Source organism: Gouania willdenowi, chromosome 14, assembly GCF_900634775.1.
Source record: "Gouania willdenowi chromosome 14, fGouWil2.1, whole genome shotgun sequence".
Taxonomy (NCBI): Eukaryota; Metazoa; Chordata; class Actinopteri; order Blenniiformes; family Gobiesocidae; genus Gouania; species Gouania willdenowi.
In genome coordinates this window covers 919,543-990,551 of record NC_041057.1, presented here as the reverse complement: position 1 = coordinate 990,551, position 71,009 = coordinate 919,543, and the positions used below count along the sequence as shown (strand labels likewise).

The following is a 71,009-nucleotide window of genomic DNA, read 5'->3' as shown; positions in this document are numbered from 1 at the left end:
AAATAAGAATCATTGTTCCTTAATTTATATATTTTTAAATAATAAATGTAATGAAAATGATGGGGAGGATTGGTGTCTATCGGACCACTAGTTAAACGGGCACCAGTGGATCCGCTACACCGTCCACACGCTTCGGGAGCGTCCGCTGTTTATGCACCGGTTGTGGATGCGCTGTAGGCGGTGAACAGGTTGGCTTTGCACGGTGCTAAGTGTCCCTGCTGTGGGGTCTGTTGTGCTCTCCGCTGCTTGTTTGTTTCTGTGCTGATAACACTGATGCTAGCAGGTCCGTTAGCCGCTGCTGCTAACTGCCGCCGCGGGATGCAGCTGAGACAAGCCGCCGCCGAGGCGCTAAGAGGCGACCAGCGCCGGGCCGTGCTCCCGGTGGATGCGGAGCTTCCCGGTTTATTTCGCCCACACAGTTCGTTTATTATTCCAACCTTTATAGATATACTAGATGGCAAGTGAAATCATATTTAAATCAAAACGAAGTGATTATATTGGCGTTTTCTTGCCTTAGACAGCTTAGCATCCCCCCTTTTAGATCAATGGGATGCGTTAGCCACAAGCTAGCATCAGCAGCTAGGGATGCTCACCGGCCTGTGTCAGCCTGTCAGTCCGGAGTCAGACGGACTGATCCCGGCCTACTCTGCCACTGTCCCCCGCTAAATACCTATGATTGTTTCTGCCTGTTTACTTTCATTTTATTTATATTTAAATCGATTATGGATCGTTTTTTCTCTCTTTGTAGGTGTATTATTATTATTATTATTATTATTATTATTATTATTATTATTATTATTATTATTATTATTATTAATAATAATAATAATAACAATAATATTAAAATAATAATAATGATGATTATTAGTATTATAGAGGTGTTCAATTTTAGCTTTTTTTTGTGCCAATATTGTCCATCCCTTAACCCCCCCCAACCAAAAATAAAAATAATCAAATAAAATTTTAAATAATCACATTAGAATTTACAGTAAATGTATCTCCATTGGATTTAACCCGTTAAACCAGTGGTTCCCAACCAATTTCAGGTCGTGACCCCATTTTTATATCCCAATTTTCTGGCGATCCTAGAGACTTTTTTCCTTTAAAATTAGTGTTTTGATCACATTGTTTATACTGTATTCTCATTAGTAAAGATTTGTGCACAAAGTGACAGTATGCACTAGCTCAGATAATGAAAATAATAATAATAATTTAAAAAAGTGACTATTTCTTTGATAGTTTTTGTAATTCTGCAAAAATCGATCAATAAATACAATTTAAAATAATAAAATAATCAGTAATCTCAGGTGACCCCACATGGGATCACGACCCTAAGGTTGAAAAACCCTGCGTTAAGCCTACTGTTAATGTGATGTATTCCACGTAAAACATCATCTGTGCATCATAAGAAAATTCACTCAACTTTAGTGATGGAAAAGTCCCATATTTATTTAACATTATGAAATGTTATTGCTAGTATTTACTATTATTTATCATCATTTAATGCTGTGGATTTCATTAAAATGACAAATGTTTGTCCTGTCTCCCCCACAAGCTTTGGATTTTTTTCAGTTAGTTTGTTTATAATTTTTATGTTTTCACCGGATTTCTGCTTTTTTGCAACATGTTTCCTCTGGGATGGATGGATTAGATCAATCGATTGATCGTTATGTAGATATTTGGTGTAGCATGCTTGTTGTTTGCATTGTTTATTGTATCTCTCATTTCCTGTCTTACACATGTGCTGCAGAGCCATTGGTCGACTGGTCTGACAATGCCTTGGTAATTGTGGGCGGGGCTTTGTGGCCCTGAGGCTGTAGAAGGAGGAGTTTTGAAGGACCAAATCGTGGGATCGCCCCCAGCGTTCTCTCACTGGACCCTTTCCTACCTCGCTGCACCTGGGCTCCGCCTCTCATCATCGCCCCCTACTGGCCTGCCGCCATGCTGCGGTCGCGCTGCTGCTTTGGATCGTGAGGAAACAGACTCTGGAAGGCGAGCCGGCTCAGCCAGGGGACGCTCACCTGGTAACGACCACCAGTATCTGAGGATGAATTAATTAGTCTTTGTTGTGATTAATTTAAAGTCATGATTGTTTGGCTTTAGTTTGTTTCTACCTCCAGTTGCATTGTCGTACGAGTTTTCAATGGTTTATTTATTGTCATGTTTTGTTCTTTTCGCCTTCATTTGAGACTTTTGGATTTCATCACTAATGTTAATTTAAATGTTTTTTTTGTGTTTTCATTGGTAGGGCTGGGCGATATATTGAAATTCAAGATGTATCGAGTTTTCTATTTTAGCCAGAGAGAAAATAACTATCGCCTATATTGAAATATATATTTTTGTATCTTATTTTTTAACAAAATTCCTGTTTTAGAAGTTGCTGCTTTTGCTACTTCTCAGAGCCGCATGAAAAGCTCAGTTAGATGGATTTCTGAGTGCGTCCTAACCCAGATCTTCATCTAAACAAGCCACACTACACGTTCACTCACACATGCTGTCCCTTACAGGAGAAAAAGCCAAAGGTGGCACATATTGTGCAGCTGTTTGTTAATAAATGTGCTTATGTGGTATTTAGCATCAGTAAATTTAACCCTGAATTGTTTTTTTTGGTGACACTTAGTTTGAGTTAAAATGATCCAGATTTATATTGTATATCACCATTTTGAGAAAAAAAATCAAGATATGAGTTTTTGGTCCATATCGTCCAGCTCTAATCACAGGTGATTTTTGCAGTAGTTCACCTAAAGATATGAATCCAAAACTATCAGAAAAAGGAAGATGTGGCAGATGTAAACACAGCCGTAAATAATGGTGGGAATAAGGACGGATTATGAGTTGGTCAATAAAATACATAATTTATGTTTTATTTGGATAATTAAAAGTCACACTTTAGAGCTGTTTCTATCACAAAAACTAAAAACTAATGTGTGTTTCAGTCCCTGCTGGACCCAAAAACCCTGGCCGAGCGCTGGCCCCCTGATGGCTTGATGCCGGGTGAGTTTTCATGCTTTTATTCTGAAAGGGTGAAAAAAAAAACTGGAACGTCATTTAGTAATCCTCAGACTAAGACTATGAAAATTAGATCATACAGCTAAATGAACTCTTGGTAAATCTTAGAATGATTTTCACAATTGAAGTCACCAGCAGGAGGTGCTGTAGAGGCTCAAAACGCTGAACGTAGGGAATCATTGATTTTTTTTAAAAAAACTGATAAAAAATCAGTTTGATTTCTTGAATCCCTATAAAATGTAATCACGTGTTCCTCATTTTATTTGAATATTTCCTGAAAATCTCATCAAATCTTTTATTTGTTTTTGAGTTGAACTAAAAAACAGTGATAAACATTGACACAAATCTCACCTCCTTGGCAGAGATAGTTACTGAGTCAAAAGTAACTTAAAAATAAACAAAATAATAAGAAAACACTAAAATTGGTGGTTATTGATCATGTGACCCTGTTTGTGTTTTTTCAGAGAGCAGTTACTGGCAGCTCTGCCCGCCCTCTAAGTCCAGCCTCCAGGGGGGGCTGCTGAGCTCTAGCTTCCCCCCCGGCCCCCTCCCTCTGGTGCCCCCCGATGCTCACCTCCAGGAGGGGGTGGACCCCCTGGACGGGGCGTCCCCCCAGCCACCGCGGCCCCTGGCACCGAGCGCCTCGGCCTCTGAGCTTGCCCCCCCGGCCCCGCCACCGCCCCCTCCCCCTCCCCCGAAGCGTCACTGCCGCTCTCTGTCGGTGCCGGAGGACCTGTCGCGCTGTCGCTACACATGGAGGCCGAGTGCCTCACGGGTCTGGACTCCAGTCAGCCGCCAGCAGTGCCACGGGGGCGTGGCTGGCGGAGCCGGGGTGGCCGTAGTGGGTGGGGCTTGTCCTCTGCGCGCCCCCAGCTCGTCCCTGAACTCGTCGCTGCACTCCTCCTCCAGCCCCACCTTCTTTAGCCTCGCGCTGTCGCCCGACTCCCCGCTGCCCTGGAACTTTCCGTGGGACCCCAGTGAGGCGGCGGCAGGGGGCGGAGCTTGCTGCTGCTTCTTCCCCTCCCCCTCCTCCTGCTCATCTTCGCCCTCGCCTCTGCACCCGCCGCCCCCCCCTCAGCGGCGCTTCTCCCTCTCCCCGGTGCTCATCAGAGACTCGGCCAACGCCACCTTCCTCCCCCCGCCCCCAGCACTCAGCCAGGCAACAACGGCGGCTCCACCCCCGGGATACCCGGCCATGGTGGGCGGGGCCATGGGCGGACCCGTGCCCGCCTCACCTTCCTCCGCCTGCAGCACGCCGTCGTCCCTGCGCCGCAGCCTCCCCCCCCAGCTGCCGCGCTGCCACTCGCAGCCATGTGACCTCCTGCTGCTCAAACCTGGGCTGAAGAGACGCCGCGACCCCGACCGCCCGTGTGCCCGCCCCGTCCTGGACTTCACCAAGATGACTCAGGTTAGACCTTCTCCTCTGACGTAGGAAGAGTGAAACATGAAAACTCTAGTGCTGTCAAGAGATTAAAAAAACAAACACCAGGTCCATAAATAGTGCTGTAAGTTAGCACATCAAAAACAGTAAGAACACTTTTATGATCAATACAATTATTGAACACCAAACTTGTTGCTTTTTCTCTCCTTCAGAAAATAATAATTATCCACCGACTTTGTTCATTTGTCACTCATGGATTGATTCATTTTGGTTCTGAACCCTGTCTGAGCGTCCAGTGTGGATTGGAGACACTGTCTGCTCCACTAGGCCCGTTGTCCCTCCTAGGTGCTACATGTTAGCATTGAGGTGCTAGCTGCTACATGTTAACAATGAGGTCCGAGCTGCTTCATATTAGCATTGAGGTGCTAGCTGCTACATTTTAGCATTGAGGTGCTAGTTGCTACATGTTAGCATTTAGGTGGTAGCTGCTACATGTTAGCATTGAGGTGGTAGCTACTACATGTTAAGCATTGAGGTGATAGCAGCTATATGTTAAGCATTGAGGTGCTAGCTGCTACATGTTAGCATTGAGGTGCTAGCTGCTACATGTTAACAATGAGGTCCTAGCTGCTACATGTTAACATTGAGGTGCTAGCTGCTACATGTTAGCATTGAGGTGATTGCTGCTACATGTTTAGCAATGAGGTGATAGCTGCTTCATGTTAGCATTGAGGTGCTAGCTGCTTTATGTTAGCATTGAGGTGCTAGTTGCTACATGTTAGCATTTAGGTGGTAGCTGCTACATGTTTGCATTGAGGTAGTAGCAGCTACATGTTTAGCATTGAGGTGATAGCTGCTACATGTTAACATTGAGGTGCTAGCTGCTACATGTTAGCATTGAGGTGATAGCTGTTACATGTTTAGCATTGAGGTTATAGCTGTTACATGTTAGCATTTAGGTGCTAGCTGCTACATGTTAGCATTGAGGTGATAGCTGCTTCATGTTAGCATTGAGGTGCTAGCTACTCCATGTTAACATTGAGGTGCTAGCTGCTACATGTTAGCATTGAGGTGCTAGTTGCTACATGTTAACATTTAAGTGTTAGTTGTTACATGTTAGCATTTAGGTGCTAGCTGCTACATGTTAGCATTGAGGTGCTAGCTGCTACATGTTTAGCATTGAGGTGATAGCTGCTACATGTTTAGCATTGAGGTGTTGGCTGTTAAAAGATTAGCATTGAGGTGGTAGCTGCTACATGTTTAGCATTGAAGTGCTAGCGGTTAAAAGATTAGCATTGAGGTGTTAGCTGCTACATGTTTAGCATTGAGGTGGTCGCTGCTACATGTTTAGCATTGAGGTGCTAGCTGCTACATGTTTAGCATTGAGGTGCTAGCTGCTACATGTTTAGCATTGAGGTGGTAGCAGGGGCTGCAAAAACACTGCTGATCCACAAATCTTTTCTTGCACAATTTTCACACATCGAGGCTTTTGTTTTCTATCCAGTGTTTTTGTTTCAACTAAAATTAATGCCCACAAAGTCTCAGGTCTTGTATTGTATTGTGTATCTTGAAATGAGAAAGGTTCTGCGCTGTTTGGAGTGCATTAAAAAAACAAAACATTAACTGCGTTATTATTCCTGTAATTAATGGGTTCAAGTGACAGCCCTAAAAAATGTAAACATAAATATTTACGTGTGTCTCTCTGTCTCCTCCTACAGACGCGCAGCATCGACCCTCAGTGTTTGGAGCGCGGCGGCGGCAGGCTGGCCTGCGGCGGCGACCTTTGCATGGGGATGGAGTCGTTCATGGGCGACTTCCGCGGCTCGTGCTCGCCGGCCGAGTGTCTCGGTCGAACAAGCATCGGCCCGCTGAGCGAGAGCGACGAGGAGTGTCGAGAAGACGACGACGAAGACGAGGAGGAAGAAGAGGAGGAGTCGGAAAAGCGCGAGGCCGTGGTGCAGCAGGCCGTGTTCGAGAGGGACTGTACAGAACTGGATCTGAACCTGATTGAGGAAAACTGAGCTCTTTGTAAATGCGGCTGGTCTCTGTTTGTTGGAACCTTATTTTGAAAAACATCCGCCCGCCAACACTCTGGTGCCTCTTCTACAACACGAAGGCTCTCAGGAACAACACCTTCTCATTGGACGAGCTGCGTTGGCGCCACAATCCTGAGCGACAAAAGCAAAAAGTCAGTTTGCGTTAGTTTGTCTTTGTTCGCACGGAATCGCGGCACAAATCAAACGCCATCAACGACAGCCATGAAGTGACCGTCAGCGACTAGCGCCGTCTGACGTAGCATCGCCACGCCGACCACAGCACAAGCCATACCCACTTCACTTTAAATTATTTTCAATCAGATTCAGAAAACAAATTGAAAACTTCCAAAAATCATGTTTTTATGGCGTTTCATTTTTAATAATTTTAGGATTTCTTTGAATATTTTGCACACATTTATTAACACAAAGATAACTAACGCCCTCTAGTGGCTGACTGCTGTAACTGCAGAGACTCATTAGGCTGGATTCCAACTCTTAATTTTCTGTTTTTGGCTATTATTTAACGAATAATTCCGTTTGGGTTGGAAATGATAGCGAAACAGAGGTAAACAATTGATCTATGAATTTATTAATCAATAATCTTATAGACTGTTGATTATTATTCCTACTTGTATATAAACCATAAATAGAAACTAAGTTCTTCAAATTTGTTGCTGAATTTATTTGCAAATGAAGAAGGAAGTATATTTGTTTCTTTTTATTCTAACTAAAATTTAAGCGTTTGCGCCTACTGTCCTCTAGTGGCCGAGTGATGTAAGTGCAACATGGACAATCATAAGTTACGACACTTCTTATCCTAGAAAAGTTTTCTTTTTATACGTTTTGCTGCACATTGTTACAACAAAGTAACAAAAAAATATTGTGTAAATAAATGTTAAATTAAATATTAACAAACCAATGGTTAAATAGATAAAATAATAATGGCTTGATCTGTTATTTTAAATGTATTTGGAATAACGGGATAAATTAATTGTTTTTGGTTTAAAACCAAATTATATCTGCAGAATCTTTGTATAAATCATTAACACTTAAGCATAAACATTATTTATTTAATATTTAAACCAATATTTTTACCTCTGTTTTGCTAAAATTACGATTTGACCCAAAACTCAATTTTAAAAAATGTGCATTACATGACCTCGGCGTGGTGATGTCACGGTCGCAGCTTTGGTGGAAACTGATGCTGTCGTTCACCTAAGTGTTTGTTCACATTCCTGTCAGTGACACACACGCAACCGACACTGTGTGTGTGTGTGTGTGTGTGTGTGTGTGTGTGTGTGTGTGTGTGTGTGTGTGTGTGTGTGTGTGTGTGTGTGTGTGTGTGTGTGTGTGTGTGTGTGTGTGTGTGTGTGTGTGTGTGTGTGTGCGCGCGCGCGCGTGCATGTGAGAGTGTGTGTGTGTGCGTGTTTGTGATTTACTGAATTAAACTCTTCAGAAAACTGTTTGTCCTGCTCCGTTTGTTTCTATTTACGCACAAACACCAAAACTGGAGTTTTATATTTATTCTCCATGTTTCTTATTAGAGACGTACGATATTTACGCTTCAGATGCAGATATACAATATTTTCCCCAAACTAATGACTTTGAATTCATCTTTCTGTAGGTTTGGCAGGTTGTAACTGTCAATAAGTAATTACATAAGTAAGTAGCTCATAAATGACTATCAATAATTAATTAAAAAGATACATTAAGGAAGGAACTATGTAAATAACTAGAAAAGAAGGGAAGTATATAAATGAAAAAGTAACTAAATAGGGAATTGGGATATATAAGTAACAAACTAGATATAAGTAAATAGGTAAACAAGGTATAGGTAAGTAACTAAATAAGTATGAAAAATGACTTTATATGCAACTATAGATTAAAAAGAAACAAAAAAAGCAATTATAGAAGTAGCTATGTAAATTAATTAATTAAATTAAATCAGGGCTTTCGCCTTTAATTGGCCCTGTAATGTTATTACATACATGGAATTTGTCCTCTGCATTTAACCCATCCCTGAGGAGCAGTTTGGGGTGAAGGGACTTGCTCAACATCCCACAGTGATGGCCTGTGAGGCTTGAACCGGCAACCCTCCGATTACAAGCCCAGCGTCCCAATAATTAAATAAATAACTAGGCATGTATAGGTAAGTAAATAAGTAACCAGTTAAATGACTGACAAGATAAAATAATCTAGAAAAGTAGCTAACTGTAGAAGTAACTGTAAATAAATACATAATTAAATAATTGTTAGTAACTAGGCATGTAGACAAATTAACGAAGCGAATTAAGGCCGACTTAGATGATGGAAATAATTTTGGGCAAATCAAGAATAAAGTTGATATGTCGAGATTAAAGTTGAAAAGACAAGAAAAGCTGATTTTTCTAAAATAAACTCAAAATACGAAACAGTGAAGTTTGTCCCCGTCAGTTACAAACCTTCGACTTTATCACAATATTGTATTTTGAGTTTATTCTCGAAATTTCAACTTTTATTTTGACATTTCGACTTTAATCTTGATTTTGCCCAAAATGATTGGCCCTAAAACCCTTCTGTAGTAACTACTAGGAAATGGTAAAACATGAAGTAACTAAGTACAGTATGAGTAGTGTGTGAATGTGGTCAATGATGAAACTATCTTTTTTTATTCAAACATTTGATGACGTTTTCTGTTCAATAAGAAATATTGATCCAGGACTAATTAATGACCTGATGTGTTTAGTTGTTTGTGCGGAAGTATTTAATAATAACATGTTAATATATCACAGACAGGGATCACATGGTGTCTCTCTGGGGGTCCCCTGAGCTGCTGATGGGGGTCTTTGGGGGTAATGATGTCACGATGATCCGCTCCTTTCCGTCCGTCAGCGCCCCCTGCCGCAGCGCGTGGATCTGCAGCCGTCCGTCCACCAATGAGCAGCTGACGTCATCGGGGTCGACGCCGCGCGGCAGCTCGAGCTCCTGTCGGAACTCCTGACATTTGTAGGAGCTCGAGCCCTTCCCGTCCACGTGTTTCCGCTCCGAGCGGCCGCTGACCCTCAGCCTGCGGCCCACCTGCCCCCCCCCCCACACAGAGAGAATATTCCATTTAGTATTTCTATTTGGTTTTCAACATTTTTTAAAACGTTTAGATTTTTCTCTTTTGACCAGAGGTTCTCAACCTTGGGGTCAGGACCCCATTTGGGGTCGCAAGACACTGGGAGGGGTCACCAGATGCCTTCAAGAAACTATGAATGTTTTGGGAACAATGAGCATATTTTCGCTTATTATTAATTGTTCCAATATTGACACTTTGAACCCTTTTCACCACTTTTTCTCCATTTTCGTCCACTCCAATTTAAAAAGTCTCTGTGGTTTTTAAAATCCCATTTCACCACCTTTTCAACCATTTTTGGTCACTTTGAACCCATTTTATTAGTGATTAAAACCAGGATTTCCATCTTTAAGATGACTTTAATAATAATAAACATTCCTGGATAACAGTGGATATTATTCAGATGAATAAATAAATGTGGTTATCACAGATTCATAGAACAATAGACCATCATTTTACTGACTTTATGGATGGACCCCAAAAATCTCTCCCCTTTATTCTCCCTTATAGATGCTATCATCCATCTCTTACTACAGATCCAAGCATGACTTCAGCTGCACAAGAAAGACTCCTTAAAACAGGTCTAACAAGTCTACGCTACCATGGCAACCAATTGGATGCCTTTTCCAAAAACCTTTGAAATGTCCTTATTAGAAGATCTATGCTTAACAAAACACATTATTTTGCATCATATTTGTTTTATTAACTTTTAGAACTACTTTACCCTGTGCACCGCCATGTGTGAAATGACGTCATTGATGACGTAAATCGCCCCTTTTAGTCCACTGAGTTCTATATAAGGTGAAGCAGCTTTTTTAGTCAAAATAACAACTTGTGCTGCTTTGAATTGCTCCAAAATTCAGCAAAAATTCGATGTAAACATCTTTTGTTTACCAAATGTAAATAAACAAAATTCATGACCCGAAAAAATCTGTGAGCAGGGGGCGACAGTTCCATCTCTGCTGTTTCGTAAACGCCATGAAGAAGAGAAGCAACAAAACAACCAGGATCCACTGCTGCTCTGAGCAGCAGGTGAAAAAGCTGCTAAATGCTTCACCTCTTATAGAACTCAATGGACTAAAAGGGGCGAGTGATGTCACCAATGATGTCGAGTCAACATGGCGGTGCACAGACTCCAAAACAATAAACTAGTCACATTTTTACAGTTAATAAAACGAATATGGTGCAAAATGATGCGTTTTGTTAGACATAGATAATTTAATAAGGACATTTCAAAGGTTTTAGGCCACATTTGTAAAAACAGTGGAGGATCCCTTTAAACAGTGTGCTGACACGCTCTGATGGTTGAAGTTAGAGAGTAATCATGCTCCTTTTGGGTGAGACAACAATAAAAAAAATCTGTTCCTCCACTTAATTGAGTAAATGTGACTTTGTCAGAATTGATCTGAATTGAGCTTCTTTTAAGTCCTAACAAACATTTGAAAGTTTAGTGTGTGAGAAAGTTTGAAATCTGACCTGTTGGACCGACAGCTCCTCTGGGTTGAACTCTGCTGTGTTCAGGCTCAGGCCAAACATGCTGCTGTCATCGTTTAGATACTGGAAGCTGATGGGAAGGAAGGATGAAGAGGAGGAGGAGGAGGAGGAGGAGGAGGAGAAGTGGTCCAGCTCCTCAAAGATCCTCTGGTGCAGCCTCTCCATCAGCTCCATGCTGTGCTGCACCTCCTGCAGCTGACGGAGAATCTCCTGCTCCATGTGGAAGAACAGCGGCCTCCGCTCAGGCCACAGGCTGCGGCGTGGCAGCAGAGGGAGGGTCTCCATGGGCAGTGGACACAGCATGATGAGGGTGGAGGACCAGGGTCACTCTGACTCTTTATATAGAGGTACACCGCTCAGAGGAATGTTCCAGCACTGTGTGTGTGTGTGTGTGTGTGTGTGTGTGAGATCAGGGTCTTTATAAAGACCATCACTGAGTCCAGCAGCAGAAATAGGACAAAGCAGAGACGTGTTGGCATGTAGCAGCAGCTGACACACACACACACACACACACACACACACACACACACACACACACACACGCTATTATTATCTGGTTACTTGTGTATTTATTTAGTTACTTACCTATACCTTACTTAGTAAGTTAATGTTTTACACATTTATTATATAGGTGCCAACATGCCTAGTAACTTATTTAATTACATACTTATTTATATAGTACCTATACTTTTGTGGTTTCTGTTTATTATCTAGTTACATAAACTGTAAATGTACAATTTCTTACTTGTTTAGTTACTTTCATACACCTTACTTGTTTATCTATTTATTTATTTTTATCTACTATCTTACTTACATATAATTATCCTAATTACTTATGTAGTTACTTTTACAAATTGTATTTATATAGTTACCTTCTTTCCTAATTACTTATGTACTTAGTTCCTTCCTTACCAAATAACCTCTTAGATAAAAATTAACTAAATAATTTATTTATTCATTCATTCATTTATTTAATTATTTTATTAATTTATTGTATTATTACTTTTTTATTTTATATGGTATTTTAATTAGTTGGTATTTTTGGGTCTTTTCAGGACTTGGTCTGGAGCTTCACAAGAAAACACCCATATAAGGACTGAAGAAGTGATGACGTAGCTTAGCTGGGACGAGGCCAAACCGCCAGTTTGTGACGTGTTACTGTACTTCCGGTCATAGAGACTGACGTAGTTCTCTAGGCGATCGTGATAACACTACTAAATTAAGTTTATAAATATTATTGTATAATGTCTTTGAGAGAAATTGACAGGTTTCCAGATGTTAATGTGTTTTATTTTCATAGCGTCATATGTGAGTAAGGGGCTTTGACAACAGGATATAGTGATGCATTTGTGTTTCGAAGTGTTAATCTGGCCCTGTTTAGGAGACCCCACTATCAGAGCTGGACCCTATTAATTTAATTCCATGGGGTGAAACAATGCAGATGCTAAATTGGTTATGCTACTGTTAATTCAAGTCCAGCATTTCTGCAAAATAAAAAAACAGAATACATGTAACCTGTTGTTATGCTTGGCTGTTATTTTATTTATTTTTGTTAAATTGCCTGTTATTTCAGCCACTGCTTGTTGCAGAAAAACTTAATATTGACACTAAACTCTGAAAACATTTTGCCAATATCTCAAGTCATTGTCAGTCTTTACTTCATACAAAACTACGCTACGCCAGTTAAGTCAACTAGTCATCAGCATGCATGGCTATACTGTATACCCCCCCCCCCCACCCCCACCCCTTTTCAAAAAAAGGGTGCGACCAAATTCTGTGCCACCACTGGAAAAGTGTGGAGTACTGGTGTGTGTGTGTGTGTGTGTGTGTGTGTGTGTAATTTTGCATTTCTGTCCGACAAAGCGCTCAATGCAAACACAGAAAGCAACATAAAGTACTTACACGACAGCATCCAGCTAGCCAAGACGCCCTGAGGTGTGTTCCATAAAGGAGGGTTAACAAACTCTGAGTTGATCCATAAACTCTGGGTCAACATACCCAGCGATGATAAACTCTGTGTATCTGATTCATTACAGCTGGTATGAAGTGGATTAATCAACCCTGAGTTTGTAAACCTTGGTTTACTTACGTGCACACGCACGATAAAAAGCCATCATCAATGCATCAGAGATTTACTCAAGCTGCCATGACAACCAAACGGAAAATAGTGATTTATTCACCGTAATAGGTGAAATAAGCCGGTGTTTGATGAATATGATCCTGTTCTAAAGGTGTGTTCAGTCTTCAGTGACTATAGTGGCTTAAATCACCCATAATTAGTCACACTTTTTGGTCACTTCATCACTTTATTGCTTCAGTGACATGACGAGCGTCGAATAATATGAATAAAATGTGTCTGAGGAGACGTGTCAGCAGCATAGGATGTCTGCATAGAGAGTCCTCCTGTTACACTGGATATAAACACAGTGACTGATGCTTCATATCTAATCATTTATATTGATTTTTAATGTAATATTGTCACCAGAGTCATCTCAACGTCCTAAAAAAATGTCATAAAAAAACACTGAAAGTGGGACGTGAACCTGCGACCCATCGATTCCAAGAGCAGCGTCACAATTCACTGTGACATCATAACTTCATAGATGTATGATCTACAGATTTAACTGTATAACAATATAAAACAATAATCAAGCCTTAAAAGTGGATTAATTTAAATGATCATCTCCTCCTTTATATTATCTACAGGTTTGTATTCAGTGAACTTTACTACAGACGTCAGTAGATGTTTTAATGTAGATCAACCTCTCAGTGTGTTTCACTTTCACTTTATGTTATAAAGAAAATTATCGTTTGCACAAAAAAAAAAAAAACAGTAAATCAACACAACATTAGTAATGATGTGAACACGTCTGTGGTGTGTGATGTTACTAATGTGTTTCAGAGAAAAGTTAAGGTTCATCAAAGTGTTCAGAAACGGTGTTCAGGTGGGCGGAGCCAGGTAGAAATCCAGGGTTTCTTTGATAAAACCTGCCAGTGACCAGGTTTAGTTCACGGACAATGTTGCCATGGTAACATACTCAGAGAAGAACACCTTGCGTTTATGAATGAGATACTCAGAGTTTCACTCATTTGAGCCTGAACATACTCAGAGTTTGAACATAACCTGCTTTATGGAATAAACCTCTGATGTACCAGTTACTAAAGAAACCTCATGTATAAACTTTACTTTTTTCGCTGGCTTCTTGGCTTATTTTGATGTTAGGCTGACTGGCTCTCGCTGTTTTATCCTTAGTTTTTCCACCAATGTCCTCCTCTCAAAGGAATGTTGAAGAAAAGACCGTTTCGTTTCACTGCCCGCATCGTCCATCATTGTTTTCTACATCAACGTGCTACTGCTTCTTTTTCTTCTTTTTTTGAACTTCCGGTAGAAAAGACGCATCAAAGGCGCGTTGCTGTCCTCCACAGGTCCGTGTTTACCCACACCATCATTTGACTTGCCGCTTGGACGATATCGCCATCGCTCAATTAGATTCGACGTCGACGCTGATTAGATATTCCTGTTGTATGTCGAATCTCTTGTCGGTGATTGGCTACTCTGTCACACCGGCTGGGCAATTGTTCTATCGCCCAAGTGACTCAGCAGACATAAGCAGGAAGCTGCAGGAAACCATTTCCTCCGAAAATAATAATTATAATAATAATTTATATCATTTATATTTTCATTATGACATGTAATTGCAAATTTAAACACACATGGTGCTTGAAATAATGGATTATTGTTTATTTTAAAAATATTTATTTAAAAAAAGAAAAATTAAAAACACTAGGGAAGCAGCGCCTCTTATTACTTGGGTAATCATAATAATAAAAAATAATAACATTAAAATAATTAGTGAAAATAGGCTTTCACTATATATATATATTATACTCTGCACAGTTCATTTAATCAACTCGCTACACACACACACCTGTCTCTTTCTATCTCTCAGCAAGCTGCAGATGTATGCTAGCCTATATTACAATGTTAAATCTTAAACCTCCCACTTTTCTATAGCAATACATACTTGGCAGAGGCTGTCCGTATGGTTGCCGTATCAATACACCGACATTCTATCTTTCTATTTGGCCAGTTTAAGTCACGTGACTGAGACTAAACCTTAACCTAACCCTTAAAATTGTTGCAATATTGGATTATAACCTAACTCTAACCCTATTCTTAACTCTAAGCCTGAAATGCTATGTACTTCGGTAACTGTGCGTACCAATACTTCCTATGGGCACTGCAGAATTCACTCACATGTGCTGTCCCTTAGAAGAGAAGTAGACAAAAGTGGAACATATTGATCAGCTGTTTGTTAATAAATGTGTCTGTGAGGCATTTGGCATCAGCAAATTTAACCCAGAATTGTCTTTCTTAGAATACTTTATTCAGTTAAAAATATCGAGATTCGTATTATATATCGCCATTTTGAGAAAAAATGTGGAGATGAGTTTTGGTCCATATTGCCCAGCTCTACTTCAAAGATGACAGAATACCTGAAGAGACACACACCATGTGAAGCCCTGGTTGTGTCCCACTAGGACAGCTGTGGTGTCCTAGACTCAGTTGGCTTTTTTCAAACTATTAATGAAGCTACTCATCGTTTAAATCATACTCTTGATCTTGTTCTAACATATGGCCTTGATATTAATGAACTAAAAGTCTACCCTGAAAATCCTCTGCTATCAGATCACTTTTTAATATCTTTTAACATTATCCTAGAGGATCTCGCACTGTGCAATAAAATAGTTACAAGTAGAAATCTATCCAACAGTGCTGTGGCTAAATTTAAAGAGGCCATTCCTGCTGCCTTAAACTCAGTGCACCATCCAATAAATAACTATGATATTAATTATAACCCCTCTCAACTGGATCTGCTTGTCGATAGCTCTGCTAGTCTACTAAAATCCACCTTGGACTCAATTGCCCCATTGAGGGAAAAAACTATTAAACGTCAGAGGAAAGCTCCGTGGTTTAGCTCTGAAACTCACACACTCAAACAAACAACCCGTAAATTAGAGAGAATGTGGCGCTCCAATAAAACAGAGGAGTCACGAATACTTTGGCAAGAAAGCCATAGTAAATACATGACAGCCTTACGACATAGTCGATCTACATACTACTCCTCACTAATTGAAGAAAATAAAAATAATCCGAGGTACCTTTTCAGCACTGTAGCCAGGCTAACACAAAGTCAGAGCTCTATTGAGCCCATGATTCCTCTAGCCCTCAGCTGTGAGGACTTTATGACATTTTTTAACGATAAAATTCACAAGATTAGAGATAAAATTAGCCACTCCCTGCCTTCACCTGGGCCTGCTGTACCATTAAATGTAAATAGGCCTAACCTAAACTGTTTCACACATATAGGACTTCAGGAACTTAACTCTATTATTTCATCCTCCAAACCATCGACCTGCCTTTCAGATCCGATCCCAACTAAGCTGTTTAAAGAAGTTGTTCCCCTAGTCTGCCCATCTTTGTTGGAGACAATAAATATATCCCTATCAATAGGCTACGTGCCACAGTCCTTTAAAGTAGCTGTAATCAAACCCCTTCTCAAAAAACCTACTCTTGATTCCAGCACTTTAGCAAACTACAGGCCTATATCTAATCTTCCTTTTATTTCAAAGATTCTTGAGAAAGTTGTGGCAGCTCAGCTCTGTGAATTTCTTCAAAACAACAGCCTGTTCGAGGACTTCCAGTCAGGCTTTAGAGCTCAACACAGCACAGAGACTGCTTTAGTTAAAGTAACTAATGATCTACTCTGGGCTTCAGATGAAGGACGACTCTCAGTGCTGGTTTTATTAGATCTTAGTGCAGCTTTTGACACTATAGATCACTATATTCTACTAGAGAGATTAGAGAAATTACTTGGAATCACAGGGACTGCCCTAAACTGGTTTAAGTCCTACCTATCTGATAGGTACCAGTTTGTACACGTGAATAATAAGTCTTCTGTGTACACTAAAGTAAGCTACGGGGTTCCTCAGGGCTCTGTGCTAGGTCCAATCCTCTTCTGTATCTATATGATCCCCCTTGGTAATGTTATGAGAAAATACTCTGTTAACTTTCACTGCTATGCTGATGATACCCAACTGTATGTATCAATGAAGTCAGGTGAGACAAATCAGCTATCTAAACTTGAGGCCTGTCTAAAGGACATTAGGGCCTGGATGGACCAAAATTTTCTTCTTCTCAACTCAGACAAGACTGAGGTCATTGTACTGGGCCCGCGACACCTTAGAGAAACCTATGCTAGCCTAACTGCCCTAGATGGCATTACTCTGGCACAAAGCACAACTGTTAGAAACCTTGGGGTTCTATTTGATCAGGATTTATCCTTCAACTCTCACATAAAACAAACTTCAAGAACTGCCTTCTTTCATCTCCGTAACATTGCTAAAATCAGATCTATCCTGTCTCAGGGCGACGCCGAAAAACTAGTCCATGCTTTTGTTACCTCTAGACTGGATTATTGTAATTCTCTTTTAGCAGGCTGCCCGAGCAAGTCGCTTAAGACACTTCAGCTGGTTCAAAATGCTGCAGCACGTGTACTGACTAAAACTAGGAGAAGAGATCACATTACTCCTGTATTAGCCTCTCTGCATTGGCTTCCCATAAAATATAGAATAGAATTCAAGATTCTTCTTCTCACTTATAAAGCCCTAAATGGACAGGCACCAGTCTATCTCAAGGAGCTTGTAGTGCCATACAATCCCCCCAGAACACTACGCTCTCAAAATGCTGGACTACTCGTTGTTCCATTCATCTCTAAAAGTAGTATAGGAGGAAGAGCTTTCAGTTATCAGGCCCCACTTCTCTGGAACCATCTACCAACCACAGTTCGGGGGGCAGACACCCTCTCTACCTTTAAGGTTAGGCTCAAAACATTCCTCTTTGATAAAGCTTTTAGTTAGGAACCAGCTCATAGCTCATAATTAAGATGCAATAGGCATAGACTGCCGGGGGGGGGGGGTCTGGCATGCTCGGTTGGAGAGAGGTTGGAGAGGGCGTTAAGAGAGAGGTCATTTAGGTTAGAGAGGGACCGGAGAGGGTCCCATTCCTCTTTCAAACACTCCCTCTATGTCTGCTTACTCCCTTGTGTGTTTGCTCCTGTACTCCTTCTGGCTTTTGTCTTGCAGGTCCGTGGGATCCTCAGTGTGGAGTTACAGAGTCTCAGCGGCTCTGTCTCCACCCTTTTCTCTGCACACACCCAACACAGCATAACGTGGATGGCTGTTCATCATAGGAATGGGATCCACACAAGGTTCCTGCTGCTTAACAGAAGGTTTTCCTTGCCGCCATGATGAATTCATGTTGGGTGTGGGATACATCTGTATGTGTATATACGTATATATGCATATGTGTGTATCCATAAAATGAAGAGTCCGTCCTTAAGACTGCTCTACTGTAAAGTGCCTTGAGATACCATTGGTTATGATTTGGCGCTATACAAATAAAGATTGATTGATTGATTGATTGATGGTGTGGCCCACTGGACTGGAATGATAGTGTTTAGAGGGAATATGAAACAGCTCACGTAAAGACGGTCAGAAAATGCCCCAAAATACGTGGAGGAGTCGTTTTTCATTCATTACAGTTCTCATCTGTACAGTTAAAAAGCTGAAAGTCAAACGTGACCAACGGATGATTTCATTCATTTCTGCATCTCACAAAACAAACGCATTTTTCATGCATTCTTTGTCATGGCGGATAAGCGAGTCCAGCCAATCATGCGCCACCTTTAGTTCCTCCCGCCACTGAGTTGTCCAATCACACGCGTCGTCATTGGGCGGTCCGCTCCGTGTCTTCATATCCGGTCGTATATAACGCGCCACGAGTTAGCGGCGGATTCAGAGAGTCCATTTTGCGCAGCGAGTCCTCCGTTTATCCTCTAAAAGTGAGTCTATTCATGTCTTTACTGTTTGATGTCGCCTTCAAATGCAGTTATATAACCGTGCGTAGCGTTTTACATCATCCGTTTGTTGCCCTTGGTCTTCTCCGTGGTGCGTCGTTTTTACTCGGTGTTAGCTCTCAAAGCTAATCCCGCAAACGCTTTTTAAATAAAGAAAAAATAGGTTTTCTGATGGCGGTAAACGGTGGGTTTTATTCCGGTTAGTGTTTTGAGATGATACATGCACGCTGAGGTTGATAAGGTGGTGGTTTTTATTCATTTTAATCGTTGGAGGAGTGTGTGGGGCCTGCAGGCGTTAGCCGAGCAAAGCGCGGTCCGCTTAAACGCAGCCGAACGTGGAGATTCGCATGTCTTTGTGTCCGTGGGAAGATTTTAAAGCTTCTAAGAAGGTTGAAATGCAACTCTGAAATACGTCGCTTTCATTCACGCATTGTAGCAAACTGTGCTGGTAACAACGAAACCGATAAGAGTTTACTTGTAGATTTTGTAACGTTTTTCTGCTCAGGTGCACACGCACCGAATGAAAGATTATTACTCTATGTGCAAACCAATGAATAGTGTAGGCATTTTCTGTCTTATATTATGTTTAATAAGTTTGCACGTTAACTTTCTGCATCTTCTACGTTTTTAATCCAGATTTTAATTAGGAATTACGTTAACATTAGCTGGATTTAATGTGAATGTTTTCTTTTTGTTAGTTGCCTTTGAGTTTAACTACAACAACTTTTGTTTTGCGTTATGGAATATTTTTATCGTTTGACTGTACGTGGTTATAGTTAAAGATATAAAACATTTTTAAAAGGTGAAAATTATTTTCAGTCTTGTATTTTTTGCGTTTGTTGAATTAATTTACTGTATATGTGTGTGTATATATATACTTAGTGTATATAGGTCTTTTGTTGTAATGGTTTGTGGAAATATCAGTAAATGCACTTTGTCTTCTGTTTGAAAATGAATGATGACTCTTATTTCATACATTTATTTCTCAAATTGAAACTTTCTTTTATGCAGTTTCTGCACTGACAATAAAACAATGTTGGCAATATTTTGGCTTCCTGTGGTTTTTACAGATGTTTAATCATTTGTAAGCAGATGATGCACTGTGGTTTGGTTTATCATGCTACAGTTTGAGAAATCATATCTTTTTACAGTGTGCAAGCCTTTGACATTAAAGCATTTTAAGTAATCTGACAATTTGTTTTATTACTGTAAATAAACCTGATGATGCTATGCTACCTAGTGCTTACGTCTGTTAAACTGAAGCTGATCAACCTGCTGAGTGGACTCATAACAAACCAGATCAACACCAGTGAATGAAACGATCTAGTTTGTTATTAATAACATGGGTGGTTTTCTGCTCACAGAATCCTAAAGACCATCATGATGGCCGACGCAGAGACTCTACTCATGGAGACGTCGGAGCAGAACGGAGACGAGGACCAAAACGGAGCCGAGCAGGAGCAGATGGGAGAGGACGACGACTGCACGGACGGAGGAAAAATTGACGCCAGCAAGGGAGAGGAGGACGCTGGGTAGGAGTGGCGTGATCTTAGACCTGTACTGGTCAATGATTCCTACATGAACTAAAATGTTCCCATCTTTTTATTCCTGCAGTAAGATGTTTGTGGGCGGGCTCAGCTGGGACACGAGTAAGAAGGACCTGAAGGATTACTTCACCAAGTTCGGTGAGGTGTCGGACTGCACCATCAAGATCGACCCAAACACCGGTCGCTCCCGGGGGTTTGGCTTCGTCCTCTTCAAAAACTCGTCCAGTGTAGACAAGGTGAGACATCCCAGAGAGCGGGGACCCCCACTGTAGCTGAAGGTGGTTGAACACAAACATGAACATTAAAGAACAGTCATGTGGAGACAGGACCATCTATAAGGGGGAATAAAGGAGAGATTTTTGGGGTCCATCCATAAAGTCAGTAAAATGATGGTCTATTATTCTATGAATCTGTGATAACCACATTTATTTATTCATCTGATTAATATCCACTGTTATCCAGGAACGTTTATTATTATTATAGTCATCTTAAAGATGGAAATCATGGTTTTAATCACTAATAAAATGGGTTCAGTGACCAAAAGTGGTAAAACTTTAAAAACCACAGAAATGTATTAAATGTAAATTAAAGTGGACAAAAACAGACATAAAAAGTTAAGTGTCAGTATTGGAACATTTAGTTTAAACTGGCAAATAAGGATGACAAATAATGAATGTGGTTAAAAGTGGCGATAATCGGACTGCCCCCCAGGGGATGGGTTAAATTGCAGAGGACAATTTTCAATATATGTGTAACAATGTATATACATGACTAATAAAGGCTTAAAGCCCAGTTTAATTTAATTAAACATATCTGACATTAGGTGGAAAAGTGGTTGAAAGGGTTTAAGTGCAGAAAATGCATTAGAATGTGACGTAGAAGTGTCAGAAATGGGAGTATTGTAGCAAAAATATATTAAAAGGAGTAAAAATATGTGAAGAAAGTGATTAAAATATGGAAAGTTTGTTGTAATTGCAGGAAGAAAAAAAAATTAAAAATGTGCTCAAATTGTTGAAGAAAATTTTTCACTTTTTTTTTAAAGGCATCTGGTGATTGTGTCCAGTGTCTCACGACCCCAAACGGTGTCCCGACCTCAAGGTTGAGAACAGGTGTCCTAAATAATACAGATAATGATCAATTATTAAGCTGGGTCACATTTAAAACCACTAAGCCGACTTGAAAACACAGATTGTTTCTATAAATGCACTAAATGGACTTTATTTATATAGAGCTTTATCACCACTGAAACAGTCCCAAGGCGCTTTACATATCAGCTCATTCACCCAATCACTCTCTCATTCACACACCAGTGGGACAGGACTGACATGCAAGGCACTAGTCGACCACTGGGAGCAACTTAGTTCAGTGTCTTGCCCAAGGACACTTCGACACACAGTCAGGTACTGGGATCGAACCCCCAACCTCTCGATCAGAAGACGACCCTCCACCACCTGAGCCACGGTCGCCCTATAAAGAACAAAAGTCAAACAGATATTCTGGTGTTGGACGCCGTGTCTGATGTTTTAAATTTCCAGGTCCTGGAGCACAAGGAGCACCGACTGGATGGGCGCCAGATCGACCCCAAGCGAGCGATGGCCATGAAGAAGGAGCCGGCCAAGAAGATCTTTGTGGGGGGTCTGAACCCCGAGGCCACCGAGGAAAGCATCAGGGAATACTTCCTCACCTTTGGAGAGGTCGCGTTAACGTCAGCGCTCTGTCCTCTCGTTTCTCTCACGTGGAAACTTTAACGCCATCTTTTCTCCTCCAGATTGAAGCGGTCGAGCTGCCTATTGACGGCAAGACAAAGAAAAGGCGGGGCTTCATTTTTGTCACGTACAAAGACGAGTCCAGTGTGAAGAAGTGTCTGGAGAAGAAGTACCACAACATCGATGGAGGCAGGGTGAGACGTTAACGTGCTGTAACAACGTTGGTTTAAAGTGTGGGGCACGCCCCCCTGGTGGGCAATAGAAGTATAACACTGTTTAATGAGATCAAATACACTAAAAATGTAGCAGTAATTAAATCATTAAATTGTATTAAATATGGACCAGGGACTAAATGTAAAAATTATTTCAAATGACAGAAAAGATTGATTTTAAACAATGTTCCTTTATTTCCTTTTTTTATTAGTCATTAACTAAAACGTGTGAATTTGGTTTTCATGCATGTGATTAGTTATACTACTTAGTTTATTTCATACATTTTTATGTTTTTTGTAAAATGTTTAGTTAATTCCTGTATGTTTGACTAATGTACTTTTACATTTGTTTGTTATGCAAGTGGTTAGTTTAGTTTAGTTTGATAGTTTTTCTGTTGGTTAAATGAATTAAAAAAGGTTTGTCAGGTTTATGGTGGGGGGGTGATGGGTGAAGGAGGGGCTTAAAAGTTGACCTTTTTCTATTCTTAACAGGTTTAGAACCATTGGACTAACTGTTTGTGTTTTCAGTGTGAGCTGAAGATCGCTCAGCCTAAGGAGGTCTACCAGCAGCAGCAGTACGGGGGAGGGCGTGGGGGGGCATACGGTGGCGCTGGACGTGGAGGTGGGCGTGGCCGTGGAGGTGAGTTCCCACGTTGGAGCAGCTACAATGTGTTGGTGCTGCGAAAACTTTCTAACTTCTTGTTTCCTGTCCAGGTCAGAGCCAGGGCTGGAACCAGGGCTACGGAAACTACTGGAACCAGGGCTACGGTAACCAGGGCTACGGAGGCTATGGCGGCTACGGCGGCTACAGCGGCTATGGAGACTACTCCTCTGGTTACTATGGATACAGCCCTGGATATGACTACAGTAAGGGAGGGGGGTGCTCGTAGCTTCACCAGGAGTTTTTGAAAATTAATAATGTAAATAAGTGATTATGAAATTTAATCTAATACTGCTGTGATATAGAGAATTTAATATCACAATATAGGTAGATTTATATTCCTTAAAATGACAAATGGAAAACTTATTTTATATATAAAACGGTTTCTATAAATTTAATAAAAAGACCTTTTGCTATTTCTCAGAACCTTTAGCAACACATTATTCTGCATTTGTTACGTCCTAAAACGCCTGATTTTTACGGCAGCTTTTTCTAAATTTATTTTGAATAAATTGTAGAAATGAAAACCAATTTGTTCTTAAGTTTGAGTTATCGGTATTATCTGTTCAGTGAAATGTTTTACTGCTGATGAGGAAACACTCACATGTGTCAAACTCAAGGCTTGGGGGCCAAATCTGGCCATTTAGAGTATCTACTTTCTCCCACAGGTGAAAGTAAAACATGAATTATTGTGTAAATAACCAAATTAGTCTGTAGATCTCAGCCCCTCCAATCACACTAATTAAATATAATTTCACAATGTAATTCTTATATCACGTGTTTAAGTTCATTTTCATCTGAAATTGTTCAACTAAAAACAAAAGTTTCCTTCAATTTATTCACAGATTACATTTTAATGTCAAAGAAATTTAAATAAAAATCTGATTTATTGCTTAAATATTGTAGATTGCTGACACTTCACATTAATTACACACAGAAATGCAAACTAAATGACATTATGTATAAATTGCTGGTTTTCAACATGTGATGTGTGGCCCACTTCAGATGAAACCGGTCTGTATTTGGCCCCTGAACCAAAGCTTTAACGACATTAATCACAGCATTCCAGTGGTGTTGCGTGTTCTGTGGGTTTATGATGTAAATGTTGTTCTGTACCTCCTGACGCTCCACAGATCAGGGCAACGCCAGCTACGGGAAAACCCCGAGACGAGGAGGGCACCAGACGGGCTACAAGCCGTACTGATGACCAGAGGGAGGTTTGAGGTGAGGATTTAAAATAAACCCGTCACAGGATAACGCCGTCACTGTTCTGACCACGCCCCCTGTCCCCTCACAGCGCTCCAGAGAACACGGTGGGACGGACGCCAGGCTCCGCCTCTTTTATGACAGACGACCATTTGTACAGAGAACATCCGACATGTAACTTTTTGTTTTCTTACCCCATGATTTTTAGGTTTTATTTTCCCCCTCCCCCACCCCATCGGTGTCTTTTTGTTTCTGCCCCTCCCCCCACATTTCCCCCAGAGGAAGTGTAATTTTTACTGTACTTTTTGGTACCTGTTTTGATTCTAATGTATTGTAAGGGTTGTATTTTACATGTGTGCTGGCTTTACGGCTTGGAAATCTTGGCGCTGTAAAGGAGCTTTTTGACAAAATAAAAGCAGTTTTCAGTATTTTCTCGTCACTTGTTTTTAAAGGTCGTCATTTTTTTTTTTTTTTTTTGTACAAATTTCAAATCACCACATATTTTACTTTGATTCTAGCAAAAAATCAGTCACGCTTGTAATTTATTTTAGCAATTGTGTATGATAAACATTGGTTTAAGTAGCATTAAAGTTAATTAAACCGTAATGTTTCCTTAAGCATCAAATATTGTAAATGAAAGGTGTTCAGACACTATGAAACCTAATGTTTTATGTTAATGTTTTTAAATAAAAACCTAAGCACTAAATATTACAGCTTTAATCTCAAAATATTATGATTTTATCTAAAAATTGCTACTTTATTCTAGAAATAATGCAACTTAAATCTCGCAGTGCCCAGTTTTTTTTTTAATCTGTCACTAATACGGTTAATGGAAAAATCTAACTGCAGAAAGAAAAATGATTAAATTAGAAAAATAAATAAGACAATAGAAATAAAATGTAGGTAGAAAATGTTTTTTTTTTTTTGAACTGCAGTTTTTTCTTTCTGCAAAATGTCTAAGAAATGAAAGGAAAACCACTGTAGAATGTAGAAATAACGTTTCTACATAACTGATAAATCAGATGTTGGATCTTAAAGATGTATTTGCTGCTTTGTGCCACTAGAAGGCGCTGGTTCTCCAACGTTTTTGCCTCTAATTCCTTTTTTCTTTTGAATTTAAGTCCCTCCTTATGTCTGACTATAATTCTCAATTGAGTGACAACACGTTTTAAAGAGTCACATTTTGTGAATAAGTGGAAATAATATTTAGTGCCTAATAGATTTATTTTGATTGTTTTTTATCATTTCCTGTTTTCTCCTAATCAGATCATTACTTAACGTTTTGTTTTTATTATTCAGCATATTTTTTTTCTTTTAGTTTTGAGTTGCTGATAATATTCAGTATTGTTGTTGCTTTTTAACTTAAAATAAACAAAACCTCATATTTTTAATGCTTTCGTTTAATTTTCCTCTAAAGTACCCCCTGTAGTGCCATCGTGTACCCTTAAAGGTACATGTACCTTATTTGAGAAACACTGCACAATAGTAATAAACTGTTACTCAGTTTGAGTAACCGTGATTGGTCTTCAATATCTAATGTGCAGCGTCTTATTCTTTAAAAAAAAAAAAAATACAATTCATCTAGAAATTTAAAGGTAAATTAGATGCATTCATTGTCTATGCAGGGCTGGCAAAATCCAAAAACGATGCAAAACTGTGCAATCAAAACTTAAAATAAGATACAGAAGTTTCAGTACAAGGAAATTTCTACTTCACTGTTTGGTTGTATTAGTCAATAACATCTTAAAATCAAAGAACATAATGTACAAACAACACAATAGAATTGTTAGAATAGAACAAATAAAAAATTGCCCTGTTTTTATAATAAATGTTTTTTGTGTTTTTTCCAAGTTGACGAGATAATTTTTTTATACCAAATATCAACTCAAAAACGCTGAAAAATATTTCCTATAAAAACAAAAAAAAAACAGAGCCGCTTCTTTTTATTTACTTCTTTTTATTTCAACTCAGAAAAAAACACAAACATTCTCTAGAAAAACAGGAAAACACAGTCCCTTTTTGAATTGACTTATTTTTATCTCATCAGTTTAGAAAAACGGAATTAAATCAATTGAAATTGAAACATTTGTCAGTGTTTTGATCGTTTTTTTAAGCATTTATTAAAAAGAAACTTATACAACCTTGTTGCTTTTATTTATTTTGTTGCGGCTCATTTTCAAAACAAACCAACAAAATGTTTCACAGAAGGAAAAAAAACAACTTCTAAATAAAAATGTCAAAACGGAAATTTATAAACTCACAAATCACTGATCCTTGCAAATACAGAGCTGAGCCGCAATAAATATCACATTTAAATTCATTTTCATGAGGACAATAAAGACAAAATGGCTCCTAGGTTTTCAACATGTGGGTCAGGACCCGAATATCCGTTAAAAAAAAAAACCCATTTACAATGACACAATGGATCCTAAACTTTGATTAATAAAGTATGAAATATAAAATTCTGAGCCATTTAAATTCTTAGCTGCTTATTTGAATCACAGTGAGATTGTAAAACATTTATATTTAAAATAAACATTTTTTAGATGAAATATTTGTTGAATATCCTTCAGCAGTGCTCAAGGTGTACCCCATTTCTCTTCATTCTGAATCCAAGTCCCCCCTTTGTCCAACAACATTTAACATCTAGAAAGCATAATAATGGAATAAATGAGTGATAACACACGCTTTAAAGAATCATATGTAAATGAGTGGAATGGCTCTTGGATTAATTTATTTCAAAACGTTTTATAATTTCCTTTGTATTTTCAGGTTATTTTCTAATTAAGATAATTTCCATCATAATTATGATTATAATTTTTAACTAAACACTCCCTGTGGTTCCATTGCGTACCCCTAGTGGTACACGGTCCCCCATTTGAGAAACACGGTCCTGATGATAAAAAAGGGACCCTGTGCTTTTATTTTGAAGGCGTTTCATTTATGTAGTAGTTTCTAACAGAAAGGTGTCAAAATAATAATAATTCACACCGTAGTTTATTTTAATGAATTATTGCTTATTTAAAAAAAAAAAAAAAAAACCTTATTTTTATATAAACATTGATTTTATAAAACACGTGTTTGATGATGATGATGATGATGATGATGTCACAGTTTCATTAGTCTTTGATCTCACACCTCGTCGATCACCGGCAGCATCGGGGTTTTCAACCTAAGGTACCGCCGCACCACCATCACCCGGACGGTTTTGTTGGACGCAAAAACACCGTCACGCGCCGTCGGCTTCTCCTGCGATGCCGTGGCTCCGCCCCTTATGCCGCTCCTCGCGTCTTTAACGTCGTCCTGGTTAGAAAACCTCCAACGTCTCTGGTTTCCTCCGCCTGAGGCCCCGCGGAGCAGCCGTGCGGCCGTCAGGAAGGAGTCGAACTCCGTTTGAGAATTCCTGTTCTCCATCATACAGCGTTACACATCTATTCTATATATGTCTATGAAAAAAGACAAGAATAGATTTATTCTTATATGTCTACAAAAAAGGAACAGATCTATTCTTATACATCTGTAACTAAGGAACAGATCTATTCTTTATACATCTGTAACTAAGGAACAGGTCTATTTTTTATACGTCTACAACTAAGGAGCAGATCTATTCTTTATACATCTGCAACTAAAGAACAGATCTATTCTTTATACATCTGCAACTAAAGAACAGATCTATTCTTTATACATCTGTAACTAAGGAACAGATCTTTTTTTATACGTCTACAACTAAGGAGCAGATCTATTCTTTATACATCTGTAACTAAGGAGCAGGTCTATTATTTATACGTCTACAACTAAGGAACAGATCTATTCTTATACATCTGTAACTAAGGAACAGATCTATTCTTATACATCTGTAACTGAGGAGCAGATCTATTTTTTATACGTCTACAACTAAGGAGCAGATCTATTTGTAATATGTCTTAAAATAAGGAGCAGATCTATTCTCCATATGTCTGAGACAAAAAGCGCAGACATTATAGATTTTTATTCTAGATAAATTTTCTTGTAATTTTAGGGTTTTGTAAAAACATTTATGGTTAAATGTATTTGTCACTAACCTGGAGAATACGACGAGTCTAAATATGATTCTCTTTGTTCTGAGAGTGGAGGAGCAGACGCTCTGCTCTGAGCTCCTCCTGGAGGATCCAACGTGAGTCACAGGAACTCCTGAGTGTTTCTGCAGCGCTGCAGCTCGGCTCTTATCCCCCCCCTATGGGGTCCGGCCCTCCCTCCTCTGGGGTCCGGCCCTCCCTCCACTGGGGTCCGGCCCTCCCTCCTCTGGGGTCCGGCCCGCTCTTATCTCTTCCCTCTGGGGTCTTGGGTTCACTGTGTCCAGCCCTCTTCGTTCTGCCTAAAACTGGAATCCTTTCATCATCCTATAGTTTGTCGGATCGTGTCCTCGGACTCTGGAGCAGATGGAGTCAAACATACGCAGACGTGGAGCAGAAAGGAGGAGCAGCACGAGCACAAAGAGTGTCTCTGTTACTTTATATAAACTATTTCACACTGAGGCTTTAAAAGAATAAAAGGGACGAATACTGGAAAAAACTGTAACGTGCTACTAAACTTCTGTATTTATTCTATCTTTGTTTACTTTCTTGTGCTTTTTTGTAAAACCCAGTCCCTGTTTGTTTCACATTTTGTTTCATATTACAAAATAAAAGTCAAAAAGTTTAAAAAAAAGAATGTCTCTGTTCTATAATGCAGTAAAAGTCATCTGCAAATCTTATATAGACTTTAAAAAAAGTCCATTGGAATTGTGCACAGTGTTGTCTATAGAAACCAACACTAATATATATATATATATATATATATATATATATATATATGTAATGAAATAACCGTCTTGCTTTGGCCTTTAGAGATTTTATTTCCGTGTAATCATGTATCTGGTGTTTTGTAAAAAATATGTAAATTGCTCAAATAAGCTAAACTACAACTAAAACTGAGTTCAAGTCACAATGAATAAAATCAAACCACTGTAATGTTGCTCTTTATTTTTACAGACATGGAGCAGGTTTAACATGTTCACTATAAAAGTGAACTCACTTCTTCAAATAACCAGTGAAACAGAGGAATTTATCTGATTTGGTTTATTTAAAGTTACATAAATGTCAATAACATATTTTATTCAATTGAAAAATATGAGTTAAATAAATCAAATGAAAAAACTAAATAGAATTAAATGATTAAAGACCAGAAAAAAAGAATAAAACCAAACAGAATCAAGTTTAGTTTATTAAATTCTATTAAAGCAGAGAATAAAAGTGAAAAAAGGAAGAAAATGTCAGATTTAAACTCTGCACCGTCTGTGGTCATGGTGACCTTTGACCTCCTGAGCTCATATTTGATCTTCCCTGGGTTCACTAGGTCCGACTGTGAAACTACAGGAGTCAGCAAATGTGCTCAGTCTGTCCTGGTTTCTACATGTGGTTTGTGTTAAAGCCTTCATCATCATCGTCATCATCATCATCATCGTCATCATCATCGCTCTGACCTACTTTACACGCTCAGAAAAGTTCAGAGAACAAACACGTAGAAATACCACCAAACCAGACCTGAACTGAAGCTCAGTCATTACTCAGGCACTAAATAGTCCAGGAACAATATTTCTCTGTGAACCAATCTGTGCTAAGTGTCATTAAAACTGCTTTTACAAAAACTTCATTACCCATCAGCCACTTCTTCACATCCTATCTTGTATAATGAGTCTCATCTCATGTTATCTTGTCCTTTTCTGTCTCCCTGAGATAAATAAAGAAGTGATTCTAATCTTGTCCTGTCTTGTTGTATACGTGAACCTACTGTAGTACTATGTCAGTAGTGACTGCCAGACTGCCTGTAGGTGTCTGTAGTGTCTGTGTGACGTCACTGATCCATTGCAGATGAAAACTTGTCTCAGTTTAAGGAGGACATTCTCCATGTGGAGATGTACGTTTACGTTCACATCTGGAACAAAGTTCACATCTGGACATGAGCTGAATTACATTAATATGAATATGTTCAGATATTAAGAAGTGAAAACAAATGTTTCATCATAAAAACGCCTTTTATTTAATAAATACTTCATCTTAATCTGAGTTCCACAGGGATCTAATCTGAGACCTTTAATTGTTTTATCTCATCTTATTTTATATAAAATATTATCTTACTAATCTAATTTTAATTATCTCATTACATCCAATCTCAGCTAATCTTATATCTTTAATCATATATCTTAAATATTTTTATATCTTTATGTCTCATATATCTGATATATCTTATGTCTCGTATCTTATTTCTTATCTCTCAACTTTTATCTTATCTTATATATTTTATATATCTTAGATCTCTAATATCTCATATGTTATTTTATAAATAATCTTTCCTCATGTGTGTATCAGACCTTCTCTCTGATTCAGGACCAGATCTGGACCAAAGTTCACCACTGTACAGAGCGTTGTGTAGTTTGTGTAGTTTGTGTAGTGTTTGTGTCTGTGTGTGAGATGAATGTGGGTCAAAGGCAACAGAAAGAAGGAACAATCTGGAAAAATCATTTTACTGTAAGTGAGAGGATTTACTAACAGTGAGCAGTGACTAGTTCACCTGTGTGTGTGTGTGTGTGTGTGTGTGTGTAATTGTTCTTATTGTCATTACAATAGTTGATGTGTTGTTGAGCTAAAGAACAGGTTGTGTAGATGTTTGTGTGTTTTTCACCTGTAGTTGATGATTATTGTTATGAGTGATGACGTCACACACCTCCTTTTGATCTCCATGTTTTGATGAATGAATGATGCTGGTTGTGTTTGAGGGTGTGAACAGGACTGACCTGCTCTACAGCTTCTTCTTCTTCTTCTTCCTGCTCTGACTCTGAACCAAACACTTGAAGCTGAAGCGTTTGTATTTCTGCTGTGAAGTCGACCTCAAGAGGTTTGTGTTTATATCACTTTATTATTATTAATATCAGATCTTATTAAAGGAATCTGTAAGCTCAGCTAAAATCAGCCTCTGACATTTATATAGTTTTATGTTTGTTATTGAGATTTCTGCTAAAACTCTAAACTTATACAGCTGTAACGTGTAATGTTAATATATGTGACAAACAAGTAATAAAACATTATTCAATAGATCCTTTATTCCAGGGGTATTTTAATTTGTTCAGTTTTATTATTTTTTTTAAAAACGTTTAAATAATAATACAGTAGCAAAAATTCCTTGAGGTCCTCAAAGCCTAAATGATTTAAGAAAAACTTTAACTATTACGTTCTTTATAAACCATGACTGCATTTGTCTCTAAAGTTGACGGCACATGTAGTGGAATCTCTCCTACTTTACTTTTTGTTTTATTTGATTATTAAATTAATAGAACAACCAATAACCAAAATAGTTGAGTCCTTCCTCCAGCCCTAAATATGAATATATATATATAAATGTAATGAATAATACGGACCATTTTATCGTTAAATTAACTCATAAGCCTTATTCATGACTCATAACCTACTGTAAAGTATTTATTTTGTTACTGAACCATAGATGGACTAAAAGCTTCCAGAAAAATGTTTGCTGAGTCATGATTAGTATTGCTGACCTTGGTTTCTCCTTCAGCCACCATGACTCAGACGTTGGTGGTCACGCAGCCTCTGCCTGTGATGGACATCCAGGACTCTCAGGAATGGGGATCAGGGATGTGTGACTGCTGTGACAACGTTCCTGAATGTGAGTCACACACTATAATTACATTCTTAGCTTTTAGAGGAACCGGTTCTTTTGAACCGACTCACCAAAGAGAGGCGACACTTTCACCTTCAAAACAGAATATTTTTGACAATAAGTCACAAAAACATGTGCCTTACTACAAATAACCTTAGCTCTGTTTTTGGACATTAGTCACATTTTGTTTTTACTGTATTCTTCGCCCATTTAAAGTATGAACATTATGTTGGCAGTAGTTTTATAGGTCTAATGATGGTATTAACTAAATGTTTTTGGCAATTTTTGAAAATATCCCTTACTAAATACTTACCTCCAATTTAAAGCGTTGATATTTTTTTTTTAGTTTTGGTAATTTTTTATGCCTTACTGTATTCATAGCCCATATTAAGTATGTGCTTCATAATTGCAGTAGCTTTTAGGATCGAATGATCGTCTTGATTAAGATTTTTTGAAAATTGGCCTTTATATTTGCAGGAGTTTGAAGGGTCTAAAGATCGTCTTAACTTAATTTTTTTTTAATTTTTGAAAAATAATTTTGGGTGATTGTAGTTTTTTGTCATTTTTTGTGCCTTACCGCTTTCTTTGCCCTGTATAAGTTTGTGCATCATATTTGCAGTAGTTTTTAGGGTCTAATGATGGTCCTAACTCAAATTTTTTTTTTTTTAATTTTTGAAAACAATGCCTTGCTATAGCCTTACTTTTGATTTTGGGTAATTTTTGTTTTTTGTCATTTTTTGTGCCTTACTGCTTTCTTTGCCCTGTATAAGTTTGTGCATCATATTTGCAGTAGTTTTTAGGGTCTAATGATGGTCCTAACTCAATTTTTTTTTTTTTCAAATTTTTGAAAACAATGCCTTGCTATAGCCTTACTTTTGATTTTGGGTAATTTTTGTTTTTTGTCATTTTTTGTGCCTTACTGCTTTCTTTGCCCTGTTTAAGTATGTGCATTATATTTGCAGTAATGTTTAGGGTCTAATGATGGTCCTAACTCAATTTTTTTTTTTTTTGAAATTTTTGAAAAAATATGCTTTGCTATAGCCTTACTTTTGATTTTGGGTAATTTTTGTTTTTTGTCATTTTTTGTGCCTTACTGCTTTCTTTGCCCTGTTTAAGTATGTGCATTATATTTGCAGTAATGTTTAGGGTCTAATGATGGTCCTAACTCAATTTTTTTTTTTTTTTGAAATTTTTGAAAAAATATGCTTTGCTATAGCCTTACTTTTGATTTTGGGTAATTTTTGTTTTTTGTCATTTTTTGTGCCTTACTGCTTTCTTTGCCCTGTATAAGTTTGTGCATCATATTTGCAGTAGTTTTTAGGGTCTAATGATGGTCCTAACTCAATTTTTTTTTTTTGAAATTTTTGAAAAAATATGCCTTGTTATAGCCTTACTTTTGATTTTGGGTAATTTTTGTTTTTTTGTGCCTTACTGCTTTCTTTGCCCTGTATAAGTTTGTGCATCATATTTGCAGTAGTTTTTAGGGTCTAATGATGGTCCTAACTCAATTTTTTTTTTTTCAAATTTTTGAAAAAATATGCCTTGCTATAGCCTTACTTTTGATTTTGGGTGATTTTAGTTTTTTGTCATTTTTTGTACCTTTCTGCTTTCTTAGCCCTGTTTAAGTATGTGCATTATATTTGCAGTAGTTTTTAGGGTCTAATGATGGTCCTATCTCAATTTTTTTTTTTTCCAAATTTTTGAAAAAAATGCCTTGCTATAGCCTTACTTTTGATTTTGGGTGATTTTAGTTTTTTGTCATTTTTTGTACCTTTCTGCTTTCTTAGCCCTGTTTAAGTATGTGCATTATATTTGCAGTAGTTTTTAGGGTCTAATGATGGTCCTAACTCAATTTTTTTTTTTTTTCAAATTTTTGAAAAAAATGCCTTGCTATAGCCTTACTTTTGATTTTGGGTAATTTTGTTTTTTGTCATTTTTTGTGCCTTACTGCTTTCTTTGCCCTGTTTAAGTATGTGCATTATATTTGCAGTAGTTTTTAGGGTCTAATGATGGTCCTAACTCAATTTTTTTTTTTTTCAAATTTTTGAAAAAAATGCCTTGCTATAGCCTTACTTTTGATTTTGGGTAATTTTTGTTTTTTGTGCCTTACTGCTTTCTTTGCCCTGTATAAGTTTGTGCATCATATTTGCAGTAGTTTTTAGGGTCTAATGATGGTCCTAACTCAATTTTTTTTTTTTTTAAATTTTTGAAAAAAATGCCTTGCTATAGCCTTACTTTTGATTTTGGGTGATTTTAGTTTTTTGTCATTTTTTTGTACCTTTCTGCTTTCTTAGCCCTGTTTAAGTATGTGCATTATATTTTGCAGTAGTTTTTAGGGTCTAATGATGGTCCTAACTCAATTTTTTTTTTTTTTCAAATTTTTGAAAAAAATGCCTTGCTATAGCCTTACTTTTGATTTTGGGTAATTTTGTTTTTTGTCATTTTTTGTGCCTTACTGCTTTCTTTGCCCTGTTTAAGTATGTGCATTATATTTGCAGTAGTTTTTAGGGTCTAATGATGGTCCTAACTCAAATTTTTTTTTTTTTCAAATTTTTGAAAAAAATGCCTTGCTATAGCCTTACTTTTGATTTTGGGTAATTTTTGTTTTTTGTGCCTTACTGCTTTCTTTGCCCTGTATAAGTTTGTGCATCATATTTGCAGTAGTTTTTAGGGTCTAATGATGGTCCTAACTCAATTTTTTTTTTTTTGAAATTTTTGAAAAAAATGCCTTGCTATAGCCTTACTTTTGATTTTGGGTAATTTTGTTTTTTGTCATTTTTTGTGCCTTACTGCTTTCTTAGCCCTGTTTAAGTATGTGCATCATATTTGCAGTAGTTTTTAGGGTCTAATGATGGTCCTAACTCAATTTTTTTGAAATTTTTGAAAAAATATGCTTTGCTATAGCCTTACTTTTGATTTTGGGTAATTTTGTTTTTTTTCATTTTTTGTGCCTTACTGCTTTCTTAGCCCTGTTTAAGTATGTGCATCATATTTGCAGTAGTTTTTAGGGTCTAATGATGGTCCTAACTCAAATTTTTTTTTTTTCAAATTTTTGAAAAAAATGCCTTGCTATAGCCTTACTTTTGATTTTGGGTAATTTTGTTTTTTGTCATTTTTTGTGCCTTACTGCTTTCTTTGCCCTGTATAAGTTTGTGCATTATGTTTGCAGTAGTTTTTAGGGTCTAATGATGGTCCTAACTCAATTTTTTTTTTTTTTTAATTTTTGAAAAAAATGCCTTGCTATAGCCTTACTTTTGATTTTGGGTAATTTTTGTTTTTTTGTGCCTTACTGCTTTCTTTGCCCTGTATAAGTTTGTGCATCATAATTGCAGTAGTTTTTAGGGTCTAATGATGGTCCTAACTCAATTTTTTTTTTTTTCAAATTTTTGAAAAAATATGCCTTGCTATAGCCTTACTTTTGATTTTGGGTAATTTTGTTTTTTGTCATTTTTTGTGCCTTACTGCTTTCTTAGCCCTGTTTAAGTATGTGCATTATATTTGCAGTAGTTTTTAGGGTCTAATGATGGTCCTAACTCAAATTTTTTTTTTTTTCAAATTTTTGAAAAAAATGCCTTGCTATAGCCTTACTTTTGATTTTGGGTAATTTTTGTTTTTTTGTGCCTTACTGCTTTCTTTGCCCTGTATAAGTTTGTGCATCATATTTGCAGTAGTTTTTAGGGTCTAATGATGGTCCTAACTCAAATTTTTTTTTTTCAAATTTTTGAAAAAATATGCCTTGCTATAGCCTTACTTTTGATTTTGGGTAATTTTGTTTTTTGTCATTTTTTGTGCCTTACTGCTTTCTTAGCCCTGTATAAGTTTGTGCATCATATTTGCAGTAGTTTTTAGGGTCTAATGATGGTCCTAACTCAAATTTTTTTTTTTCAAATTTTTGAAAAAATATGCCTTGCTATAGCCTTACTTTTGATTTTGGGTAATTTTGTTTTTTGTCATTTTTTGTGCCTTACTGCTTTCTTAGCCCTGTTTAAGTATGTGCATTATATTTGCAGTAGTTTTTAGGGTCTAATGATGGTCCTAACTCAATTTTTTTTTTTTTGAAATTTTTGAAAAAAAATGCCTTACTTTTGATTTTGGGTGATTTTAGTTTTTTGTCATTTTTTGTGCCTTTCTGCTTTCTTAGCCCTGTTTAAGTATGTGCATTATATTTGCAGTAGTTTTTAGGGTCTAATGATGGTCCTAACTCAAATTTTTTTTTTTTTCAAATTTTTCAAAAAATGCCTTGCTTACTTTTGATTTTGGGTAATTTTTGTTTTTTGTGCCTTACTGCTTTCTTTGCCCTGTATAAGTTTGTGCATCATATTTGCAGTAGTTTTTAGGGTCTAATGATGGTCCTAACTCAATTTTTTTTTTTTGAAATTTTTGAAAAAATATGCCTTGCTATAGCCTTACTTTTGATTTTGGGTAATTTTTGTTTTTTGTCATTTTTTGTGCCTTACTGCTTTCTTTGCCCTGTATAAGTTTGTGCATCATATTTGCAGTAGTTTTTAGGGTCTAATGATGGTACTACCTCAATTTTTTTTTTTCAAATTTTTGAAAAAATATGCCTTGTTATAGCCTTACTTTTGATTTTGGGTAATTTTGTTTTTTGTCATTTTTTGTGCCTTACTGCTTTCTTAGCCCTGTTTAAGTATGTGCATCATATTTGCAGTAGTTTTTAGGGTCTAATGATGGTCCTAACTCAATTTTTTTTTTTTCAAATTTTTGAAAAAATATGCCTTGCTATAGCCTTACTTTTGATTTTGGGTAATTTTGTTTTTTGTCATTTTTTGTGCCTTACTGCTTTCTTTGCCCTGTATAAGTTTGTGCATTATGTTTGCAGTAGTTTTTAGGGTCTAATGATGGTCCTAACTCAATTTTTTTTTTTTTTTTAATTTTTGAAAAAAATGCCTTGCTATAGCCTTACTTTTGATTTTGGGTAATTTTTGTTTTTTTGTGCCTTACTGCTTTCTTTGCCCTGTATAAGTTTGTGCATCATATTTGCAGTACTTTTTAGGGTCTAATGATGGTCCTAACTCAAATTTTTTTTTTTTCAAATTTTTGAAAAAAATGCCTTGCTATAGCCTTACTTTTGATTTTGGGTAATTTTGTTTTTTGTCATTTTTTGTGCCTTACTGCTTTCTTAGCCCTGTATAAGTTTGTGCATCATATTTGCAGTAGTTTTTAGGGTCTAATGATGGTCCTAACTCAAATTTTTTTTTTTCAAATTTTTGAAAAAATATGCCTTGCTATAGCCTTACTTTTGATTTTGGGTAATTTTGTTTTTTGTCATTTTTTGTGCCTTACTGCTTTCTTAGCCCTGTTTAAGTATGTGCATCATATTTGCAGTAGTTTTTAGGGTCTAATGATGGTCCTAACTCAATTTTTTTTTTTTCAAATTTTTGAAAAAATATGCCTTGCTATAGCCTTACTTTTGATTTTGGGTAATTTTGTTTTTTGTCATTTTTTGTGCCTTACTGCTTTCTTAGCCCTGTTTAAGTATGTGCATTATATTTGCAGTAGTTTTTAGGGTCTAATGATGGTCCTAACTCAATTTTTTTTTTTTGAAATTTTTGAAAAAAAATGCCTTGCTATAGCCTTACTTTTGATTTTGGGTGATTTTAGTTTTTTGTCATTTTTTGTACCTTTCTGCTTTCTTAGCCCTGTTTAAGTATGTGCATTATATTTGCAGTAGTTTTTAGGGTCTAATGATGGTCCTAACTCAAATTTTTTTTTTTTTCAAATTTTTGAAAAAAAATGCCTTGCTATAGCCTTACTTTTGATTTTGGGTAATTTTTGTTTTTTTGTGCCTTACTGCTTTCTTTGCCCTGTATAAGTTTGTGCATCATATTTGCAGTAGTTTTTAGGGTCTAATGATGGTCCTAACTCAAATTTTTTTTTTTCAAATTTTTGAAAAAATATGCCTTGCTATAGCCTTACTTTTGATTTTGGGTAATTTTGTTTTTTGTCATTTTTTGTGCCTTACTGCTTTCTTAGCCCTGTATAAGTTTGTGCATCATATTTGCAGTAGTTTTTAGGGTCTAATGATGGTCCTAACTCAAATTTTTTTTTTTCAAATTTTTGAAAAAATATGCCTTGCTATAGCCTTACTTTTGATTTTGGGTAATTTTGTTTTTTGTCATTTTTTGTGCCTTACTGCTTTCTTAGCCCTGTTTAAGTATGTGCATTATATTTGCAGTAGTTTTTAGGGTCTAATGATGGTCCTAACTCAATTTTTTTTTTTTTGAAATTTTTGAAAAAAAATGCCTTACTTTTGATTTTGGGTGATTTTAGTTTTTTGTCATTTTTTGTGCCTTTCTGCTTTCTTAGCCCTGTTTAAGTATGTGCATTATATTTGCAGTAGTTTTTAGGGTCTAATGATGGTCCTAAACTCAAATTTTTTTTTTTTTCAAATTTTTGAAAAAAATGCCTTGCTTACTTTTGATTTTGGGTAATTTTTGTTTTTTGTGCCTTACTGCTTTCTTTGCCCTGTATAAGTTTGTGCATCATATTTGCAGTAGTTTTTAGGGTCTAATGATGGTCCTAACTCAATTTTTTTTTTTTGAAATTTTTGAAAAAATATGCCTTGCTATAGCCTTACTTTTGATTTTGGGTAATTTTGTTTTTTGTCATTTTTTGTGCCTTACTGCTTTCTTAGCCCTGTTTAAGTATGTGCATCATATTTGCAGTAGTTTTTAGGGTCTAATGATGGTCCTAACTCAATTTTTTTTTTTTCAAATTTTTGAAAAAATATGCCTTGCTATAGCCTTACTTTTGATTTTGGGTAATTTTGTTTTTTGTCATTTTTTGTGCCTTACTGCTTTCTTTGCCCTGTATAAGTTTGTGCATTATGTTTGCAGTAGTTTTTAGGGTCTAATGATGGTCCTAACTCAATTTTTTTTTTTTTTTTTATTTTTGAAAAAAATGCCTTGCTATAGCCTTACTTTTGATTTTGGGTAATTTTTGTTTTTTTGTGCCTTACTGCTTTCTTTGCCCTGTATAAGTTTGTGCATCATATTTGCAGTACTTTTTAGGGTCTAATGATGGTCCTAACTCAAATTTTTTTTTTTTCAAATTTTTGAAAAAAATGCCTTGCTATAGCCTTACTTTTGATTTTGGGTAATTTTGTTTTTTGTCATTTTTTGTGCCTTACTGCTTTCTTAGCCCTGTATAAGTTTGTGCATCATATTTGCAGTAGTTTTTAGGGTCTAATGATGGTCCTAACTCAAATTTTTTTTTTTCAAATTTTTGAAAAAATATGCCTTGCTATAGCCTTACTTTTGATTTTGGGTAATTTTGTTTTTTGTCATTTTTTGTGCCTTACTGCTTTCTTAGCCCTGTTTAAGTATGTGCATCATATTTGCAGTAGTTTTTAGGGTCTAATGATGGTCCTAACTCAATTTTTTTTTTTTCAAATTTTTGAAAAAATATGCCTTGCTATAGCCTTACTTTTGATTTTGGGTAATTTTGTTTTTTGTCATTTTTTGTGCCTTACTGCTTTCTTAGCCCTGTTTAAGTATGTGCATTATATTTGCAGTAGTTTTTAGGGTCTAATGATGGTCCTAACTCAATTTTTTTTTTTGAAATTTTTGAAAAAAAATGCCTTGCTATAGCCTTACTTTTGATTTTGGGTGATTTTAGTTTTTTGTCATTTTTTGTACCTTACTGCTTTCTTAGCCCTGTTTAAGTATGTGCATTATATTTGCAGTAATTTTTAGGGTCTAATGATGGTACTACCTCAATTTTTTTTTTTTTGAAATTTTTGAAAAAATATGCCTTGCTATAGCCTTACTTTTGATTTTAAGTGATTTTAGTTTTTTGTCATTTTTTGTGCCTTACCGCTTTCTTTGCCCTGTATAAGTATGTGCATTATATTTGCAGTAGTTTCTAAGGTCTAATGATGGTCCTAACTCAAATTTTTTTTTTTTTCAAATTTTTGAAAAAAATGCCTTGCTATAGCCTTACTTTTGATTTTGGGTAATTTTGTTTTTTTTGTCATTTTTTGTGCCTTTCTGCTTTCTTAGCCCTGTTTAAGTATGTGCATTATATTTGCAGTAATTTTTAGGGTCTAATGATGGTCTTAACTCAATTTTTTTTTTTTTGAAATTTTTGAAAAAAATGCCTTGCTATAGCCTTACTTTTGATTTTGGGTAATTTTTGTTTTTTTGTGCCTTACTGCTTTCTTTGCCCTGTATAAGTTTGTGCATTATATTTGCAGTAGTTTTTAGGGTCTAATGATGGTCCTAACTCAATTTTTTTTTTTTTTTAATTTTTGAAAAAAATGCCTTGCTATAGCCTTACTTTTGATTTTGGGTAATTTTTGTTTTTTGTGCCTTACTGCTTTCTTTGCCCTGTATAAGTTTGTGCATTATATTTGCAGTAGTTTTAGGGTCTAATGATGGTCCTAACTCAAATTTTTTTTTTTTAAATTTTTGAAAAAATATGCCTTGCTATAGCCTTACTTTTGATTTTGGGTAATTTTTGTTTTTTTGCCCTGTATAAGTTTGTGCATCATATTTGCAGTACTTTTTAGGGTCTAATGATGGTCCTAACTCAATTTTTTTTTTTTCAAATTTTTGAAAAAAAATGCCTTGCTATAGCCTTACTTTTGATTTTGGGTAATTTTGTTTTTTGTCATTTTTTGTGCCTTACTGCTTTCTTAGCCCTGTATAAGTTTGTGCATTATATTTGCAGTAGTTTTTAGGGTCTAATGATGGTCCTAACTCAAATTTTTTTTTTTTCAAATTTTTGAAAAAAATGCCTTGCCTTACTTTTGATTTTGGGTAATTTTGTTTTTTGTCATTTTTTTGTGCCTTACTGCTTTCTTAGCCCTGTTTAAGTATGTGCATTATATTTGCAGTAATTTTTAGGGTCTAATGATGGTCTTAACTCAATTTTTTTTTTCCAAATTTTTGAAAAAATATGCCTTGCTATAGCCTTACTTTTGATTTTGGGTAATTTTTGTTTTTTTGCCCTGTATAAGTTTGTGCATCATATTTGCAGTACTTTTTAGGGTCTAATGATGGTCCTAACTCAATTTTTTTTTTTTCAAATTTTTGAAAAAATATGCCTTGCTATAGCCTTACTTTTGATTTTGGGTAATTTTGCTTTTTGTCATTTTTTGTGCCTTACTGCTTTCTTAGCCCTGTATAAGTTTGTGCATTATATTTGCAGTAGTTTTTAGGGTCTAATGATGGTCCTAACTCAATTTTTTTTTTTTTCAAATTTTTGAAAAAATATGCCTTGCTATAGCCTTACTGTTGAAGTTGCCATCTTAAAGATAGGAGCGCCGGCAGAGGAACATGACAGAGGAAAGGAATCACACAGCTAGTCTTTGGTTTGACTGCCATGCACCAACACACTCAGAGAGAAGTGGCAGGCAGTCATTTATTGATTACCACACCCAGCAACCGATTACAACAGCTGATACTCATCAACCACGGCCACAAACAATAGTAAGGTGTAAGAGCACACAAAATAACATTCAACACCCCCACTTGCTCTTAATTTTTCTCTTTTTTTGTTTTTTTTTTTTTTTTTTTTTTTTTTTTTAGTCTTTAATACCAAAAAGAAATTTCACAAATTTATCAATCTTTGCTTTAGCTACAGGTTTGGTCAAAATATCTGCAACCATGTCTGCTGTTGGACAGTATTCAATAACTATCTTCCCATCATTAAGGGTAGATCGAACAAAATGGTACTTAATGTCAACGTGTTTACATCTCTGACGACAAACAGGGTTCTTTGACAAAGCAATTGCCCCTTGATTATCCTCATAAATCTTGACTGGGGTGTACTCACCCCCATAGTCCATTTCATTTAGAAGCTGAATAAGATACAGGCTTTCCTGAGTGGTGGCTGCTAAAGCCATGTATTCTGCTTCACATGTTGATAGCGCAACTGTGGGTTGCTTTTTAGATTTCCAAGAAATAACAGGACCTTCTTCCGACAAACTGAAACAGTAGCCAGTTGTACTTCGCCTGTTATTTTGATCTGCTGCCCAGTCAGCATCACTAAATGCAACAAGTTTAAGATTTGCATTATTTTTCTTGTAACACAATTCGTGGTTCACAGTGCCTTTTAAGTATCGCAACACATGCTTTGCTGCTACCCAATGTTGTTCTTTTGGTTGAGCTAAATATTGTGACAACTTACTGACAATGAATCCTAGATCTGGTCTAGTACACATGGCTAAATATATCAAACTGCCAACCATCTCTCGATACTTCTTTGGATCAGCAGGTTCTCCTTCATTGTCCAATTTTAAGCCGTTTTCGCATGGAGTAGATCTTGGTTTACAGTTAAGCATGTCAAACCTCTCTAAAATCTTTTCAACATATCTTTTCTGATTGATTTTTATTTCACCATCTCCCTGTGCAAAATCCATTCCAAGAAAATGTTTTAGTTTACCAAGATCTTTCATTTTGAATTTTTCTCCCAATGTTTCTTTCACACTTTTAAGTACTTTGCTGTCACTTGCTGCAATAATAAGGTCATCAACCCATATTATCAGTATTATTTTCTCACTTTCAGTTTGTTTGCTGTAAACACAATGGTCAGCTGAATTTTGAATAAAATTGTTTTGGATCAAAAAATCATTTAACATTTTATTCCAATTTCGTCCCGACTGTTTTAAACCATAAAGTGATTTGTTAAGCTTACAGACAAGCTTCTCCCCCGTTTTTGACTCTACTTCAAAACCTTCTGGTTGTTCCATATATATCTCACAGTCAATGGGAGCATGCAGATATGCCGTTTTTACATCCATTTGATCCAGTTCTAAACCATATTGAGCTGCAATCTGTATTAAACTGCGTACTGATGTCATATCAGCAGTAGGAGAGAATGTTTCATCATAATCAATCCCTGCTACTTGACTATAGCCTTTTGCCACATATCTGGCTTTATATAGCACTTTAACTGGATTTTCTTTAAATGTGTAAACCCATCTGCCCCCCACTGCATTTTTACCTTCTGGCAATGTAGTTAGGGTAAAGGTATCATTCTCCCTCAGAGAATTCATCTCCTCCTGCATAGCCTGGGACCACTGGTCTGATTCTGGTGAGCTCATAGCCTCCTTTAGCGTTTGAGGTGTATCACAAGCAACTCTGTAACAGTAATCAATACTGGTGAGTATAAGGTTATCATCGCATTTTATCTCACATTCATAATCTCTCAGATACTGAGGGGGTCTCCTCTCCCTCTTTGGATAACGCCTGCTCTCATCTTCCTTTATACCTGTAGCGGTGCTTGGGTCACGCTCACCTACTCCTGTTTCTCGGGGAATTAACTTTTCCATTTGTGATAGATGAGTTTCAGTACCCTTACGCAAAACATAGTCATTTATTAATTCATCAGTCTGAGTTTGGCAATTAGTGACACTCTTTTTAATAAATTTCACCAATCTGTTTTTGACAACTCTCCCTGAATCTGGATAAAAAACTAGATACGCAGGGCTGTTTTTATCATAACCCACAAAAATCCCCTTATCACATCGAGAGTCCAACTTCTTTTTCTTTTGTTTGTAAGCATAGCATTCTGAGCCAAATTTTTGCATTTTTGAAAGATCAGGCTTTTTTCCCGTTAGCAAGAAATATGGGGTCTGTCCTATGCGTCTGTTATAACACCTGTTGCGAATTATAGCTGCTGCCTGAACTGCATAGGTCCACAACATTTTTGGTAGGCAACTCTCAATTATCATACATCTTGCCATTTCAATCAAAGTTCTCCAGCTTCTCTCTGCTGTGCCATTCTGATGTGGTGAATAGGGAGAAGAAGTTTCATGTCTTATAGTATTTTTACTAAGCAGTGATTGGTATTCTCTGGATGTAAACTCTGTCCCATTATCAGAACGAATACATTTTATTTTACCATACGGTGCCACATCAGCAATAAACTTCTCTGTACCTCTGACTGTGTCACTCTTAGCTTTTAAGAAGTATGTAAATATTGCACCTGAATAGTCATCAGTAAATGCCAATATATACTTGAAACCGTCTTTTGCTATTGGCTCAATTGGTCCACATAAATCTGTGTGTACCAGATCAAGGGAAAACTTAGATTTTTCTCCTGCCTCTCTATTCCTGCTTTGAACAAATTTACCCTGGGTGCACACTTCACATAGGTTAGGTGTTACAGTTTTACTTTTGATTTTCATCCCTACTGTGACCGCTTCCAACTTTAAGACATCCTCATAGTTACAATGTCCTAGGATTTCGTGCCATGTTTGAACGTCATAGCATCCATTACATTCATCGGCATCCTCTGTCACTGTACATAAATAAAACAGTCTATCCAGCACCTGAATTTCAAATGTCACACCATCTTTATGAATCAGTCTGTTCTGACCTTCTTTGAAGACTACAGTTGCTCCATGGGAAGTCGCCGCCTTCACTGAGAAGATGTCCTGTGGAAAGGATGGGACGTACAGCGCCCCACTCAGCATAGCGTCCATCACACGACCTTTATTGTCTCTCAGGCGAACTCTGGCCGTACCTTTCTTCAGCGCGATGCCGCTGGTCCTCTCTCCATCAGCCAGCTCCAGAACATGCTTGTGTGGTTCAAAACTTTCATCAAAGTCTTTGAATTGAGTGATGTTCCTGATGATGTGTGAGGTTGCTCCGGTGTCCACCATGAGGCCTTTCTCATTCACTCTTCCAACCTGGACTTCATTTACGTGACCGATTTTGAAGACGAACGTGTGGTCCTCTTCATCCACCGCCCGCTGCACCTTGTCGCGCTTTCTCCGCCTGCAGTTGACATCCTTGTGTGTGGAGCTCTTGCAGAGACGGCACCACTGTCTCTGTTCCCTGCGCTCTCCAGTTGTAGCAGTACACTCTGCAGCTTTATGCCCCCTCTGGCCGCAGGTATAACAGGTCAGTTTCATGCTCCAGCTTTCTTTTCCTCTGGCTTTCATCACGCTGTCACTGTCTGAATCAACAGCATTGAACCTTTCAGTGCTCTCATAGCTGCGGAGTTTGGCCTTAAACTCAACGAAAGTCAACTTCTCATCACTCTGGGTTATGTGGATAGAGAAGGGCTTAAATTGTTCCGGCAGACCTTTCAAAATCATAGCGATCAACAAGTCATCACTAAAAGTCTCTCCTGCATGTCTCAGTGACGTAATCGCTTTCTCTGCCCGGATGACGTAGTCCGTGACGCTCTCATTAACAGCTTTCTGAAGGGATGTTAACTCAGTGTATAAGCTGATCACTCGGGGTTTCCCCTTACCAGCATAGTGTTCCCTTAGAATCTTTAGCGCCTTTCTGCCATCATCTGTTGCGTCCCTCATTACAAGTGACAGGCTTTTATCATCCAATACTTGAATCAGCTCTGCATAAGCGTCTTCATTTTTCTCAGCGTCGGCCTCTGCACCTTCCTCATCATCACTGGGTGCTTCATTGATGATGGTGCTCTTTAGACTAAGTAGACGCAGGTGTGCCAGAAACTTAGTTTCCCAAAGTTCATAATTTTTCTCATCTCCGTCGAAACACAAACGACTCCATCGACCTCCAACATCTTTCCTGGGCCCATAACCTGTTGAAGTTGCCATCTTAAAGATAGGAGCGCCGGCAGAGGAACATGACAGAGGAAAGGAATCACACAGCTAGTCTTTGGTTTGACTGCCATGCACCAACACACTCAGAGAGAAGTGGCAGGCAGTCATTTATTGATTACCACACCCAGCAACCGATTACAACAGCTGATACTCATCAACCACGGCCACAAACAATAGTAAGGTGTAAGAGCACACAAAATAACATTCAACACTTACTTTTGATTTTGGGTAATTTTGTTTTTTGTCATTTTTTGTGCCTTACTGCTTTCTTTGCCCTGTATAAGTTTGTGCATTATATTTGCAGTAGTTTTTAGGGTCTAATGATGGTCCTAACTCAAATTTTTTTTTTTTCAAATTTTTGAAAAAAATGCCTTGCCTTACTTTTGATTTTGGGTAATTTTGTTTTTTGTCATTTTTTGTGCCTTACTGCTTTCTTAGCCCTGTTTAAGTATGTGCATTATATTTGCAGTAATTTTTAGGGTCTAATGATGGTACTACCTCAATTTTTTTTTTTTTGAAATTTTTGAAAAAATATGCCTTGCTATAGCCTTACTTTTGATTTTAAGTGATTTTAGTTTTTTGTCATTTTTTGTGCCTTACCGCTTTCTTTGCCCTGTCTAAGTATGTGCATTATATTTGCAGTAGTTTCTAAGGTCTAATGATGGTCCTAACTCAAATTTTTTTTTTTTCAAATTTTTGAAAAAAATGCCTTACTATAACCTTACTTTTGATTTTGGGTAATTTTGTTTTTTGTCATTTTTTGTACCTTACTGCTTTCTTAGCCCTGTTTAAGTATGTGCATTATATTTGCAGTAGTTTTTAGGGTCTAATGATGGTCCTAACTCAATTTTTTTTTTTTTCAAATTTTTGAAAAAAATGCCTTGCTATAGCCTTACTTTTGTTTTTGGGTAATTTTTGTTTTTTGTGCCTTACTGCTTTCTTTGCCCTGTATAAGTTTGTGCATCATATTTGCAGTAGTTTTTAGGGTCTAATGATGGTCCTAACTCAATTTTTTTTTTTTTCAAATTTTTGAAAAAAATGCCTTGCTATAGCCTTACTTTTGATTTTGGGTAATTTTGTTTTTTGTCATTTTTTGTGCCTTACCGCTTTCTTTGCCCTGTCTAAGTATGTGCATTATATTTGCAGTAGTTTCTAAGGCCTAATGATGGTCCTAACTCAATTTTTTTTTTTTTTTTTTTGAAATTTCTGAAAAAAATGCCTTGCTATAGCCTTACTTTTGATTTTGGGTGATTTTAGTTTTTTGTCATTTTTTGTACCTTTCTGCTTTCTTAGCCCTGTTTAAGTATGTGCATTATATTTGCAGTAGTTTTTAGGGTCTAATGATGGTCCTAACTCATTTTTTTTTTTTCAAATTTTTGAAAAAAATGCCTTGCTATAGCCTTACTTTTGATTTTGGGTAATTTTGCTTTCTGCCATTTTTTGTGCCTTACTGCTTTCTTAGCCCTGTTTAAGTATGTGCATTATATTTGCAGTAATTTTTAGGGTCTAATGATGGTCCTACCTCAATTTTTTTTTTTTGAAATTTTTGAAAAAATATGCCTTGCTATAGCCTTACTTTTGATTTTGGGTGATTTTAGTTTTTTGTCATTTTTTGTGCCTTACCGCTTTCTTTGCCCTGTCTAAGTATGTGCATTATATTTGCAGTAGTTTCTAAGGTCTAATGATGGTCCTAACTCATTTTTTTTTTTTTTTTTTTTGAAATTTCTGAAAAAATGCCTTGCTATAGCCTTACTTTTGATTTTGGGTAATTTTGTTTTTTTGTCATTTTTTGTGCCTTTCTGCTTTCTTAGCCCTGTTTAAGTATGTGCATTATATTTGCAGTAGTTTTTAGGGTCTAATGATGGTCCTAACTCAAATTTTTTTTTTTTTTCAAATTTTTGAAAAAAATGCCTTGCTATAGCCTTACTTTTGATTTTGGGTAATTTTTGTTTTTTGTGCCTTACTGCTTTCTTTGCCCTGTATAAGTTTGTGCATCATATTTGCAGTAGTTTTTAGGGTCTAATGATGGTCCTAACTCAATTTTTTTTTTTTGAAATTTTTGAAAAAATATGCCTTGCTATAGCCTTACTTTTGATTTTGGGTAATTTTTGTTTTTTGTCATTTTTTGTGCCTTACTGCTTTCTTTGCCCTGTATAAGTTTGTGCATCATATTTGCAGTAGTTTTTAGGGTCTAATGATGGTACTACCTCAATTTTTTTTTTTCAAATTTTTGAAAAAATATGCCTTGTTATAGCCTTACTTTTGATTTTGGGTAATTTTGTTTTTTGTCATTTTTTGTGCCTTACTGCTTTCTTAGCCCTGTTTAAGTATGTGCATCATATTTGCAGTAGTTTTTAGGGTCTAATGATGGTCCTAACTCAATTTTTTTTTTTTCAAATTTTTGAAAAAATATGCCTTGCTATAGCCTTACTTTTGATTTTGGGTAATTTTGTTTTTTGTCATTTTTTGTGCCTTACTGCTTTCTTTGCCCTGTATAAGTTTGTGCATTATGTTTGCAGTAGTTTTTAGGGTCTAATGATGGTCCTAACTCAATTTTTTTTTTTTTTTTAATTTTTGAAAAAAATGCCTTGCTATAGCCTTACTTTTGATTTTGGGTAATTTTTGTTTTTTTGTGCCTTACTGCTTTCTTTGCCCTGTATAAGTTTGTGCATCATATTTGCAGTACTTTTTAGGGTCTAATGATGGTCCTAACTCAAATTTTTTTTTTTTCAAATTTTTGAAAAAAATGCCTTGCTATAGCCTTACTTTTGATTTTGGGTAATTTTGTTTTTTGTCATTTTTTGTGCCTTACTGCTTTCTTAGCCCTGTATAAGTTTGTGCATCATATTTGCAGTAGTTTTTAGGGTCTAATGATGGTCCTAACTCAAATTTTTTTTTTTCGAAAATTTTTGAAAAAATATGCCTTGCTATAGCCTTACTTTTGATTTTGGGTGATTTTGGTTTTTTGTCATTTTTGTGCCTTACTGCTTTCTTAGCCCTGTTTAAGTATGTGCATTATATTTGCAGTAGTTTTTAGGGTCTAATGATGGTCCTAACTCAATTTTTTTTTTTTTGAAATTTTTGAAAAAAAATGCCTTACTTTTGATTTTGGGTGATTTTAGTTTTTTGTCATTTTTTGTGCCTTTCTGCTTTCTTAGCCCTGTGTAAGTATGTGCATTATATTTGCAGTAGTTTTTAGGGTCTAATGATGGTCCTAACTCAAATTTTTTTTTTTTTCAAATTTTTGAAAAAAATGCCTTGCTTACTTTTGATTTTGGGTAATTTTTGTTTTTTGTGCCTTACTGCTTTCTTTGCCCTGTATAAGTTTGTGCATCATATTTGCAGTAGTTTTTAGGGTCTAATGATGGTCCTAACTCAATTTTTTTTTTTTGAAATTTTTGAAAAAATATGCCTTGCTATAGCCTTACTTTTGATTTTGGGTAATTTTTGTTTTTTGTCATTTTTTGTGCCTTACTGCTTTCTTTGCCCTGTATAAGTTGTGCATCATATTTGCAGTAGTTTTTAGGGTCTAATGATGGTACTACCTCAATTTTTTTTTTTTCAAATTTTTGAAAAAATATGCCTTGTTATAGCCTTACTTTTGATTTTGGGTAATTTTGTTTTTTGTCATTTTTTGTGCCTTACTGCTTTCTTAGCCCTGTTTAAGTATGTGCATCATATTTGCAGTAGTTTTTAGGGTCTAATGATGGTCCTAACTCAATTTTTTTTTTTTTCAAATTTTTGAAAAAATATGCCTTGCTATAGCCTTACTTTTGATTTTGGGTAATTTTGTTTTTTGTCATTTTTTGTGCCTTACTGCTTTCTTTGCCCTGTATAAGTTTGTGCATTATGTTTGCAGTAGTTTTTAGGGTCTAATGATGGTCCTAACTCAATTTTTTTTTTTTTTTAATTTTTGAAAAAAATGCCTTGCTATAGCCTTACTTTTGATTTTGGGTAATTTTTGTTTTTTTGTGCCTTACTGCTTTCTTTGCCCTGTATAAGTTTGTGCATCATATTTGCAGTACTTTTTAGGGTCTAATGATGGTCCTAACTCAAATTTTTTTTTTTTCAAATTTTTGAAAAAAATGCCTTGCTATAGCCTTACTTTTGATTTTGGGTAATTTTGTTTTTTGTCATTTTTTGTGCCTTACTGCTTTCTTAGCCCTGTATAAGTTTGTGCATCATATTTGCAGTAGTTTTTAGGGTCTAATGATGGTCCTAACTCAAATTTTTTTTTTTTAAATTTTTGAAAAAATATGCCTTGCTATAGCCTTACTTTTGATTTTGGGTAATTTTGTTTTTTGTCATTTTTTGTGCCTTACTGCTTTCTTAGCCCTGTTTAAGTATGTGCATTATATTTGCAGTAGTTTTTAGGGTCTAATGATGGTCCTAACTCAATTTTTTTTTTTTTGAAATTTTTGAAAAAAAATGCCTTACTTTTGATTTTGGGTGATTTTAGTTTTTTGTCATTTTTTGTGCCTTTCTGCTTTCTTAGCCCTGTTTAAGTATGTGCATTATATTTGCAGTAGTTTTTAGGGTCTAATGATGGTCCTAACTCAAATTTTTTTTTTTTTTCAAATTTTTGAAAAAAATGCCTTGCTTACTTTTGATTTTGGGTAATTTTTGTTTTTTTGTGCCTTACTGCTTTCTTTGCCCTGTATAAGTTTGTGCATCATATTTGCAGTAGTTTTTAGGGTCTAATGATGGTCCTAACTCAATTTTTTTTTTTTTCAAATTTTTGAAAAAATATGCCTTGCTATAGCCTTACTTTTGATTTTGGGTAATTTTTGTTTTTTGTCATTTTTTGTGCCTTACTGCTTTCTTTGCCCTGTATAAGTTTGTGCATCATATTTGCAGTAGTTTTTAGGGTCTAATGATGGTCCTAACTCAATTTTTTTTTTTTTGAAATTTTTGAAAAAATATGCCTTGCTATAGCCTTACTTTTGATTTTGGGTAATTTTTGTTTTTTGTCATTTTTTGTGCCTTACTGCTTTCTTTGCCCTGTATAAGTTTGTGCATCATATTTGCAGTAGTTTTTAGGGTCTAATGATGGTACTACCTCAATTTTTTTTTTTTCAAATTTTTGAAAAAATATGCCTTGTTATAGCCTTACTTTTGATTTTGGGTAATTTTGTTTTTTGTCATTTTTTGTGCCTTACTGCTTTCTTTGCCCTGTATAAGTTTGTGCATCATATTTGCAGTAGTTTTTAGGGTCTAATGATGGTACGACCTCAATTTTTTTTTTTCAAATTTTTGAAAAAAATGCCTTGCTATAGCCTTACTTTTGATTTTGGGTAATTTTTGTTTTTTGTCATTTTTTGTGCCTTACTGCTTTCTTTGCCCTGTATAAGTTTGTGCATCATATTTGCAGTAGTTTTTAGGGTCTAATGATGGTACTACCTCAATTTTTTTTTTTCAAATTTTTGAAAAAATATGCCTTGTTATAGCCTTACTTTTGATTTTGGGTAATTTTGTTTTTTGTCATTTTTGTGCCTTACTGCTTTCTTAGCCCTGTTTAAGTATGTGCATCATATTTGCAGTAGTTTTTAGGGTCTAATGATGGTCCTAACTCAATTTTTTTTTTTTTCAAATTTTTGAAAAAATATGCCTTGCTATAGCCTTACTTTTGATTTTGGGTAATTTTGTTTTTTGTCATTTTTTGTGCCTTACTGCTTTCTTAGCCCTGTTTAAGTATGTGCATTATATTTGCAGTAGTTTTTAGGGTCTAATGATGGTCCTAACTCAATTTTTTTTTTTTTGAAATTTTTGAAAAAAAATGCCTTGCTATAGCCTTACTTTTGATTTTGGGTGATTTTAGTTTTTTGTCATTTTTTGTACCTTTCTGCTTTCTTAGCCCTGTTTAAGTATGTGCATTATATTTGCAGTAGTTTTTAGGGTCTAATAATGGTCCTAACTCAAATTTTTTTTTTTTTCAAATTTTTGAAAAAAATGCCTTGCTATAGCCTTACTTTGATTTTGGGTATTTTGTTTTTGTCATTTTTTGTGCCTTACTGCTTTCTTTGCCCTGTATAAGTTTGTGCATTATATTTGCAGTAGTTTTAGGGTCTAATGATGGTCCTAACTCAATTTTTTTTTTTTTGTAATTTTTGAAAAAAAATGCCTTGCTATAGCCTTACTTTGATTTTGGGTGATTTTTAGTTTTTTGTCATTTTTTGTGCCTTACTGCTTTCTTAGCCCTGTATAAGTATGTGCATTATATTTGCAGTAGTTTTTAGGGTCTAATGATGGTCCTAACTCAATTTTTTTTTTTTTCAAATTTTTGAAAAATATGCCTTGCTATAGCCTTACTTTTGATTTTGGGTGATTTTGTTTTTGTCATTTTTGTGCCTTACTGCTTTCTTAGCCCTGTTTAAGTATGTGCATAATTTGCAGTAGTTTTTAGGGTCTAATGATGGTCCTAACTCAATTTCTTTTTTTTTTTTGAAATTTTTGAAAAAAATGCCTTGCTATAGCCTTACTTTTGATTTTGGGTGATTTTGTTTTTTTGTCTTTTTTTTGTGCCTTACTGCTTTCTTAGCCCTGTTTAAGTATGTGCATTATATTTGCAGTAGTTTTTAGGGTCTAATGATGGTCCTAACTCAATTTTTTTTTTTTTGAAATTTTTGAAAAAAAATGCCTTGCTATAGCCTTACTTTTGATTTTGGGTGATTTTAGTTTTTTGTCATTTTTTTGTGCCTTACTGCTTTCTTAGCCCTGTTTAAGTATGTGCATTATATTTGCAGTAGTTTTTAGGGTCTAATGATGGTCCTAACTCAATTTTTTTTTTTTTTGAAATTTTTGAAAAAATATGCCTTGCTATAAGCCTTACTTTGATTTGGGTGATTTTTGTTTTTTGTCATTTTTTGTGCCTTACTGCTTTCTTAGCCCTGTTTAAGTATGTGCATTATATTTGCAGTAGTTTTTAGGGTCTAATGATGGTCCTAACTCAATTTTTTTTTTTTTAAATTTTTGAAAAAAATGCCTTGCTATAGCCTTACTTTTGATTTTGGGTAATTTTGTTTTTTGTCATTTTTTGTGCCTTACTGCTTTCTTAGCCCTGTATAAGTTTGTGCATTATATTTGCAGTAGTTTTTAGGGTCTAATGATGGTCCTAACTCAATTTTTTTTTTTTTCAAATTTTTGAAAAAATATGCCTTGCTATAGCCTTACTTTTGATTTTGGGTAATTTTGTTTTTTGTCATTTTTTGTGCCTTACTGCTTTCTTTGCCCTGTATAAGTTTGTGCATTATATTTGCAGTAGTTTTTAGGGTCTAATGATGGTCCTAACTCAAATTTTTTTTTTTTTCAAATTTTTGAAAAAAATGCCTTGCCTTACTTTTGATTTTGGGTAATTTTGTTTTTTGTCATTTTTTGTGCCTTACTGCTTTCTTAGCCCTGTTTAAGTATGTGCATTATATTTGCAGTAATTTTTAGGGTCTAATGATGGTACTACCTCAATTTTTTTTTTTTTTGAAATTTTTGAAAAAATATGCCTTGCTATAGCCTTACTTTTGATTTTAAGTGATTTTAGTTTTTTGTCATTTTTTGTGCCTTACCGCTTTCTTTGCCCTGTCTAAGTATGTGCATTATATTTGCAGTAGTTTCTAGGGTCTAATGATGGTCCTAACTCAATTTTTTTTTTTTTCAAATTTTTGAAAAAAATGCCTTACTATAACCTTACTTTTGATTTTGGGTAATTTTGTTTTTTGTCATTTTTTGTACCTTACTGCTTTCTTAGCCCTGTTTAAGTATGTGCATTATATTTGCAGTAGTTTTTAGGGTCTAATGATGGTCCTAACTCAATTTTTTTTTTTTTTCAAATTTTTGAAAAAAATGCCTTGCTATAGCCTTACTTTTGATTTTGGGTAATTTTTGTTTTTTGTGCCTTACTGCTTTCTTTGCCCTGTATAAGTTTGTGCATCATATTTGCAGTAGTTTTTAGGGTCTAATGATGGTCCTAACTCAATTTTTTTTTTTTTCAAATTTTTGAAAAAAATGCCTTGCTATAGCCTTATTTTTGAATTTCGTGTAATTTTGTTTTTTTGTCATTTTTTGTGCCTTACCGCTTTCTTTGCCCTGTCTAAGTATGTGCATTATATTTGCAGTAGTTTCTAAGGCCTAATGATGGTCCTAACTCAATTTTTTTTTTTTTTTTTTGAAATTTCTGAAAAAAATGCCTTGCTATAGCCTTACTTTTGATTTTGGGTGATTTTAGTTTTTTGTCATTTTTTGTACCTTTCTGCTTTCTTAGCCCTGTTTAAGTATGTGCATTATATTTGCAGTAGTTTTTAGGGTCTAATGATGGTCCTAACTCATTTTTTTTTTTTTCAAATTTTTGAAAAAAATGCCTTGCTATAGCCTTACTTTTGATTTTGGGTAATTTTGATGTTTTGCCATTTTTTGTGCCTTACTGCTTTCTTAGCCCTGTTTAAGTATGTGCATTATATTTGCAGTAATTTTTAGGGTCTAATGATGGTCCTACCTCAATTTTTTTTTTTTTGAAATTTTTGAAAAAATATGCCTTGCTATAGCCTTACTTTTGATTTTGGGTGATTTTAGTTTTTTGTCATTTTTTGTGCCTTACCGCTTTCTTTGCCCTGTCTAAGTATGTGCATTATATTTGCAGTAGTTTCTAAGGTCTAATGATGGTCCTAACTCATTTTTTTTTTTTTTTTTTGAAATTTCTGAAAAAATGCCTTGCTATAGCCTTACTTTTGATTTTGGGTAATTTTGTTTTTTTGTCATTTTTTGTGCCTTCTGCTTTCTTAGCCCTGTTTAAGTATGTGCATTATATTTGCAGTAGTTTTTAGGGTCTAATGATGGTCCTAACTCAAATTTTTTTTTTTTTCAAATTTTTGAAAAAAATGCCTTGCTATAGCCTTACTTTTGATTTTGGGTAATTTTTGTTTTTTTGTGCCTTACTGCTTTCTTTGCCCTGTATAAGTTTGTGCATCATATTTGCAGTAGTTTTTAGGGTCTAATGATGGTCCTAACTCAATTTTTTTTTTTTGAAATTTTTGAAAAAATATGCCTTGCTATAGCCTTACTTTTGATTTTGGGTAATTTTTGTTTTTTGTCATTTTTTGTGCCTTACTGCTTTCTTTGCCCTGTATAAGTTGTGCATCATATTTGCAGTAGTTTTTAGGGTCTAATGATGGTACTACCTCAATTTTTTTTTTTCAAATTTTTGAAAAAATATGCCTTGTTATAGCCTTACTTTTGATTTTGGGTAATTTTGTTTTTTGTCATTTTTTGTGCCTTACTGCTTTCTTTGCCCTGTATAAGTTTGTGCATCATATTTGCAGTAGTTTTTAGGGTCTAATGATGGTACTACCTCAATTTTTTATTTTCAAATTTTTGAAAAAAATGCCTTGCTATAGCCTTACTTTTGATTTTGGGTAATTTTGTTTTTTGTCATTTTTTGTGCCTTACTGCTTTCTTAGCCCTGTTTAAGTATGTGCATCATATTTGCAGTAGTTTTTAGGGTCTAATGATGGTCCTAACTCAATTTTTTTTTTTTCAAATTTTTGAAAAAATATGCCTTGCTATAGCCTTACTTTTGATTTTGGGTAATTTTGTTTTTTGTCATTTTTTGTGCCTTACTGCTTTCTTTGCCCTGTATAAGTTTGTGCATTATGTTTGCAGTAGTTTTTAGGGTCTAATGATGGTCCTAACTCAATTTTTTTTTTTTTTTTAATTTTTGAAAAAAATGCCTTGCTTTAACCTTATTTTTGATTTTTAGTAATTTTTGTTTTTTTTTGTCTTTTTTTGTGCCTTACTGCTTTCTTAGCCCTGTTTAAGTATGTGCATCATATTTGCAGTAGTTTTTAGGGTCTAATGATGGTCCTAACTCAATTTTTTTTTTTTTCAAATTTTTGAAAAAATATGCCTTGCTATAGCCTTACTTTTGATTTTGGGTAATTTTGTTTTTTGTCATTTTTTGTGCCTTACTGCTTTCTTTGCCCTGTATAAGTTTGTGCATCATATTTGCAGTAGTTTTTAGGGTCTAATGATGGTCCTAACTCAATTTTTTTTTTTTCAAATTTTTGAAAAAATATGCCTTGCTATAGCCTTACTTTTGATTTTGGGTAATTTTGTTTTTTGTCATTTTTTGTGCCTTACTGCTTTCTTAGCCCTGTTTAAGTATGTGCATTATATTTGCAGTAGTTTTTAGGGTCTAATGATGGTCCTAACTCAATTTTTTTTTTTTTGAAATTTTTGAAAAAAAATGCCTTACTTTTGATTTTGGGTGATTTTAGTTTTTTGTCATTTTTTGTGCCTTTCTGCTTTCTTAGCCCTGTTTAAGTATGTGCATTATATTTGCAGTAGTTTTTAGGGTCTAATGATGGTCCTAACTCAAATTTTTTTTTTTTTCAAATTTTTGAAAAAAATGCCTTGCTATAGCCTTACTTTTGATTTTGGGTAATTTTGTTTTTTGTCATTTTTTGTGCCTTACTGCTTTCTTAGCCCTGTTTAAGTATGTGCATCATATTTGCAGTAGTTTTTAGGGTCTAATGATGGTCCTAACTCAATTTTTTTTTTTTCAAATTTTTGAAAAAATATGCCTTGCTATAGCCTTACTTTTGATTTTGGGTAATTTTGTTTTTTGTCATTTTTTGTGCCTTACTGCTTTCTTTGCCCTGTATAAGTTTGTGCATCATATTTGCAGTAGTTTTTAGGGTCTAATGATGGTCCTAACTCAATTTTTTTTTTTTCAAATTTTTGAAAAAATATGCCTTGCTATAGCCTTACTTTTGATTTTGGGTAATTTTGTTTTTTGTCATTTTTTGTGCCTTACTGCTTTCTTAGCCCTGTTTAAGTATGTGCATTATATTTGCAGTAGTTTTTAGGGTCTAATGATGGTCCTAACTCAATTTTTTTTTTTTTGAAATTTTTGAAAAAAAATGCCTTGCTATAGCCTTACTTTTGATTTTGGGTGATTTTAGTTTTTTGTCATTTTTTGTACCTTTCTGCTTTCTTAGCCCTGTTTAAGTATGTGCATTATATTTGCAGTAGTTTTTAGGGTCTAATGATGGTCCTAACTCAAATTTTTTTTTTTTTTCAAATTTTTGAAAAAAATGCCTTGCTATAGCCTTACTTTTGATTTTGGGTAATTTTGTTTTTTGTCATTTTTTGTGCCTTACTGCTTTCTTTGCCCTGTATAAGTTTGTGCATTATATTTGCAGTAGTTTTTAGGGTCTAATGATGGTCCTAACTCAATTTTTTTTTTTTTTTAATTTTTGAAAAAAATGCCTTGCTATAGCCTTACTTTTGATTTTGGGTAATTTTTGTTTTTTTGTGCCTTACTGCTTTCTTAGCCCTGTTTAAGTATGTGCATTATATTTGCAGTAGTTTTTAGGGTCTAATGATGGTCCTAACTCAATTTTTTTTTTTTTGAAATTTTTGAAAAAAAATGCCTTACTTTTGATTTTGGGTAATTTTGTTTTTTGTCATTTTTTGTGCCTTACTGCTTTCTTAGCCCTGTTTAAGTATGTGCATTATATTTGCAGTAGTTTTTAGGGTCTAATGATGGTCCTAACTCAATTTTTTTTTTTTTGAAATTTTTGAAAAAAAATGCCTTGCTATAGCCTTACTTTTGATTTTGGGTGATTTTAGTTTTTTGTCATTTTTTGTACCTTTCTGCTTTCTTAGCCCTGTTTAAGTATGTGCATTATATTTGCAGTAGTTTTTAGGGTCTAATGATGGTCCTAACTCAAATTTTTTTTTTTTTTCAAATTTTTGAAAAAAATGCCTTGCTATAGCCTTACTTTTGATTTTGGGTAATTTTGTTTTTTGTCATTTTTTGTGCCTTACTGCTTTCTTTGCCCTGTATAAGTTTGTGCATTATATTTGCAGTAGTTTTTAGGGTCTAATGATGGTCCTAACTCAATTTTTTTTTTTTTTTAATTTTTGAAAAAAATGCCTTGCTATAGCCTTACTTTTGATTTTGGGTAATTTTTGTTTTTTTGTGCCTTACTGCTTTCTTTGCCCTGTATAAGTTTGTGCATTATATTTGCAGTAGTTTTTAGGGTCTAATGATGGTCCTAACTCAAATTTTTTTTTTTTCAAATTTTTGAAAAAAATGCCTTGTTTTTTGTCATTTTTTGTGCCTTACTGCTTTCTTAGCCCTGTTTAAGTATGTGCATTATATTTGCAGTAATTTTTAGGGTCTAATGATGGTACTACCTCAATTTTTTTTTTTTTGAAATTTTTGAAAAAATATGCCTTGCTATAGCCTTACTTTTGATTTTAAGTGATTTTAGTTTTTTGTCATTTTTTGTGCCTTACCGCTTTCTTTGCCCTGTATAAGTATGTGCATTATATTTGCAGTAGTTTCTAAGGTCTAATGATGGTCCTAACTCAAATTTTTTTTTTTTCAAATTTTTGAAAAAAATGCCTTGCTATAGCCTTACTTTTGATTTTGGGTAATTTTGTTTTTTTTGTCATTTTTTGTGCCTTACTGCTTTCTTTGCCCTGTTTAAGTATGTGCATTATATTTGCAGTAATTTTTAGGGTCTAATGATGGTCTTAACTCAATTTTTTTTTTTTTGAAATTTTTGAAAAAAATGCCTTGCTATAGCCTTACTTTTGATTTTGGGTAATTTTTGTTTTTTTGTGCCTTACTGCTTTCTTTGCCCCGTATAAGTTTGTGCATTATATTTGCAGTAGTTTTTAGGGTCTAATGATGGTCCTAACTCAATTTTTTTTTTTTTTTAATTTTTGAAAAAAATGCCTTGCTATAGCCTTACTTTTGATTTTGGGTAATTTTTGTTTTTTTGTGCCTTACTGCTTTCTTTGCCCTGTATAAGTTTGTGCATTATATTTGCAGTAGTTTTAGGGTCTAATGATGGTCCTAACTCAAATTTTTTTTTTTCAAATTTTTGAAAAAATATGCCTTGCTATAGCCTTACTTTTGATTTTGGGTAATTTTTGTTTTTTTGCCCTGTATAAGTTTGTGCATCATATTTGCAGTACTTTTTAGGGTCTAATGATGGTCCTAACTCAATTTTTTTTTTTTCAAATTTTTGAAAAAATATGCCTTGCTATAGCCTTACTTTTGATTTTGGGTAATTTTGTTTTTTGTCATTTTTTGTGCCTTACTGCTTTCTTTGCCCTGTATAAGTTTGTGCATTATATTTGCAGTAGTTTTTAGGGTCTAATGATGGTCCTAACTCAAATTTTTTTTTTTTCAAATTTTTGAAAAAAATGCCTTGCCTTACTTTTGATTTTGGGTAATTTTGTTTTTTTGTCATTTTTTGTGCCTTACTGCTTTCTTAGCCCTGTTTAAGTATGTGCATTATATTTGCAGTAATTTTTAGGGTCTAATGATGGTACTACCTCAATTTTTTTTTTTTTGAAATTTTTGAAAAAATATGCCTTGCTATAGCCTTACTTTTGATTTTAAGTGATTTTAGTTTTTTGTCATTTTTTGTGCCTTACCGCTTTCTTTGCCCTGTCTAAGTATGTGCATTATATTTGCAGTAGTTTCTAAGGTCTAATGATGGTCCTAACTCAAATTTTTTTTTTTTCAAATTTTTGAAAAAAATGCCTTACTATAACCTTACTTTTGATTTTGGGTGATTTTGTTTTTTTTTGTCTTTTTTTGTACCTTACTGCTTTCTTAGCCCTGTTTAAGTATGTGCATTATATTTGCAGTAGTTTTTAGGGTCTAATGATGGTCCTAACTCAATTTTTTTTTTTTCAAATTTTTGAAAAAATATGCCTTGCTATAGCCTTACTTTTGATTTTGGGTAATTTTGTTTTTTGTCATTTTTTGTGCCTTACTGCTTTCTTTGCCCTGTATAAGTTTGTGCATTATATTTGCAGTAGTTTTTAGGGTCTAATGATGGTCCTAACTCAATTTTTTTTTTTTTTTAATTTTTGAAAAAAATGCCTTGCTATAGCCTTACTTTTGATTTTGGGTAATTTTTGTTTTTTTGTGCCTTACTGCTTTCTTTGCCCTGTATAAGTTTGTGCATTATATTTGCAGTAGTTTTAGGGTCTAATGATGGTCCTAACTCAAATTTTTTTTTTTCAAATTTTTGAAAAAATATGCCTTGCTATAGCCTTACTTTTGATTTTGGGTAATTTTTGTTTTTTTTGCCCTGTATAAGTTTGTGCATCATATTTGCAGTACTTTTTAGGGTCTAATGATGGTCCTAACTCAATTTTTTTTTTTTCAAATTTTTGAAAAAATATGCCTTGCTATAGCCTTACTTTTGATTTTGGGTAATTTTGTTTTTTGTCATTTTTTGTGCCTTACTGCTTTCTTAGCCCTGTTTAAGTATGTGCATTATATTTGCAGTAATTTTTAGGGTCTAATGATGGTCTTAACTCAATTTTTTTTTTTCAAATTTTTGAAAAAATATGCCTTGCTATAGCCTTACTTTTGATTTTGGGTAATTTTTGTTTTTTTGCCCTGTATAAGTTTGTGCATCATATTTGCAGTACTTTTTAGGGTCTAATGATGGTCCTAACTCAATTTTTTTTTTTTCAAATTTTTGAAAAAATATGCCTTGCTATAGCCTTACTTTTGATTTTGGGTAATTTTGTTTTTTGTCATTTTTTGTGCCTTACTGCTTTCTTAGCCCTGTATAAGTTTGTGCATCATATTTGCAGTAGTTTTTAGGGTCTAATGATGGTCCTAACTCAATTTTTTTTTTTTTCAAATTTTTGAAAAAATATGCCTTGCTATAGCCTTACTTTTGATTTTGGGTAATTTTGTTTTTTGTCATTTTTTGTGCCTTACTGCTTTCTTTGCCCTGTATAAGTTTGTGCATTATATTTGCAGTAGTTTTTAGGGTCTAATGATGGTCCTAACTCAATTTTTTTTTTTTTTTAATTTTTGAAAAAAATGCCTTGCTATAGCCTTACTTTTGATTTTGGGTAATTTTTGTTTTTTTGTGCCTTACTGCTTTCTTTGCCCTGTATAAGTTTGTGCATCATATTTACAGTAGTTTTTAGGGTCTAATGATGGTCCTACCTCAAATTTTTTTTTTTTTTTTTTTGAAATTTCTGAAAAAAATGCCTTGCTATAGCCTTACTTTTGATTTTGGGTGATTTTAGTTTTTTGTCATTTTTGTACCTTACCGCTTTCTTTGCCCTGTCTAAGTATGTGCATTATGTTTGCAGTAGTTTTTAGGGTCTAAAGATGGTCCTAACTCAATATTTTTTTTTTTAAATTTTTGAAAAAAAATGCCTTGCTATAGCCTTACTTTTGATTTTGGGTGATTTTAGTTTTTTGTACCTTTCTGCTTTCTTAGCCCTGTTTAAGTATGTGCATTATTTTTGCAGTAATTTTTAGGGTCTAAAGATGGTCCTAACTCAATTTTTTTTTTGTTTTTGAAAAACATCCTCATCTCGCCTCATCTCCGTTTTGAGGCGCTTGAAACGGAAGTGAAATCGCCCCTTTCGTGTGTATTTCAGGCTGTTTTGCCTACTGGTGTTTCCCATGCTTTGCCTGCACTACTTCTAGAGAATACGGGGAGGCTCTCTGTCTCCCCCTGGCGGAGTATCTGGGCTTTGCGTTCCCTGCCGTCACCATGTCGATGAGAGTGTCCATGAGACAGCGCTACGGCATCCGGGTGAGCACAAAAACACTCCACAATTTCACTTTTATTAAAGGGGGGTTGAGGATGGCTTCGAACCCTTGACCCACCCACTTGCTGTGCAGTAACCACGTGATCCTCCACTGCAGGGAACCATGTGCAACGACTGCGTGCTCTCGTGCTTCTGCGGCCCGTGCTTGTGGTGTCAGATGTCCAGAGAGATGAAGAAGAGGAAGATCCCAGTGGTCTTAGTCAGCAAAAACTTCTCCTGAAAACACACACACACACACTATTTTTGGGTTGGGATTATTAAAGGTGGTCATTGATTAACTCATGTTCTTAACTTTGGGGTAACGAGACACAGGGAGGGGGTCTCCAGACACCTACAATAAACTAGGAATATTTTTTGAACAATATGAGAACATTTTTGCTTATTTTCTACAAATCCACCAAACTCACCATAATTTAACATATTTTCATCACTTTTTCTTGACATATTTTTGCTCCTTTTAATATATTTTTTCTACATTTCTCCCGTTTCTGACACTTCTACATCACACTTTTCAGACATGTTCAGCACTTATAAACCATTTCCACCTAATGTCACAAATGTTGACCCATTATTGTCACTTTTAACCTCTTTTCACCAGATTTCATAATTATCTTTTTTGCCAATTTAACCACATTAACCATTTGTCATGTCCATTATTTTTAAACTAATTGTTCCAATATTGACACTTTTAACCCTTTTTACCACTTTTTCTGTCTGGTTAAAAGTTGTAAGTTAGAGTGGACAAAAACAGTTTCTGTGGTTTTTAAAATCCTATTTCACCACCTTTTCCATCATTATATTTGTGATTAAAACCAGGATTTCCATCTTTAAGATGACTATAATAATAATAATAAACGTTCCTGGATAACAGTGGATATTATTCAGATGAATAAATAAATGTGGTTATCACAGATTCATAGAACAATGGACCATTGTCAATGGGTACCAAAGGTTGAGAACCACTGGTTTAGAAGAGATTGAATAACTTTTAAACAGTAATTGATGGATTTAACCACTAGAGGGAGTCAGCGTTTCACAATAAAACGTGAGAGAGGTTAAAGCAGGTCAAAGTTTTGTGTAGTATTTAAACTGTAATTGTGGGTTCATATATACAATTTATTTTTATAGATAAGTGATTCAAATGGAACTTAACGTGTGTTGTGAATGTTTTTAGTTATAATCCTGCACATTTATCTTAGTGGTTTGACGTCATGTTATAAAGATATAATAAGAACCATGAGAGTTCCAAACGTGTTTGAATTGTGTTAGTTTTATTGTTTTCCAGTAAATGTCTTTTTTAATACATTAGTCATCCTTTATTTCTCCCTAAAAGCAGGAAATGTTAAAAAATGACTTCCTCGTGCCATTATTCTAATGGTTTTTTCCTCTGCTTTTGTTTTATAATTCTTTAAATATGTCTGTTTATTCTCAGAAGGAAACAAGTAATAAATCATTATTCTTCCAATTTTCTCATTCTCTTTAATTACAGAGGCATTAGTTTAATATGTTACTGTGGAACTTTATTTACACATTATTATTGGTTATTGTGTTATTATTGATGCTTTGATGTTACACTTTGTACAACCTGGAAAATAAAAACATATTTTGAAACTGAATAAACAAGTCATACATAAATTTCTAGATGGCTTGCAATATATATATATATATATAAACTTTTCTTATATATTATATATATTCAGACTTATATATTCAAACTTTTCATACAAATATATACAAACATTTAGATCTATACTCAGACTTATTATACATATATTAATTAAAAACTTTCATATGTATATTCAGGCTTATTATAATTATTCTGATTTGTATTATATATATATATTAACACTTTCATTTATTCCATATATTGCAGTGACTTTTTTTATGTTTATGTATATGTATATATAAGGTGTTGGAACGGTTGATATCAAAATATAATCACTTACAGATTACATGCCCAGATTCACATGACTTAATCAGAGTACTGTAATCTGATTAATTGGATTATTTACACATTAAATAAAATTTTTTAAGTGTAGGAATGCAGCTATCATCAATAAAGAGGAATATTGTAAATACATTCTCCACAGTAATAACACGTGGTTTGTAAGGAAATCTAGACAGTAGCACGTCTGTAACTAACTGCACATTAATTAATAGGTAGACATTAGGGACGTTAACTATTATCTTTCTAGAACAATTCAAACAAAAATAATCGACAAGGTCAAATCACTGTCTTTAATAATATTGTGTGTATTTAATATTTATCTCTCCATAACTAGTTATTAGTTTAAAGACTAGTGAGATGTTCACACTGTGAGACACAAGCAGCTGAACATCAAAGGAAACAAATCAATATGTGACATTTTCACACATTCTTTAGTTTAAAGTGTACAAATACTTTAACAATAAACACTCCAATAGGCAGAAGCAATTATATTGATCAATAATAAATGTGATCAACAATCACATTAAACTATGGTAACTGTACAAAGGAACAAACAATAAATCAGTTATCAGAATTACAGTTCAGTCGCCATAGAAACACGTTAGATTATAAAACACCTTCAATAAAATACAACCGTACCTTTCAATGCGCACACACAGCCATCTCTCCATAGATCAACTATTCTGAGACGCTAACGTTAGCATGCTAACTGTGATCAGCCTGTGTGCTGACCGTTGCCCGGTGAAAATGTAGCCCTAAAGTTTGATAAACTTTGTCACTCTTCAGTCAAAGTATTTACAGACTGATCTAGTTATCATCTCACAGCATCCACTAGCGCTGAACACAGAAACACGTTCTGATCTGTTCACGCTCCAGCTCTGCCTGGTTCCACGTCGACCTCCCGCTGCTCATCTTCCTACATCATTACAGTGGCCGACCGACGCAAATAATAGTTTTTCTATTTACATTTGGGGCTTCTGGGAAATGCATGGTGTTGCCACGTTGAGTGAATAAAACCATAACAGAGCAGGAACGTCATTTAATCCATTGATTTTAACAATGTAACTGTAATCCAATTACCAACGGATTACAGTTACTCAATTTGTAATCTGATTAGTCAATGCCGTTAGATGTAATCCGTTACTCCCCAACGCTGTATATATATATATACATGCAGCAGTGAGGAGGCGGGTGCTTGTATAGGGCTTTTGTGCGGTGGGCCGCCCCCCCACTGTAAAGTGCTTTAATGGGATTATGAGGACAGTTATGGACGCCCTGAATGATGTCGCCCACTTTTATGAGGTGTGGGTGAAGGGGCGGGACCGTAAAGGCAGCAGGAATGTTAATTGGTGCCCCCCCCCCCCCCCCCCACCCTCTGTGCGCTCCTGTTCCAATCGTTTCCTCATCAGCTGCTGCCTTTGATTCTCAGGGTGGGGGGCGGGGGCCAGCTGGAGGTCTGTGTGTGTGTGTTTTCCTCCGAGCCATCAAAGAGGGATTTGTGTCAGTGGTTTTTTATCGTTTGGGAATATTGAATAAATGAGAGTTTTCCTCTGCACTTGTTGTGGCTTTACATAGACTCATTATCTCATTCGTACGGTTTAATCTGAAATTTGGATTTATTATTCTGTCCTTCAGGCCAATTTAAAGCCCTTTAAAAGGACTCAGAGGCTGATCCTGTTGGAAAGAGAAAAGAAGACATAAAGCTTATTACGGGAACATTTTCTACTTCTCTGCTTGGATTCTATGGTTAAAAATTGAAACGCAGTCATGACCTTTCCTTTAGTTTAAAAAACATTTAGACGCCTTTTGTTCACATTTTTATACCTTAAACATTAAAATTTATGACATCCTTCTTACTTATATATATCTGTATTATATTGTACATTTGTATTATTATTATTAGGGCTGTGCATTGCCATGAATCTGACAGTACGATATGATTTACATCACAATATCAATAATTACAAATTTCATCTTTACAAGTATAAAATGGTATGAAACACAATGTATTTAATTTTGAAAAAGAAAATGGTAACTAACTGTAACTGAAGTACTAATATAAAAAACAAAAAGAATGTTTATCAAACTGTCAAATTACATTTTTCCAAAAAGTTAAAATTTTACTTCTACAACAGATTCTGATTCTTAAATTCTTTATTAATATATATATAAGTTTCCAGTATGTTTAATTAAAATAAAGCTAAGTCATAGGAGTGAGGTAGTTTAACAAAGTCTGACGGTGCGTTCACTGACACCTCGTGACCACACGGCGTTTACGTGCTATGCTAATTTTAGCGTCATTAAATAATTTTTTTAATAAAAAATTGACATTTTTTTTTGGATCGATACAATAATCACGCAGTGAAAAATTGCAATATACCTATTTTTTCTTAAACTTAATTCTTATTTATTTGTTTTTTTCCAACTGTAACGTGTGCACTTGTATTTAATCCTTATTTAATTAACGGTCTTTAAATTAATTATGAATGTTTTCTATTCTTGTTTAGTTTTACTTTTCATTCGTAATATTTCTCCAGCCTCTGTAACAAAATAATCTCCCCCTGGGATCAATAAAGTATTTCTGATTCTGATCCTGTAAAAAAAAGAATGTTAACAATTATTGTATTTAAACACAAACAGATTAATACACAAACAGTTATTAAAACACAATCATCTTTATTAGTTTAATAAATAGACAGACCTAAGGCTTCATCAGGTCAAACCTACAAAAACAAATAAACAAATATAAAACATGCTGCGGAAAACTCAACTTCCGTTTTCAATGAGAAATAAAATAGAAAGTCACATCTAAAGTTTAAAATAATTAGAAAAGGTTTGTTAAATACAACAAATAACACACAGAAGATTATCGAACACAATAAAGATCAAATATGACGCAAAAACATACTAGCATGCTAAGTTGCTAACTAATCACAGTAATGATAAAACAGGTGATAATAATCGACCTCACGCCGTCTGTAACTGACGGACAAACTTTCAGAATAACGTACTGACACTGACCTGGGACGAGAAAAGACGGTAATGTGACGTTAAATCAGTCGCATCTCACACCTGCACCGGAACCGGAAGTAGAAGGAGTGCTCCCGCAGGTAAATGTGTTCCTCCGGAAACGGAAGCTACGTCGACTAATGGTTCCCCAAAATAAACATGTTAGACGTGGAACAACAACGTATTTTAAATTCAGTATTTTTCATTTCGTGTTGAAGTTTTATTTTGAAGCGTGTGATGAACGTAAATATAACTTTATTTTTTTTCATACTGTAACTAAACTGTAGGTTTGATTTGATTTAGTAGCATTATTTCCATCAACTTAAAAACAGAAGAGAAACATTTAGTCACACACACACACACACACACAAAATATGATTGTTATACTGGAAAAGAAAGAAAGAAGAAAAAAATGATTAAAAACGTATTTTTAAAAATAAGCATGTTTTTATTTGACTAACTCTGGACAAACTTTCTCTTGGTTTGAACTTTTCAATGTATTGGAAAAATAAAACCCCAAAAAAACAATAACATAAATAGGACTAACGTTTCCTATTTAAAGTGCAACAAGTGTCACTGCAAAAACACACACTGACCATTCACAGCAGAATAAAATTTAAATCAAATCATGTCATCATGACATTCTTCATACAAATGATCCTCTGTGTGCAGATTTACCACGAGAACACACAAAAAGACCATAAGATCACATACAAAACAAAAAAAGACACAAAACAAGATGACACCAAACATGTAAAATGTCTCCAAACACACACAAATCAACATCAAGAAATGGCAAACCACTCCAAAAAATAAAGAAAATGACACAAATTAGAAAGAAAATACAAATAGTACTGCAGAAAGACACAAAACAACGAGTAAAATACTACACAACACCCAAAAAATGACAAGAATTACACACACGCACACCCCTATCCATCTCCTCCTATCAGTCGCTCCCTGCTGCTGTTGTTTTTGGGGATCAGCTCTGTTTGTTTGTTCCCTGAGTCTCTGTCTGATAGTCCGTCCTCCCGTTAACCTGAGCTCTTATCAGAGCCTCGAGCTTGTCTTTGCAGAGGAACACTTCCCAGGAAATGATGGAGAGACGTCCACAGATAGTCTGTCCATCAGAGAGGAGCACGTTACACGTTACATTAACAGGTTCAAAACCACCTCATCATCTTTTTTTTAAGGTCAAGTCCTCACAACGTTCACACCAGAGACGCTACGCACAACGGTTGTCAGAATCAAATATATAGATTGTCTCCAGATTAGCGCCAACCACGTGTGTAACATATACAATGATTAGTAACATAATTGATAATGTTGACTCAAAAAATTTGCATCGACATCTCATTTAATGTTGTGAATTCATGATAAAATATTTGTGTTCCATTGTTGCTGCAGTACCATACATGACCTGCTAGGGGCAGTGTAGAATGTGCAACAGAAGAAGAACCAACCTAAAGTCTCAAAAGTTTGGGACCATTTCACTGAAAACTTCTACTACTACACAGTGAGGTACAACCAACACCTGTGACATGAAATAACAGTAATATGTTAGAATCACAGCAGCACAAAAGTAGTTTATATTTATTTTGAATGAATTTGGGAAAACTGTAATAAAAACTGCGTATGTGCCACGCTGAGCCAGGCCTGAAGAAGAGAGGGGAACATGGACACAGACAGAGGGTCCTCACTATAATAATCAGCCCAATAAATAGACCTGATGACATAGCCCCGCCCCTTAACCTTTGACCCTGCTCAGCCAGCAGTGCGAAGCTAACCCAAACGTGAGACCAGTCTCTGGTAGGGGTGGGACAAAGTTCACAATACAATATTTAATGCGATATATGATTTGATATACGATACAATATTCAATGTATGATATACAGTGCAATATACAACATTTATATACAATGTGATATACAAATCCAATACAATATACAACATACTGAACAATGCAATATAAAATACACTATACAATATGATGTATGATGAATGATATACAATGCGGTATACGATTATACAATGCTGGGCTCGCGGTAACGATATGGGACAATATTTTAGGAAAAAATAAATAAATAAAAAATGCATGTTTTTATTTGACTAACTCTGGACATACTTTCTCTAGGTTTGACCTTTTCAACTCATTGGAATAATAAAACACAAAATAAACAATAACAAAAAGTGTAACTGCAAATACAACACAAACACACACTGACCATTCACAGCAGAATAAAACTCAAATCTAATGATCCTCTGTGTGCAGATTTACCACTAAAACAAAAAGACGGGAAAAAAAAAGAAAAACCAAGAAGAATAATACACAAAGGTATGACACAAAATGATAATAACCCCCCAAAACACACACAACAAAATACCCCCCAAAAATTACACAAAGGAACATCAATAATTCACAAACTGCTCCAAAAAAGAATACAAAAAGTACAACAGAAATACACAAAACGACGAGTAAAATACTACACACAAAACACACACACACACACTGACAGATGAGCAGAGTGTGTCGGGTCAGAGAAGGAGGAAAGGTCGAGCTGATCTTTGATTACTGAAGCTTGTCACTCAGATATCCCACAGACCCTAAACGCACCGCTCCTATTAATTATTTATTCCAAACACAAAAGAAATGTTTTAGTTATTACAGCAGCATCATGTGACAAAAAAACAAAAAAAAAGAATTATTTGGATTTTTTTTTTTTTTTGCTTATTCGTAACAACTTTTTTAAATTAATCAATCAATTTTATTTCATAATTGTGGATGAACAGCAACAATTACAATAGTGATATTAATGATATTTGAGCGATGGTGAAAAAAAAGAGTGAGAGAATAACAGCTGAAAACACTACATTATAATTATACGTTTGGAGTTAAAAACTTATTTATTGATAATTTTCCACTGATATTCTTTCCATATTCAGAGGGTAACAATAATTATACATATGTATATATATATGTATATATATATATCTATATATAGATATATATATATAATTACACATTGTCAGATTTAATATCCCTAAAATCTGCGTAAATCTAACTTTATTTTTGCAAAAAGTGAAACTTTAGATAGTGTAAACATAAGACAGTTAAATATTTCTATGTGCGTTATTCTTGATCAGACATGGTCAACATGAGGTCTGGGTCCCACAACTGGTCCTTTGACTAAATTTGTGTGGCCCCCAAAACAAATCCTCCAAAAATTGTTGAAGTTGGAGGAAATATGGAGCAAAATACGCCAAAAAAACCCCCCACAAAACGACAGCAGAATGCAGGAAATGTCAACAAAAATAACAACAAAAAACACGCAAAAAATTAAAAAAATTTGACTAAAAGACTTGGAAGTTTGAGAAAAACATTTGCAATTTGACCCCAAAATTCTGACTTCAGCCTAAGTTTGATGAGGAAAAGAAGTCTGAACTACAATTTAAAAAAATAAAATGACACCAGAAGAAAAAACAGAATAAAATCCAAACTAAAATTTAATTTATTAAATTTTAAATTATTATTATAATTTTTGTAAATATATTTTAAAACAAATCATCAAACCCTGTGATGAAAGCTCAAAGTCACTCAACCAAGATGGTTATTGAGGCTTTTGCATGTTCTCCAACATCCTCAAACAGGAAATGGGTTTTACTTTGAAAGAGTGTTTAGGCTTTACTTGAAAACGTCTTCATTAAATGTTCGACATGATCCAACACGGTGTGTGTGTCTGTGTGCACGTGTGTTTGTGTGTGTGTGCGTGTTTGTGTGTTTGTGTGCATGTGTGTGCGCGTGTGTGAGTGTGCGTGAATGTGTGTGTGTGTGCGTCTCTGTGTGTGTGTGTTGTTGTGGACTCTACACACTGACCTCCAACCCTCACAGACTCTTTGTCAGAGATCTGATTGGTAGACTAAACATGTGCAGCCGTCATTAGCAGCATTAGGAGCATCCAGAGCTACACATGCACATACTCACGTGCACGTGATGTTACACACACACACACACACACACACACACACACACACACACACACACACACACAGAGGCTTCACTAGTGGTACGTTCACAGAACTATGAATGTTTACAGTCACACATCAGCAAAGAATGGGATCATAGATATACATACATACATATAGATCTATAGATATATAGTTATGGATGAAAGTATTGGCACCCCTAGATTTCTTCAACAAAATAAACTATTTTTCCCAGAAATAGCTGGAAGTACAAATGTTTTGTATTAACATCTTTATTTCCTTTAAGTTCATTGAAAAAACATTTGCATCAGCAACAGTTTTGTCCGTTCCATTTTTTCAATTTAATGTAAAATTGCATAAAGTTTGGCTTTTTCTTCTGCTTTTTTTGTGTTTTTTCAATGTACATAAAGGACATAAAAGTGTGTATACCAAAACCATTTGTAATTGCAACTATTTCTGAGACAAATTGTGTATTTTCTGGAACAAATTCTTGGAGTGCCAATACTTTTGTCCATGACTGTAGATGACTATAGATCTATAGAATCTCTGCTGCTCCATCACAGCTGATTGTAAAGGTTAGACACATGCAGGACAGGGACTCTCCAGGACTCGTAGATTAAGAGACGTCTAACAGAATGACTCTGATTTTCAGTTTCAAAATGTATCAATCATATATACATATATATATATTCAGTCCACCGTTTTTCAGTGAAGAATAGTGTGTAAATGTGTGATATTGGCAAAAAAACATTTTAAATATGATTTTAAATAAATAATAAAATCTCTATATATTTTAAACAACGGTTCAGATGTTTTTTTTTTCAGTTTCACAACGTAAATTATGTTTTTTCACGTCTATTTCTTTGATCACATAAAGTTTAAGTCCCTACTAACGTCTTTTAACTTTGAAAAGTCCAAATTAAAAATAGATTTTTCTGCTCCAAACTGACCTT

General features: G+C 35.2%; 5 protein-coding genes across 6 annotated transcripts in view; 3 read left to right on the top strand and 2 right to left on the bottom strand.

Moving 5' to 3' along the window:
* LOC114475797 (protein FAM53C-like) overlaps positions 1-7,768 on the top strand; it is an 8,875-nt gene extending 1,107 nt beyond the window's left edge. Inside the window, exons 2-5 of one of the 2 annotated variants that reach the window (XM_028466905.1) lie at positions 1,751-2,024; positions 2,937-2,994; positions 3,474-4,417; positions 6,109-7,768. In XM_028466905.1, the coding sequence (XP_028322706.1) occupies positions 2,988-2,994; positions 3,474-4,417; positions 6,109-6,411 (1,254 nt within the window). In that variant the 5' untranslated portion in view covers positions 1,751-2,024; positions 2,937-2,987 and the 3' untranslated portion in view covers positions 6,412-7,768. Of the gene's footprint in view, positions 1-789; positions 2,025-2,936; positions 2,995-3,473; positions 4,418-6,108 lie in introns of those variants that run through there. The other variant, XM_028466906.1, reaches the window with a different exon arrangement.
* A 1,278-nt stretch (positions 7,769-9,046) lies between these two features.
* LOC114475798 (heat shock protein beta-11-like) lies at positions 9,047-11,355 on the bottom strand. The gene is made up of 2 exons (XM_028466907.1): positions 11,000-11,355; positions 9,047-9,483 (listed from the first exon to the last, which is right to left on the bottom strand). The coding sequence occupies exons 1-2, from the start codon at positions 11,318-11,320 to the stop codon at positions 9,205-9,207; spliced, it is 600 nt and encodes a 199-aa protein (XP_028322708.1). The 5' UTR covers positions 11,321-11,355; the 3' UTR covers positions 9,047-9,204.
* Positions 11,356-18,810: 7,455 nt separating this feature from the next.
* Positions 18,811-24,696, top strand: LOC114476170 (heterogeneous nuclear ribonucleoprotein A/B-like). The gene is made up of 9 exons (XM_028467500.1): positions 18,811-18,921; positions 20,301-20,468; positions 20,551-20,719; positions 22,019-22,177; positions 22,252-22,383; positions 22,930-23,041; positions 23,116-23,268; positions 24,196-24,286; positions 24,360-24,696. The coding sequence occupies exons 2-8, from the start codon at positions 20,317-20,319 to the stop codon at positions 24,264-24,266; spliced, it is 948 nt and encodes a 315-aa protein (XP_028323301.1). The 5' UTR covers positions 18,811-18,921; positions 20,301-20,316; the 3' UTR covers positions 24,267-24,286; positions 24,360-24,696.
* A 6,350-nt stretch (positions 24,697-31,046) lies between these two features.
* LOC114475721 (cornifelin homolog B-like) lies at positions 31,047-61,580 on the top strand. Its single transcript, XM_028466782.1, has 4 exons — positions 31,047-31,180; positions 31,856-31,966; positions 60,942-61,099; positions 61,213-61,580. Exons 2-4 carry the CDS (start codon positions 31,861-31,863, stop codon positions 61,333-61,335), a joined length of 387 nt encoding a protein of 128 aa, XP_028322583.1. The 5' UTR covers positions 31,047-31,180; positions 31,856-31,860; the 3' UTR covers positions 61,336-61,580.
* On the bottom strand, positions 42,249-45,584 carry LOC114475720 (uncharacterized). Its single transcript, XM_028466781.1, has 2 exons — positions 44,306-45,584; positions 42,249-43,065 (listed from the first exon to the last, which is right to left on the bottom strand). The coding sequence occupies exons 1-2, from the start codon at positions 45,507-45,509 to the stop codon at positions 43,037-43,039; spliced, it is 1,233 nt and encodes a 410-aa protein (XP_028322582.1). The 5' UTR covers positions 45,510-45,584; the 3' UTR covers positions 42,249-43,036.
* Positions 61,581-71,009: the final 9,429 nt, after the last annotated feature.

Excerpts from the sequence above, each read along its gene's own strand:
- LOC114475721 (XM_028466782.1), top strand. The coding sequence starts at position 31,861 with ATGACTCAGACGTTGGTGGTCACGCAGCCTCTGCCTGTGATGGACATC. Across the intron at positions 31,967-60,941 it reads CTGTGACAACGTTCCTGAAT|GCTGTTTTGCCTACTGGTGT; the intron begins GTGAGTCACACA and ends TGTGTATTTCAG. Across the intron at positions 61,100-61,212 it reads GACAGCGCTACGGCATCCGG|GGAACCATGTGCAACGACTG; the intron begins GTGAGCACAAAA and ends CCTCCACTGCAG.
- LOC114475720 (XM_028466781.1), bottom strand. The coding sequence starts at position 45,509 with ATGGCAACTTCAACAGGTTATGGGCCCAGGAAAGATGTTGGAGGTCGA. Across the intron at positions 43,066-44,305 it reads AACTGTAGTCTTCAAAGAAG|AGTTGCTTGTGATACACCTC; the intron begins GTCAGAACAGAC and ends TTACTGTTACAG.
- LOC114475798 (XM_028466907.1), bottom strand. The coding sequence starts at position 11,320 with ATGCTGTGTCCACTGCCCATGGAGACCCTCCCTCTGCTGCCACGCCGC. Across the intron at positions 9,484-10,999 it reads AGGAGCTGTCGGTCCAACAG|GTGGGCCGCAGGCTGAGGGT; the intron begins GTCAGATTTCAA and ends GGGGGGGGGCAG.
- LOC114476170 (XM_028467500.1), top strand. The coding sequence starts at position 20,317 with ATGATGGCCGACGCAGAGACTCTACTCATGGAGACGTCGGAGCAGAAC. Across the intron at positions 20,469-20,550 it reads AAGGGAGAGGAGGACGCTGG|TAAGATGTTTGTGGGCGGGC; the intron begins GTAGGAGTGGCG and ends TTATTCCTGCAG. Across the intron at positions 20,720-22,018 it reads ACTCGTCCAGTGTAGACAAG|GTCCTGGAGCACAAGGAGCA; the intron begins GTGAGACATCCC and ends TTAAATTTCCAG.